A 54,274-nucleotide genomic window follows, 5' to 3' on the forward strand; every position below is an offset into this window, starting at 1 on the left:
TGTGTAAAGGGGGGGGGGGGGGGTCCCAATACTTTTGGCATTATAGTGTATGTATGTGTATATATATATATATATATATATATATATATATATATATATATATATATATATATATATATATATATATATATATATATATATATATATATTTAACATATCTTATTTAAAGGAGAACACTGCTCACAGGCTTCCAGTCAGTAAATGAAGGAGGAGGCTGCCAGTTGTTGGGGAAGGGGGATTATATTATAAAAAGATTTATATTACATAATAATAGATATTTGTGTCCATTTTTATACGCGTGTGGGCAATAAGACACACCGCATGTTCAAATTAGCCACATCCATTATTTTGCCCTTGAGAACCCACCAGAATGTGATTCTCACGCTGAGACTCAACCAGAATGTGACGTTCACATTGCGACTCCACCAGAATGTGATTCTCATGCTGAGACTCAACCAGAATGCGACATTCACATTGAGACTCCACCATAATGTGACGATTTGTGACATCAGGGTTTTCCGGGACTTAGGAGAAGAAAAGGACTTCCAAGGTAGTATTTTCAGAAATACTGCCTGTACCTTAAGCCACACCAGAGAGGCAGCAGGAGCTAATGGAGCTTACCAAGTGGCTGAAGAACTGGTGCAGGAAAGAGGGGTTTGGCTTCATGGAGAACTAGTGTCAGAGACTTACTACAGCAAGACAAAGATGCGTGTGTGCGCCCATGTGTACACGGGTTCCAGTGTTGGCCCGACTAATGAGGGCATGCACCAGCGTGTGCGCGTGCTAACCTCTGCTTAAATATATGGCTATTTTATTGCCCAACTCCAGGGAAAGGCCATCTGTCAAGCTAGATGGGGATGGGAAAGGACGTAGGAGATCTAACAGATGAACAATGGCAAAATATTTTGGAACAAGTACAATCATTATCAGGTTCACCCCAGGAAACTTTAAAGCAGAACTCTGGGATTTTCAAAAAAATCCCCCATTAGTACAGCCCCCCCCCCCCCCCCCCCCCCCCCACACACACACACAAAATACTAAACAGTTAATACATTTGTGAAATGTCTTACGGTTTAAGAGATATGACTGATTTTCTTTTCCGGGAAGTCAGTTTTGTGATTCAAAAAATGAAGCATCTTTTCTGGCAGGTAGGAGGTATTAGAACAGTGATTGCATCATATCCTCTTCTCTCTCTTGTATGTAATCAGACTACATTTCCCATGAATCCTTGGGATGGGAGTGAATATGGGCGGGTACACTGGGCTTGTACATGTAAATGTGAACTCTCCCACTTCAACATAAATCACACCCCTCATTCTGCAGCCAGCAAGCCATGCTGCCCAGTAACACATGGTATGATAGGTTACAGCTTTATAAATGCAAACCAGTGCAATGTGCCAGTGTCCACCAGAGCCGAATGTCAGGGACCACCAGAGCCGAATGTCAGGGACCACCAGAGCCGAATGTCAGGGACCACCAGAGCCGAATGTCAGGGACCACCAGAGCCGAATGTCAGGGACCACCAGAGCCGAATGTCAGGGACCACCAGAGCCGAATGTCAGGGACCACCAGAGCCGAATGTCATGGACCAGCAGTGCCAAATGTCAGGGACCACCACCAGAGCCAAATGTAAAGGACCACCACCAGTGCCGAATGTCAGGGACCACCAGTGCCGAATGTCAGGGACCACCAGAGCCGAATGTCAGGGACCACCAGAGCCGAATGTCAGGGACCACCAGAGCCGAATGTCAGGGACCACCAGAGCCGAATGTTAGGGACCACCAGAGCCGAATGTTAGGGACCACCAGAGCCGAATGTTAGGGACCACCAGAGCCGAATGTCAGGGACCACCAGAGCCAAATGTCAGGGACCACCAGCAGTGTAGAATGTCAGGGACCACCACCAGATCCAAATGTCAGGGACCACCACCAGAGCCAAATGTCAGGGACCACAACCAGTGTCGAATGTCAGGGAAAACCAGAGCCGAATGTCAATGAACCACCACCAGTGCAGAATGTCAGGGACCACCAGAGACGAATGTCAGTGACCACCAGAGACGAATGTCAGTGACCACCAGAGCCGAATGTCAGAGACCCCAGAGCCAAATGTCAGGGACCACCACCAATGCCGAATGTCAGGGAAAACCAGAGCCAAATGTCAGGGACCACCAAAGCCAAATGTCAGGGACCACCAGAGCCAAATGTCAGGGACCACCACCAGAGATGAATGTCAGGGACCACCAGTGCTAAATGTCAGGGACCACCAGAGCCAAATGTCAAGGACCACCACCAGTGTCGAATATCAGGGACCACCAGAGCCAAATGTCGGGGACCACCACCAGTGTAGAATGTCAGGAACCACCAGATCCAAATGTCAAAGAACCACCACCAGTGTAGAATGTCAGGGACCACCAGTGCTAAATGTCAGGGACCACCAGAGCCAAATGTCAGGGACCACCCATAGAGCTGAATGTCAGGGACCACCCATAGAGCTGAATGTCAGGGACCACCCATAGAGCTGAATGTCAGGGACCACCAGAGCCAAATGTCAGGGACCACCAGAGCCGAAAAGTCAAGGAACCACCACCATACCTCCCAACTTTTTGAGATGGGAATGAGGGACATCTATCAGGCATAGGACACACCCCTTGTTACGCCCCCCCTAAAGGAGATTTGTACAAAAAAAACAATATTGGGTAAACCCACAAGTGCTTTTTTTACCACTACTATTCCTTTATTTTGGCTTTTGGAATTTAAAAATGCAGCAATTTAGAATTTGGATGAAAGTTTTAGCGCTCAAAAACACTTTTTGAAAAGATAAAAAGTGCATTTTATATACAACTATATAGAGCATACCAAAATTAGGGACAAATGAGGAGGTAAGAGGGACAGAGGGACATTGCTCCAAATCAGGGACAGTCCCTCGTAATCAGGGACAGTTGAGTGCTATGACCACCACCAGAGCCAAATGTCTGTACCAACAGTGCAGCTTGTCAGGGACCTTCACCAGTGCAGAGCGGGGATTATTATTATTAGAGATCGCTTGTATGGCACAGTGGGGACCTCCCGCAGTGTCAGGTATTGTATATCAGAACATCAAGCGCTGATGTCCCTCCTCCCGGTATTGTGATTGACAGCGCACTATAAAGGAGGGAGGCGGGACATCAACGCTCAGTGTTCTGATATACTATACTTGACCCCGCAGGACATCCCCACTGTGTCATACAACCGATTTCTAATAATAATCCCAGCTCTGCATGGACACCTCCTCCATGGGTGGAACAGACCTGGGGGGGGGGGGGGGGGGGGGCTGTGAGACCCCTTACACCCATAACATGTCTGCTTCCTTCCTGCTTGGCTTTCAGAGGACTACAAGAGGGAGTGTCAGACCACTGGCTGAGCTCAGGAGAGGGATAAAAGCCAGCGGTCTTACAAACAGAATGTCAGCAGGCAATAATGTTTTTTCAGCAAGTTTAGCGGCCTATTACAGAGGAACTACAGAGCTCAGAAGAACATGGAGACCATTGCTCTTTTTTTTTTCTTGCTCGTATGACCGCGATCCATGTTTTGTTTTTCCGAAATTTTGGTGGACTACTCACACCCCAACCCCTGAGCAACTAAGCTCAGTCACCCTATGTTGACCCCCGGCCTTGGGCGGAGGATTGTTCATGTTCAACAGTTCTTTCTACCAAATGTTTCCAATAAGTGTTATTAAGTTGTCCCATGTTATGCTTTCTGCTTATATCCCCCTGCACGGGATCATTACAGTAAAGCCTCATGCACACGATCGGACTTTGTACAAACTTTCCCGTGGATTTTTGTACAAAGGGCGTCGGCCGTGAACTTGTATTGCATACACACGGCAGGACTTTTTCAGCCAACTTTCACCAAATCACGTGGTTTTTCTGCTCTTTACCGCCATCTTTGGCCAACTTCTGTATTGTTGTCTGATCTTTTGCATTGGTTCTGAGCATGCGTGTTTGTACTTTGTACAAAAGTCCTATGGTTTTCTGTACACAGGATTGGACTTTGCTCCATCTGACTTTTGTTGCCGGAAAGTTTGTCTGTTCGCACAGCCAACAAAAGTCTGATCGCACAGCCAACAAAAGTCTGATGAAAGCCGAAAAAGTTTGTCTGATGGAGCGTACACACGATCGGATGTTGCCTCAAAACAGCTAATTTGCATGTTTGTTGTCAAAAAGTCCGATCGTGTGTACTAGGGATGAGCCGAACACCCCCCTGTTCGGTTCGCACCAGAACCTGCGAACAGACCTAAACTTCGTGTGAACTTTAGAACCCTATTAAAGTCTATGGGACTCAAACGTTCACAATCTAAAGTGCTAATTTTAAAGGGTAATATGCAGGTTACTGTCCTAAAAAGTGTTTGGGGACCCGGGTCCTGCCCCAGGGGACATGGATCTATGCAAAAAAAAGTTTTAAAAACGGCCGTTTTTTCAGGAGCAGTGATTTTAATAATGATTAAAGTGAAACAATAAAAGTGTAATATTCCTTTAAATTTCGTAGCTGGGGGTGTCTATAGTATGCTTGTGAAGGGGCGCATGTTTCTGGTGCTTAGAACTGTCCCTGCACAAAGTGTCATTTGTGCAGGAAAAAAAGTATTTTAAAATCACTTGCGGCTAAATTGTCGGGTCTCCGTAATACAGAGAACACTCAATGAGGGGGGGGGGGGGGGGGTCAGGTGACGGGTGGCCCCGCCCTCCTAATATAAGAAACGTCAGCGCTGGGCTCTCTGCAGTGTCTCCGGAGAGGAGACAGAAGACGGATGTATGGACAGCGCTGGACTGAGAGATCCCCCGTCGCTGGATATGATCATCCATCGCTGGACCCCGGAGATCCGTCGCTGGATAGCAAGAGTGGATTAGCACCGCTGGAATCTTTTTTTTTTTTTTTTTTTTTTTTTTTTTTTCATTTTTAATAAAGGAATTTTTCAAAAGTGTGCTTGTCTTATTTAACCATTTTGACACTTTCTTTGTGAAATGGTAGGGGTACTTTTGTACCCCCTTACCATTTCAAACAGGGGGGGGCCGGGATCTGGGGGTCCCCTTGTTAAAGGGGGCTTCCAGATTCTGATAAGCCCCCCGCCCGCAGACCCTCACAACCAACGGCCAGGGTTGTGAGGATGAGGCCCTTGTCCTTATCAACATGGGGACAAGGTGCTTTGAGGGGTCACAGACCCCCAAAGCATCCTCCCAATGTTGAGGGTATGTGGCCTGGTACGGTTCAGGAGGGAGGGGGGGCCGCTCTCTCGTCCCCCCCCCCTCTTTTCCTGCGGCCTGCCAGGTTGCGTGCTCGGATAAAGGGTCTGATATGGATTTTTAGGGGGACCCCCACGTCAATTTTTTTTTTAAATTTGACACGGGGTTCCCCTTAATATCCATGTCAGACCTGAAGGGCCTGGTAATTGAATTTAGGGGAACCCCCACGCTTTTTTTTTTTTTTTTTTTTTTTTTTTAATGAATGAATTGTCGGCTAATACAGAGAACACTCATTGATTTTAAAAGACTTTTTTTCCTGCACAAATGACACTTTGTGCAGGGACAGTTCTAAGCACCAGAAACATGCGCCCCTTCACAGGCATACTATAGATACCCCCCAGCTACGAAATTTAAAGGAATATTACACTTTTATTGTTTCACTTTAATCATTATTAAAATCACTGCTCCTGAAAAAACGGCCGTTTTTAAAACTTTTTTTTGCATTGATCCATGTCCCCTGGGGCAGGACCCAGGTCCCCAAACACTTTTTAGGACAGTAACCTGCATATTACCCTTTAAAATTAGCACTTTAGATTTCTCCCATAGACTTGTATAGGGTGTTCCGGCTTTTCGAATTTGCTGCGAACAGCCCAAGTTGTTCGCTGAACAGGCAAAACATGAGTTCGACTCGAACTCGAAGCTCATCCCTAGTGTGTACGGGCCTTTACTTCTCATATATTTCAATAAAAAAAATTGTACCAGAAGAACATAGATGGCAAACTTGGTGAAGGTCGGAGATCAGCAGCAAGGGCATGGAAAAAAAAATTGGGCCGGAATTCTGCTTTAAAGCGGGAGTAAACCCACTGACATTTTTTTTTTTTTTCAGACCTGCAAGGGAGGGGTCATAATGAGCTAGTGTCCACCGCATACTAGCTCATTATGAAATACTTACCTTAGAACGAGGCCCCGACAAGAGAGAGGTGGGAAAAAGAGGAAAAAGAAAGGAAGAGAGAGGTGGAAAAAAAAGAGGAAAAAGAAAGGGAGAGGGAAGAAAGAGGTGGGAAAAAGAGGAAAAGGGAGAGGGAGAAGAAAGGGGGGAAAAAAGAGAAAGGGAACAAAGTGGAAAAAGAGAAAGGAAGAGTAGAGGGATAGGATATACCGTATTTATCGGCATATAACACGCACAGACGTATAACACGTACCCCAAGTTTAGGAGGGAATTTTAAGGAAAAAAACTTTTAGGAGGGAAATTTAAGGAAAAAAAAAACTTACATTTAAATGCCCATCAATGCAGCCTTGTCAGTGTCCATCTGCAGCCTTGTCCACCATTGCAGCCTTGTCAGTGTCATATGCACCCTTGTCAGTTTTATATTTTTTTTAAAAATGCCGCCGCCGAGATACAGAGCCGGATGTCCTGTGTATCTTGGCAGCGCGCGGTAGTTCTCGGCGGCCTCCGGCCGCCTTCGGCTCTTCTCGGCGGCCTCCGGCCGCCTTCGGCTCTTCTCTGCAGCTTTCGGCTGTTCTCTGCAGCTTTCGGCCGTTCTCGGCAGCTTTCGGCCGCCGAGAACGGCCGGAAGCTGCCGAGAATGGCCGAAGGCGGGCGAAAGCCGCTGAGAAGAGCCGAAGGCGGCTGAAAGCAGCCCAGAGGCTCAGAATTGGGGGGGATCGGCGTATAACACGCACCCTCGATTTTTCCCCTGCATTTAAGGGTAAAAACAGTGCGTGTTATACGCCGATAAATACGGTAAATGGATTGCATAAATATATATATAACTGTTGGTCTTATTGCAGGGGGAATTCTTCCCGTGGATGGGTATAGGATGAGGTAGATAAAACAGGGGGAGAGAAAAAGGGGGGAAAGGGATGAGTTATTTACATGAATAATAGTGTTGATGTAACTAAAGTGGTTGTAAACCCTTACAACCAACTTTGACCTACAGGTAAGCCTAGATTAAGGCTTACCTGTAGGTCCAAGAAATATCTCCTAAACCTATAGGGTTTAGGAGATATTTACCCGAAGACAGCCACCTCTGCCTACGGCGCATGCGCCGTAGACAGCGGCATGCCAGTGCACTGGGGCAGGCTGCAGATCATGGCGATATGCCGAGAGTGTCGGCTTCCGTACGCATGCACGGGAGTGACGTCATCGCGGCTCCGGTGAATCACAGCGCTGGAGCCGCGAGACCTGGATGTCACTCCAGGATCCATGGCAGCAGCGAAGAGGAAGACGGAGTACCGATTCGGGGGCTTCGTTCTCAGGTAAGTTATTCATAATGAGCTAGTATGCTATGCATACTAGCTCATTGTGTCTTTGTCTTGCAGGATTTTTTTTTTTTCAGGATTTTTTTAAAAGGCTTTACAACCACTTTAAGAGAAAGATAGGCGGTGTATGTTGGGAAGGGGTCAGGATGGCGCAACAAGACATCTTGTAAGCTAGGGAGGACACTCATATCATCCCGATACCACCCTGGTATAATCTGCTACGTGTCCATCATAGAATGGTGCACTGACACACCTGATAAATGCGAGTACCCCAGATGGGGGATTTTGCTTTAGTAAAATAAATAGTTTAAAACGTCATTGCACTATTGAGTTTTTCCTTTCACATATCCTGGATAACTATGCTGAGGAACCCAGGAGCCTGACATTGTAAAGAGCCCAGAGGTGGTTCACATGCGTGCTTTGACTTAGCTTAATCGAAAAGTCGCACGCTCCAAGGTGAGCGTTTACTACCTAAGGGGGGGGGGGGGGGGGGCACCTGAGTGAAGACACCCTAGCACATCTTGGATCACACTTTTTATTGTGCCTGAATTACACAAACTTTTATCACGTTACTAGAGACGCAGTTGGATGCGATTTGCATGCGATTTATATGCACATGAGCACTTTGTCTTTTGATCTGAATAACACATACAGTGCCTTGCGAAAGTATTCGGCCCCCTTGAACTTTTCAACCTTTTGCCACATTTCAGGCTTCAAACATAAAGATATAAAATTTTTATTTTTTGTGAAGAATCACCAACAAGTGGGACACAATTGTGAAGTGGAAGGAAATCTATTGGATCTTTGAAGCTTTTTTAACTAATAAAAAAATGAAAAGTGGGGCGTGCAAATTTATTCGGCCCCCTTGCGTTAATACTTTGTAGAGACACCTTTTGCTGCGATTACAGCTGCAAGTCGCTTGGGGTATGTCTCTATCAGTTTTGCACATTGAGAGACTGAAATTCTTGCCCATTCTTCCTTGCAAAACAGCTCGAGCTCAGTGAGGTTGGATGGAGAGCGTTTGTGAACAGCAGTTTTCAGCTCTTTCCACAGATTCTCGATTGGATTCAGGTCTGGACTTTGACTTGGCCATTCTAACACCTGGATACGTCTATTTGTGAACCATTCCTTTGTAGATTTTGCTGTATGTTTGGGATCATTGTCTTGTTGGAAGATAAATCTCCATCCCAGTTTCAGGTCTTTTGCAGATTCCAACAGGTTTTCATCCAGAATGGTCCTGTATTTGGCTGCATCCATCTTCCCCTCAATTTTAACCATCTTCCCTGTCCCTGCTGAAGAAAAGCAGGCCCAAACCATGATGCTGCCACCACCATGTGTGACAGTGGGGATGGTGTGTTGAGGGTGATGAGCTGTGTTGCTGTTACACCAAACATATCTTTTTGCATTGTGGGCAAATGTTGGATTTTGGTTTCATCTGACCAGAGCACCTTCTTCCACATGTTTGGTGTGTCTCCCAGGTGGCTTGTGGCAAACTTTAGACAAGACTTTTTATGGATATCTTTGAGAAATGGCTTTCTTCTTGCCACTCTTCCATAAAGGTCAGATTTGTGCAGTGTACGACTGATTGTTGTCCTATGGACAGACTCTCCCACCTCAGCTGTAGTTCTCTGCAGTTCATCCAGAGTGATCATGGGCCTCTTGGCTGCATCTCTGATCAGTCTTCTCCTTGTCTGAGCTGAAAGTTTAGAGGGACGGCCAGGTCTTGGTAGATTTGCAGTGGTCTGATACTCCTTCCATTTCAAAATGATCGCTTGCACAGTGCTCCTTGGGATGTTTAAAGCTTGGGAAATCTTTTTGTATCCAAATCCGGCTTTAAACTTCTCCACAACAGTATTACGGACCTGCCTGGTGTGTTCCTTGGTCTTCATGATGCTCTCTGCGCTTTCAACAGAACCCTGAGACTATCACAGAGCAGGTGCATTTTTATACAGAGACTTGATTACACACAGGTGGATTCTATTTATCACCATCAGTCATTTAGGACAACATTGGATCATTCAGAGATCCTCGCTGAACTTCTGGAGTGAGTTTGCTGCACTGAAAGTAAAGGGGCCGAATAATTTTGCACGCACCACTTTTCAGTTTTTTATTTGCTAAAGTTTAAAATATCCAATAGATTTCGTTCCACTTCACAATTGTGTCCACTTGTTGGTGATTCTTCACAAAAAATTAAAATGTTATATCTTTATGTTTGAAGCCTGAAATGTGGCAAAAGGTTGAAAAGTTCAAAGGGGCCGAATACTTTCGCAAGGCACTGTATTCCCTGTAGTGTTGTTTATTTTCAGCACGGTCATTTACGACATATTTGGACACTATATATTGCACAGGAGCACTTATTCTATATATTATTTGTTTATGTTTATGGGTTTAAACTCGGTTATGCACGAGGCATTTTAGATTGGTTTTGTGTGTATATCATATCTATTTATTAGTTATATTAATTTGAATAATTTTAGATAGTTTTAGTTTAAACCCTTGCCGCCGAGCGTACACAGATGTATGTACTTGGCTTTCGGGGGTTATACCGGGATGGTGCTCGCAGCTGCAGGCATCATCCCGGTACTGTTTTTTAGAGCCGGCAATCGACTTTTCAGTTATAACAACCGATGCAGCCCCCCCCCCCCCCCCCCCCCGCTGCTCTTACCGGGGCTCCTGTTCCAACAGGAGCCCCAATCAACAATCCGCCGCTTCTGGCGGCTAGGGACAGACTGGCTTGAAGCCGTAAGCGGCTTCATTCCAGTCTCCTGATCGTAAACACGGAAGCGACATCATGACATCACTTCCTGTTTACTCGGCTGCCAATGGCACAAGTTTTAAAAAAAATATACAGTATTCAGAATCGCAGAAAACGGTGATCTGAATACTTCAAAGTGCAAAGGAGGGATTGGAGGTCTTTTAGACCCACCTATTACTGTCACAAGGGATGTTTATATTCCTTGTGACAGCAATAAAAGTGATCCATTTTTATTTTTCTCAAGTCATCTTCCAGGACGGCACACCTGAGAGATGAGAGGCTCCTCCCTACAGGAAACACAATCAATCGACAGCTGTTTTAAGTCCCCACCCTTCCCCTTGATCCTCAGTTTTTTGATTGTGTTTCTCCCTACACAGCGAAACTGTTTGTTTTTTTCCAAATGACCCGAAGCCTGGGGCTGGTGGTCTCCCCCTGGGAGCCGGACCACAAGCCTGGGAAGCCTCTGGGTCTGGTAGGATATTCTTGTCCTTCCTGGGGGGTTCCCCTATCTTTTCCTCAGGGCGGGCAGCAGAAATTGGAAGAGCCGCCCTGAGAGCTGAAGGACCCTGGGTACAGTGGTGTACCCAGAACTTCAGGGGCCATTATCCTGTCTCCCCCTCCTTACCTGTACAGGTGGCTGTTCAGACGGGGGTGCTGGCCATCGGTTCTTTCCAGGGGGATCTTGTCCCCGACTCCTGGGTCCCCGGTAGCTCGCGTGGGCTGCCGGAGAGGGCGTGGCAACAAGCACCCGCGTCATTTTCAAACTTCGGGAAAATGGCAGCGGCGTTCTTACCCAGGAGGGAAGGCTGAGAGTCAGTAGGAGCAGGCGCCCACATCCTCCTTTCTCTAGAGCGAGGAGGCACCAGTTTACTACGGTGGATGTCTGCCTTAACCACCTCAGATATGAAGATGGGAATGAGGAATGGAAGGCATTGCCCCCCCCATGTATATAGACTGACTGACTGGTACAGTGCAGGACACAGCCTAACCTAGCACCTCCTTATGGGGACAGCAGTTGGGGGGGGGGAGCACGTTGGCGGCTATCCTCCTTGCGTGTGGACCATAAGGATGGAAAAGCAAGCCCGCTGGCTGTGGCAAAAAGAGGAAGACGACAACGGTGAGTACTTTACTTTCCTTTTGCCATGGGAAATTATCTGCAAAATCCCCAATTCCAGCCAGAGGGTTTCTGGGCATTTGAGATCTCACCTGGGGTCTGGATTCAAATAGCCCTTAAGCTTCTGCTAAAAACACCAGCCGCAGCTCCCTCTTGCATCAGAGAAGCTGTATGGTGGACAGGTGGTGCAGAGGAACGAGTGTGCCTAAACCACCTCAGATGAGAAAGAGGTAGGTAGGCCATTGCTCCCCCTTCCCCGTGTATATACTGACTGGTGCAGTGCAGAACTTGGGGTCGGGATACAAATAGCGCAGACGCCACTGCTAAAACCACCAGCCACAGCTCCCTCTTACAGCAGAGACACTGTGGTTATCGCAGCAGTAGGTTGCCAGCCTCTCCCTACATGCCCAGTTGTGGTACATTTAGTAGGGATGAATATAGCGTACAGAGGGTACCTGGTAGATACAAAGTTACTTACAGGCCAGGTATACCACTGAACAGGTTATTAATTGGGCAGTGGTTGGTGGATTCAGAAGCTCCCCTGGTCAGCAGGTGCACTAGGTTACCGGCCCTATTAGCCCAGCTGCTAGGAATCTGAAGTTGCTTCACAATGTTTAAAAGCTGACCTAACATTCAAGGATGGGCAGAGACCAAGCTACTGTGTGGCACAGTAGGGGTTCCCTTGTCACAGATCCTCCTTTTGGGGGTTGCCTGCTATAGTTAACTTTCATAAGCTCCAACCTCCCACTCCACCTTTACACTGTGTTTATATTATAATGTAGGAGGTAAGAAGAAACTTTTTTATTGGTTTGGGCTACAATCCACTCAGTGGCAGATCTAAAGGCGATTCACCATAGATCGCTCCCTACATCCTTTTAATTGAGGATTTTCTGTGCAAACCTATGCAAGAGCTACATAATTGATTGTTTGAAGCCTGCAAATAGCTATTTACCTCCCAGGCTAAACTGGTAACCACCTCTTCTAGAGAGGTCTTAAATTGGTCTCTAGGGCTGGGCTCATTGAGACTTTAGTTGCTAATCAGCACCACCTGGATTTGTGCTGGCTAGCGTTTGCTCAGTCTATGGAGGTAAGGTAGGACAACAACTACTACTAATAGTAGGGTGTCCAACCATTTTAGGATCTGTTCCTTCACTGGTGGTGAAGGTTTAGTATCTAGAGCCCAGGCTATGCCTATGAAATAAATTGCCTGTTGGTTATTTCATAAAGGGATAGACCATGACTCCTCATTGGCTGCACACCAGTAGACCTCAGTAGTGAAGGTTTGTGCTTGCTGGGATGTTTTTGTGGCACAGCAGAAATACACATTGAGATTTGTGACATCTCTGCTTAATAAGGACTATATTGCTGTACATCAGAAATGCACTGCACTGAAGCTTGTTTGCTGTCCTTTATATACTAAAGGTACTGCTTTGTTTGGCTACAGATCAGAAAAATACAACAGTGAAGGTATCAGAAAGGCAGCAGTGAAGTCTGATGGTCCTGATTTGCGTGGCGCTGTGCTGATTCAGACAGTGCTATTAACAGCAATGGCTGCCGAGTTTAAACATGCGATTTGACATGTTGAGTCGCATGACAAATCATTTCAATATGGATGTGCTATCTCTATTCATAGTGTTTTATTGTTGCACATCAGATTTATACAGCATTAAGGTCTGTGAGGTTTTGTGTCCTGTATTACTGCCTTATCAGAAAGGCAGCAGTGAAAATTGATGGTTCGAATTTGTTGGGCTACATAGTAGAAATACAAATTGAACCCCTGCCAGGTGTAGTACATATACTGCCTTTGGTAATCCGTGTAGCACCAAAAAGTGGTGTTGTGCTGATTTTAGCCAATGCGATTTGACATGTTGAGTCGCAAGGCCAAATCGCTTCAATATGGATGTGCTATCTCTATTCAGAATTGTTATATTGTTGCACATCAGACATATACAAGATTGAAGGTTGTCTGTCCTTTTATGTCTTGCATATACTGCCTTATTGGCTGCATATCAGAAAGGACACAGCAGTGAAGGTTGCTTGTCTTTTTCTGATTTTGTTTTTGCTGCTCAGCTGAGAGACACATTGAGGATGGTGGCCTCTCTGCTCAGTATTGGTATATTACTACACATCAGACATACACAAAGATTGAATGTTTGTGTCCTGTATGTCCTATATTTACTGCCTTATCGTTTGTATATCAGGCTAAGCAGTGTTTCTCATGGATCTACCTTTCTGCATCTTGGGGATACACAGCAGGGGTTTGTTGGCTGCAATCCTCCAGGGAGTCACAGCATTGGGGACCCCTTACTTGTTTGACCTGAAAATTGCTATTTGTTTTTTTCCCTGCGACCTGTGTAATCTTGAGGTCTGTGGATCCAGGAATCAGGGACTGCTGGTGTCGCACAGACACAAATGGTACCCATTGGAAGCCATAGTATATGACTTCTCATGCGTCTTGCAGTCCCAAGTCGCAGGTTGGGTCGCACAGGTGTGGGAACCCTAAACTTATCTGTCCCTTCTGATTGAGGTTTTGCTACACAGCAGGAATACTCATCATGACGTTATTGTTTTATTTTGCAGCAGACCAGAAAGATTGCAGCTGTAAAGGCTGTCTGTCTTTTTCCTCAGTGTCTGCTTTTATGTTGTTGCACAGCAGAAATACTGAAGATTGAAGCTTGTTGGTGCTTTCTGTTTCAGAAAAACACAATGCTGCAGGTTGCTTGTGTCCTTTCTCAGTGTTGGTTCTATCTGAACTACACTACAGAAGTGCATGACAGAAAGGATTGTCTTGTGTTCCATATTTTTCCCTGTGGCATAGCAAAAATGCACAACACGGGAGTTTGTGTTCATATTAATCTTATAACTGTGGTGGTTTGTCAGAAATACACAACATAGAAGTTTGGGTCTTTCTGTCTTTATAGCCTTGTTTTGCTGTACATAGGTAAAGCACAACAGTAAAGGGGGTTCCTGTCCTTTCCGTATTTATATATCAGTTATGACCTAGCTAGCTGCACTAAAGAAATACGCAGCATTTAGGGTTTGCTTGAGTCTTAATGTTTTTACGTCTTGGCAGCACATCAGAAAACCAGACTATGAGGACTGTTTGTCTACGTTGAGGTTCAGATTTGGGTCTCTTCCCATATTTGATATATTGGTTTAGCTAGTCACACTCAGGCACACAACATTGTTGTCTATGCTTGTGTCCTTTCTGTCTAAATCTATTGTGCCGTGCCCACAATCTATGATCATTTTATTTGTGATATTAATAATGCATGTATCACCTTTTTGTATTTCAGCCTTCTTTTCCATGGAGGGGCCAGGAGTTCGGGCTGCAGCTGCCACATGTCAGAAAACCTTGACCACTTGCATTCAGGGATGCCAGAACCATTTCCTAGGGTTGAAGCCCTGTAGGGTTATGGGACACTGGAGGAAGGGGATAATGAATCGCCCTGTTTAGTAAGAACTTGGAGAGTTCTGTTCAGAGGAGTATTAGGGCCTAAGGATGAAGTATAAAGATGTATACCCGATCGAATAGGTTTCGGCTCGGTGCATGGCCTTCATTTTGCCCTTTTAGCAAAACTAGACATAGCAATATGGGTAGTCTACTCCTGCTAGGGACTTTAATCTCCTGAAGAAGGCTCTCAGGCGTAAGTAAGGACATAGATTGGGGCGTGCCTTAAACCCAGGGTTCAAGCTTCTGTTAATCTATTTCCCTTAAGTAGGCTTCCCTTTAGTCTTTTGCTGACATAAAGATAAAAAGGAAGCAGTTTTATTTCCCTCAACAGGATAGTGTTAAGACAGGCCCTCTTATTGATTAATGTAGTGTCCTTGTCTTACACAGGTCTCTTATTTATCTTTTTAGTGGTTCTAAGTAGCACCTACAGGCATAATAGGCCATGGTTGTTAGATGTGTGAGATAGGCAACATTGCTAACCTACAAGTTTAACATGTTTTCTGATTCCATTTTTAAGAGCCCATTTCACCTAGATACTGCATCTGAAGCGGAAAAGGCAGGAACATCTGTGGAGCAGACCTGCAGATCAGCCGCATGATCCAGCTAAGATGCCTTCATCAAGCATATGAGCGTATGGAGTGGAGGTAAAGCTCACTGCAGAGCCAAGGTTCGCCAAGAGGGTTTTGCAGTGGCCCCACCCTAAGGTAGGCCTGAGGTACTTGTTTATCCTCTCAGGTGTGCCGTCCTGGAAGATGACTTGAGAAAAGTACCAGTTACTTACCGGTAACTGTCTTTCTGGGAAATCTTCCAGGACGGCCAGGCCTACTTCCCGCCCGTTGGAGGAGGGAAAATTCTAGAACACTAGAAGGTGAGTACCTATGAGGAATGATTTCCCTTGTGAACCTGGTTCAGGAGTTACTTCTCTACAAACTGAGGATCAAGGGGAAGGGTGGGGACTTAAAACAGCTGTCGATTGATTGTGTTTCCTGTAGGGAGGAGCCTCTCATCTCTCAGGTGTGCCGTCCTGGAAGATTTCCCAGAAAGACAGTTACCGGTAAGTAACTGGTACTTTTTTTAAACAATTTATTATTTTAAAATAAATAATATATTTTTTTTTTAAACATGCCCCCGTCGCCACGAGCTCACGCAGCAAAGAAAACGCATGCGGAAATCACGCCCGCATATGTAAACGGTGTTTAAATCCTGAAAAAAATCGGCTCTCGGATGCTGCCGCTGCCATTCCTTGCGGCTTCACAGCTGGTCCCCTACTGTGCATGCACAAAGTGCGATGCGCTTTGTGATTGGCCCAGCGGCAGCGGATGGACGGGGGCTGAACATCCGGGGACCTTGCCCCGGAAGTGGGATTGGGTACCTGTCAAAAACAGGTTCCCGCTCCCCCGAAAGTTGCCATATGTGGCAGCGGAGGGGGGGAGGAAGCAAACAAGTAGAGCTTCCCACTTTAAGAGCAGTTTTACTGAATTTACCTATTTACCTAAAGAATGCCTGGAGATCATTAAAGTGGGAGTCCACCGGGACTCCGCGTTTTTTTTTTTTTTTTTTTTTTTTTTTAAAAGCCAGCAGCTACAAATACTGCAGCTGCAGACTTTTAAATAGTGACAATTACCTGTCCAGTGCGCCCGCGAAGTCGGCACCCGAAGCCGATCGCTCGCTTGTGCCGCTGCCATCTTGGGTATGGGAATCAGGAAATGGAGCCTTTCGGCTTAATTTCCTGGTTCCCTACTGCGCATGCGCGAGCCGCGCGGCGCAATCCGGACGGTCCCCGCTGCCTCTGGGAGCTGTGTTTCCCAGCAGGCAGCGGGGCACTTGCTGAAGGGGGCGGGCGCTTGCGGAAAGGGGCGTAACGTACGCCCCTTTCCGCAGAGAGCTAGCCCGGAAGTGGGTGCAGTTACCTGGATTATCCAGGTAACTGCACCCCCCCTCCCCCCTGAAAGGTGCCAATTGTGGCGCCGGAGGGGAGGGGGGGATTCCGATGAGCGGAGGTCCATTTTAGGGTGGACCTCCGCTTTAAAAAGGCCCCCTTGAGTTCTCCTACCACTGGCTGAGAACCTGGTACTATTCATGTGACCTGTAGTTCTCCGACCAATGGCTGAGAACCTGGTACTATTCATGTGACCTGTAGTTCTCCGACCAATGGCTGAGAACCTGGTACTATTCATGTGACCTGTAGTTCTCTGATCATTGGCTGGGAACCTGGTACTATTCATGTGACCTGTAGTTCTCCGATCATTGGCTGGGAACCTGGTACTATTCATGTGACCTGTAGTTCTCCGATCATTGGATGAGAACCTGGTACTATTCATGTGACCTGTAGTTCTCCGACCAATGGCTGAGAACCTGGTACTATTCATGTCACCTGTAGTTCTCCGACCATTGGCTAAGAACCTGGTACTATTCATGTGACCTGTAGTTCTCCAACCAATGGCAGAGAACCTGGTACTATTCATGTGACCTGTAGTTCTCCGACCATTGGATGAGAACCTGGTACTATTCATGTGACCTGTAGTTCTCCGACCAATGGCTGAGAACCTGGTACTATTCATGTGACCTGTAGTTCTCCGATCATTAGATGAGAACCTGGTACTATTCATGTGACCTGTAGTTCTCCGACCAATGGCTGAGAACCTGGTACTATTCATGTGACCTGTAGTTCTCCGACCATTGGATGAGAACCTGGTACTATTCATGTGACCTGTAGTTCTCCGACCAATGGCTGAGAACCTGGTACTATTCATGTGACCTGTAGTTCTCCGACCAATGGCTGAGAACCTGGTACTATTCATGTGACCTGTAGTTCTCCGATCATTAGATGAGAACCTGGTACTATTCATGTGACCTGTAGTTCTCCGACCAATGGCTGAGAACCTGGTACTATTCATGTGACCTGTAGTTCTCCGATCATTAGATGAGAACCTGGTACTATTCATGTGACCTGTAGTTCTCCGACCATTGGATTAGAACCTGGTACTATTCATGTGACCTGTAGTTCTCTGATCATTGGATGAGAACCTGCTACTATTCATGTGACCTGTAGTTCTCTGATCATTGGATGAGAACCTGCTACTATTCATGTGACCTATAGTTCTCCGACCATTGGCTGAGAACCTGCTACTTACTATTCATGTGACCTGTAGTTCTCAGACCATTGGCTGAGAACCTGGTACTATTCATGTGACCTGTAGTTCTCTGACCATTGGCTGAGAACCTGGTACTATTCATGTGACCTGTAGTTCTCTGACCATTGGCTGAGAACCTGGTACTATTCATGTGACCTGTAGCTCTCTGACCATTGGCTGAGAACCTGGTACTATTCATGTGACCTGAATTTTACGGGGGCATTAGGGATACTCTACTGTGTGTCAATATACTTTTATCACTGAAAAAAATGTACATTCCCCTTTGGTGGGATTTTTTTTTTTAAATCAGAAAAGATTTTTTTGGAAATACAACAAAGACAATCCAGTGAGTTGACATAGAGCAATAAACAATATACATTCGGTTGTACCACAAACGAGAGTTTTTGTTGCACCATACTATAGCATTGCTTTGGTAAGCCACTTATACAGTATACTATTCAAAATAGGGATAGTAAGAATGAGCTACACAGTATAAATTTAGGACCCAGAAAGAGGAAAAAAAAAAAGCAGAAGACCACGAATATGCTTAAGACCAATAAATGTAGCTGTCCAGCTGGACATTGTAGAAGTCTCATCAGAATGAGTCTTGGTGGGATTTTACCGGGCACCTTTTATCATCACAGCACAAATATTTAAAATGATACAATGCTTTTTATTGAAACAAAATCATACAACATTGAAAAACATAGCAGGACATACAACAAAGCTCTGGAAATGTCCTAGATGTTACAAATGAACCGGTGGGGCTTTCTTCCGCTGACGCGTTTCAGAGTTCACTTCATCACAGGTGTTTGGAGTATGACATCTCTACAATACAATTTGAGCATACTGTACATCAAAAATTTAATTCATGTCAATGTCAATACCTATTTATAATAGACATATTTGAATATAGCAGTTACACAATAATGGACAATGGTGAGCATATTAATGCTGTACTGGAATTAAGAACAACATGTAGCGGGTCCTATTTGCCCAAACATCCAAAAGTTAACTAGTCCTCAACCCTTCAAAAAAAGGAGGACTATTTTACTTCTAGTGGATGTTTGTTCTCGACCTATCATTGGTTGAGAACCTGGTAGGATTCATGTGACTTGTTGTTCTCCTACCATTAGATGAGAACCTGGTAGTATTCATGTGACCCGTAGTTCTCCGACCATTAGATGAGAACCTGGTAGTATTCATGTGACCCGTAGTTCTCCGACCATTAGATGAGAACCTGGTAGTATTCATGTGACCTGTAGTTCTCCAAACATTGGATGAGAACCTGGTAGTATTTATGTGACCTGTCATTCTCCTACCATTGGTTTCTTCTACCATTGGCTGAGAACCTTGTAGTATTTAAGTGACCTGTAGTTCTCCTACCATTGGGTTCTCCTACCTTTGGCTCAGAACCTCGTTGTATTCATGGGACCTGTAGTTCTCCTACCGTTTGGTTTTTCTACCATTGGATGAGAACCTGGTAGTATTTATGTAACCTGTAATTCTGCTACCATTGGGTTCTTCTTCCATTGGCTGAGAACCCCGTAGTATTTATGTGACCTGTAGTTTTCCTACCATTGGGTTCTTCTACCATTAGCTGAGATTCTTGTAGTATTTAAGTGACCTGTAGTTCTCCTACCATTGGGTTCTCCTACCTTTGACTCAGAACCTTGTTGTATTCATGGGACCTGTAGTTCTCCTACCATTGGATTTTCCTACCATTGGTTGAGAACCTGGTAGCATTTTTGTGACCTGTAGTTCTCCTACCATTGGCTGAGAACCTGGTAGTGTTTATGGTACCTGAAGTGCCTCCAAAGCTCTTTACAGGCATATTTGCCATTCTCAGAATAAATTCTAGGTCTGTCAAAGGCAGCTTTTATCAACATTTTTACCACTGATGAACCCTCGAAATCAAGGTCTATATATAGGGATAGGCTTTGTTCATATTTCATGTCTGAGGTCTACAACCACTTTACAGAAAAAATATTAAATGCACATATTTTTCCAAGAAAAAAAATGTACGTTTATTATTTTTCTTACACAGGCTTGCAAAGCATTGGACCTGCGATCAGTGGATGATGGGTGCAATGTCAGGCTCCTGCAGACTCTTCCTTAAGCTCTCTGCCTGTCCCTCTGTACAGCAGTGCCACCTTAACAGCATTATGGGCCCCTGGGCAAAGTAATGCACTGGGCCCCTTATAACAGGGAGGAGGTGACCTGTGGCAAACAGTGGGTGTGCCTTTTTAATTTGATTAGAAAATTTAATTAGATTTTTTTCATACATTTTTACATTTTAATTTTGTTACATTTTTTTTTTACAATCTTATTTTTTTTTTTATTTTTTTTTATTTACAATTTTCATTTTTTTTTAAATTGTTTATCGATTTTAATGTAATTTTTTTTCTTTTTTTTTTCACAACACTGTTGGGGGGGGGGGGGAGGGGGGGCTTTGATGAAATATCCGGGGCCTATACAGACACCTAAAGTCTCACTTTTGAGACAGAGAAAGGGACTGAGGACACAGATTCCCCAGTTCCTTTCTGCAGATGACTGAACCGGAGACAGGGGCACAGTTCAAACACAGTAAACACAGTTTACTAGGCTTCAGTTATGAATGAACACAGTGAGGGATCTGTACCGATCTCTCACTGTGTTCACTTAGAAAATGAAAGAGGCATGTCAATTTACATATTTACTGGGCCCTTCCCCACTCTCCATCCTGAAGATCCCGATGTGTGGGAGGCACAGGGGGTGATGGTGGATGTGCTGGAACGTGCTACGTGTTCTAAAGCTGAATGTGCTCAGGCTTTATTCATTGCAGATTGAATGTTATTTCTTGAAAAACAAAAAACAGTGTGAATAGGGAAAGTACTGCATTATGGCCACTAGATGGAGATAAAGACCATACTTATTTCCAGTGATAGCCAACACCGTCATCATAATGCAGTATTTTCTAGGGCTGAAACAACTAATCGATTAATAGACAACTAATCGATTATGAAATTAATTGATAACTATTTTCATAATCGATTAATCGGCCAGTAACAAAATGGGGTTAAAGTTAATGAGTCTGATGATATTTACCAGATTGACCCTTTAATAGTATATATCTCCTCTAATAGTATATACAGTATATCTCCTCTAATAGTATATGCAGTATATCTCCTCTAATAGTATATACAGTATATCTCCTCTAATAGTATATACACTATATATCCTCTCATGGTATATACAGTATATATCCCCTCTAATATTATATACGGTGTATCTCTCCTCTAATAGTATATGCAGTATATATCCCCTCTAATAGTATATACAGTATATCGCTCCTCTAATGGTATATACAGTATATCTTCAATAGTATATACAGTATATCTCTAATAGTATATACAGTATATATCTTCTCTAATGGCATATACAGTATATCTTCAATAGTATATACAGTATATCTCTAATAGTATATATCCCCTCTAATATATACAGTATATCTCTTCTGTCTGTTATTCTCAGAGTGGATTCGATATTTTGCTCCCTAACCATATAGTTGGTTATTTATATTCACCACTGCATATAGAGATATTTAAGAGTAAATTGCCTTTTTTTTTAAACTTTACATATTAACTAAATTATACACCACACCTTTTTTTTAAGGTTATTAACCGATTAATCGAAAACAATAATCGGCCAACTAATCGATTATGAAAATAATCGTTAGTTGCAGCCCTAGTATTTTCCCCATTTTCTTTTTTTAATGAATAACATTCGATCTGCAGAGAGGTTTTTAACTGAGAACATTTGATTTTAATTTGCCCCAAGTCAGTATAGTCATGGTAACTTACGACTCTCTTTGATGGCCTCCCTAGCATTCTGGTTACACTTGCATTTAGTTTTTTGAAATCCTTCCGAGCTTCTTTATAGAGATCATCCATGGCAGCTGATAAATAAATGAATAGAAGCTTTATCACAGTAAATTAATGTCAGGTGGCTTTTCTTTTAGATGATTTTATCACAACAAATACTTTTAATATTATATAAGACAAACTTACACAGAAATGATTTGTTTAGGTCACAAAGATAAACTTCACAAGTATATAGAGTGTATCTAAACCCAAGAACAAAAATGGAATATATTACAAGCTTACCGGTCCTTAAACCTTTCGCCACCAGGTCTGTACATCGTAAGGCTGTAGCCCCTGGAATTGTTTGTGATACTGGCAGGCAGACTCTCCCCCACCCCAGTACAGGCGCCCCCCCCCCCCCCACACACAGACGCACGTGCCCCTTGCCATGAGTTCCCGGGCTCCGCTTGCTTGGGAACGACATGGTGGGTGCCAGTGGGTGCCAGTGGCCAGTGGGTGCCAGTGGTGGGGTAGATCGGACACACGTTTGTTCTTCTCCCCTTCTTGCTGCGACTCGGAAAGCAACGCCGGTCACTTCCAGGTCTGCATCTACATGTCCCCAGCTAGTATAGCTGGTGTTCTATCAGATTAATGCTACCCATCAGATTGTGAAATTGAAGTGACATTCTGACCAAAAATACTTACTGCTCATGCGCGATGCGCACCGTGTTGTGCTGTGGAAGGCATGTTGGAATGCATCGCGCATGCGCAGGAAGTATTTTTGGTCGGAACGTCACTTCTATTGCGCAATCTGATGGGTAGTGGTAATCCGATAGAACCACAGGAAGGAATGTTTTGCAGTGCGATGTGGATTGCAAAACATTCAGTGGAGTCCAAAGGAGACATGGGGGGGGGGGGTCTTTTAGACCCTGCATGTCTCATTACAGAGAACCTGCCATCTAAAAATCACATAGGGGACGTTCTGTTCCCTATGTGATGAAAAAAAAATTAAGTAAAATATTTTTTATATTCTTTTCCCCAAAAAAATGAAGTTACACCCATGCACATACACCCCCCCCAAAAAAAAAAAAAAGTGTTGAGGCCCCCCACCTCCGCATATATGCATGTACAAACTTAAAAGCATGCGTCGGGGCCGTCTACGTGTGAAAACGCCGATTTCGATTCACACATGTTACATTTTGCTGTGCGTGCTGGAGTGAGAGCAATAATTCTATTACCAAACCTCCTCCTCGTAATGCTAAACTGATACCTATAGGGGGCTTTTGAAGCGTCGCCTATAGAAAATACAGGGTACTTAAGTTTGTTTGTCATCATTGCACGGACACACAGAAACTAAAGGTTTGGCATGTTGGGTATCTATTTGCTCGGCGCAACCTCGTCTTTTATATTCTACCAAAAACTTGGCTAGTTTATTGTTTGCCCTAAAATTCCCTTTAGTGTGCTTTTTCCTGACATTGTGTGTTTCCTAGACCTTTGCGGTAATATTGTGTTTTAAAAAAAATAAAAACCTGCCCTGTGCAAGGGTTTTGCACAGAGCAGCCCAGATCCTCTTTTTCTGGGGTCCCCCGCCGGCACTCCTGTCTCCTCCCCTTCAACGAGTGCCCCCCATGGAAAGCGTATTTCTATGGGGGCACCTGTGCGGGCGCGCTTCTGAGTCCTGATGCTGCATTCATTGGCACATACAGTGGGATTCAGCCCTGCCCCCGCTCCTGTGTCACTGGAAAAGCTTATCCTGGATATTAGAATCAAAAAGTATTTTCGGATGCTGGAGAGAAACTACTTTGTATACATCCCTTCTATTTGCAAGATATTGTGTTATGTGTATTTATGTCATATGTCAATGTATGTTTTAGCAATCATCATGTGATGATCTTTTAGTTTAGTTTTTCTTTTATTTTGTATGAATAAAATAATATTTTTTTCAAATAACAATTTTTATTTTTCATGGTCGTAAAACAGAGATATCAGTGCAGGCATACAGCAAAAACAGCAAGGCTCCCAAAATCTGGAGGGCCCATTACAGGGATACAGCATATAGTAACTTGGTATAGGGCGGTATAGCAAAAACAGGCGGTTCGACCAGGGGGTGCAGAGCGGGACGAGAGACACAGAAAGTCAAGCGGCCGCACAATAAACCACGAAGCCGCCCAGGGTCTACTGCTCAGCTCGTATGCCACACGGGAAACAGGACAAAGACCATCAACAACATACACAAAAAAAAAAAAAAAGACGGAGAAAAGAAGAAGAGAGTGAGACAAGGAAGAAGAAACGGAAAAAGAAAAGGAGCTAGAGCGCCAGCGGTCTACATCACCACATCCAAACCGGTTCGCCATCAATCCTCCAGCAGCCGCCATCTCCCCCAGACCAGGTCATGCTCCTCCAGCTTATCCCTCAGTCTGGCTGTCATCTTCTCCATAAGCTCAACATCTTTGATCCTGGTGTATAAAGCCTCCCTTGACGGGGGCACCGGGCATTTCCAGTTTAAGGCTATCAAGCAACGGGCCGCTGTTAGGACGTGCCTGAGGAGCTTCCGACTAGGCCTGGCCAGTGTGGGCTGGGACAGGCCTAATAAAAACAATTTAGGGGAGTGGGGTACTGGGACGTCAAACAAGCGCTGGAGCAGCCTGCGGACCATTAGCCAGTACGGGGCGATCAAGGAACAGGCCCAGTAAATGTGGAACAGGGAGCCCCGCTCCTTCAGGCATCTCCAGCAGCGGTCCGAGGTGGAGGGGTATATTTTGTGGAGGATATCCGGGGTCTGATACCAGAAATAAATAATTTTGTAGGAGTTCTCCTTGTACAATGTGCACATAGAGGACTTGGCTGCCTGGCCCCACACCCCCTGCCAAGTCTCGAGGGAGAGCTCCTCACCCAACTCCCTCTCCCAGCGTCTCATATAGGAATGTTTACCCTTCGTTAGGAAATGATATGTGTTAACAATGCGATATATGTCCGAGATCAGGCCTCTGCGATGTCTGCCTTCCAGAATTATCTGTTCGAAAGGGGAGGGCGGGGAGAGACGCAGGCGAGGGGCTTTAGACTGCACAAAATGTCGAATTTGTAAATAGCTGTAGAACAATTCTTTGGGTAGGTCGTACTTGTCCTGGAGCTCCGAGAAGGACAAAAGCTGTCTTGTTCTGGGATCTACCAGGTGCCCTAAGTGGAACAGATCGCGCGAAGCCCAGGGCCAGGACATCTGATGGGTCAGGCCAGCCGGCAGGAGCGGATTATACAGGAAGGACGTCAGTGGGGAGAACTCCGAATGGAGACTGTGCTCGCGGGAGAGCTTCCGCCAGAGCAGACGGAGGTGAGCCATCGGCCCTAGAAGCCGACCCGAGTCCATCTCAACACTCGCACCCCAGAGGAAACTGTTCGGATGTACCGGGGCTAACCAGATTCTTTCGATCTCCGACCACCTATTAAACGATCTCTGTGGGAACCAGGATGCTATGGCCCGCAGCTGAGTGGCCTGGTAATAACGAACCAAATCAGGAAACGCCAGGCCGCCGTCTGAACGTGCGGCCGTCATAACAGAACTCGGGACCCGATGTCTCCTGTAGTTCCAAACAAATTTCAGCAAGTCCCTCTGGAGTGCGCGTAACTGAGCATATGGAACCGGGATTGGCAGTGTCTGAAACAAGTAAAGAAGTTTGGGGAGGACCACCATCTTAATGGACGTAATCCGTCCCAGGAGAGAGATGTGGTGGGTCTTCCATTTACGGATCAGATCCCTAATCGTCCGAAAGAGGGGAGGGAAATTGGCTTGGTACAGGGTACGGAATGACGGTGTAAGGAGGACCCCCAAATATTTAAGGGAGGAGCTTTCCCATTTGTATGGGAACGCGGAGCGCAAATGGGTCGTCTCAGCCGTGACCATGTTTAGAGGGAGGGCCACCGATTTGGAAGAGTTAATTTTGTAGCCCGAGAGCCCTCCATAGCGGTCCAGCTCTGAGTGGAGATTGGGTAGTGAGATCCTAGGCTGAGTCAGGGTGAGGATAATATCATCCGCGAAAAGCGAAATCTTGAATTCTCTACCCCTGACCGGGATCCCACGGATATCAGGATTACTTCTAATGGCAGCCGCCAGAGGCTCCACGCACAAGGCAAAAAGAAGAGGAGAAAGCGGACATCCCTGGCGAGTGCCATTAGCAATGGAGAAGGTGGAGGATGTGGCGAAGGGGGTCCTAACTTGTGAGGAAGGTGTAGTGTAGAGGTGTTGTACCGCGCGCAGAAACGGGCCCCGAAAGCCCATACGGTGCAGCGTGGCCTCCATGAAGGGCCAACTGAGGCGGTCGAACGCCTTCTCGGCATCCAAGCTTAAGACCAAAGACGCCATGTCACCCCTGTTCGCCACGTCAATGAGGTCAATGACCTTCCTGGTGTTGTCCCCCGCCTGTCGCAGGGGGACAAAGCCCACCTGGTCCTTATGTATTAGGGAAGGGAGGATCGTATTTAAGCGGTTGGCAAGGAGCTTCGTGAAAATTTTAAGGTCAGCATTCAGCAGAGCTATAGGCCGGTAGCTAGCGCAAGAAGTCGGGTCTTTGTCAGGCTTAGGAATGAGGGAAATAAATGAGCCCAGCATGTCGGACGGGACCGGGGTTTGGCGGAGAAAGGAGTTGAACAGTTTGGTTAGATGCGGGCTCAGGAGGGGTAAGAACGTCTTGTAATACTCGTAGGGGAACCCGTCCGGTCCCGGGGACTTATGGGCTGGGAGAGCCTTCACAGTCTCGAGGAGCTCTTCCTCAGTAATAGAGGCGTTCAACTCCTGGAGGTCCGCGTCCCGCAGTTGGGGTAGCACAATGTCTTCCAAATACTGGGCAATACGGGCAGACAGGCCCGGGGTCGGGGGGTTGTGGGGGATGTCAGGCCTATTGTACAAGTCCGTGTAGAAGTCCGCGAACGCGTCCACTATCGCTTGGGGGTGGGTCAAAAGGTCTCCCCCCCTATTTTTAACTTGGGCCGGAGTGGAGGACACTGTGCGGTCTGCCAACTTCCGAGCCAACAGTGACTGTGCTTTGTTTCCCTTGTCGTAGTAGAGTTGACGTAGGCGGACCAGTGCTTTCTCTACCGACCCCAACGCCAGGTCCCGAAGCGTCTGCCTGGCCTGGACAATTTGCTTAAGAGTGGATAGGGAGGGGGATGCCGCAAGACGGGCCTCTAAGGTCGCGAGTCGTTTCTCGGCCAGTAACCCAGCGGCCCGTGCGTCTCGCTTCAAGGCCGAGGACAGGGCAATACAACGCCCCCGGATGACCGCCTTGTGGGCAGCCCAGAGGGTAGTGAGGGAGATGTCTGGCGTAGCGTTCTCTACAAAGTAGTGCCGGAGCGAAACCTCCAGCTCCGCCTTTGCTGGGACATGCTGCAGGAGATAATTGTTCAGCCTCCAGGTACTGGGCTTACGGAGGGGGAGGTCCAAGTCTAGGGTCAGAGTTATGGGGGCGTGGTCAGACCAGGTGATGGGAAGTATATGTGCAGAGCGAGCCGCCCTAAGCGTCGCGTTGTTGACAAAAAAATAATCGATACGCGAGTGTGTGCTGTGGGGGGCCGAGTAAAAAGTGTATTGGCGGTCCTGTGGGTGCAAAGCACGCCAGGCGTCAAACAGTCCCCGCCTTCTGGTGATCTGGCGGAACAGCCTAGAGTCTCTGGAGGTCCTGGCCTGGGGTGCCCGAAGGTCTACAGCCAGGCGGTCACGGAGTGCGGATTGAGCAAGGTTGAAGTCCCCCCCTATCACCAGAAGTCCGGGGGGTGTCTTGAACAGGCGGGAAAGCACCCTGGACAGAAATTGGTGTTGACGGACATTAGGGGCATAGATGACGCAGAGGGTCAGGGCCTGTGTGCGCCATAGACCGCGGAGAATGATGTAGTGGCCTCGTGGGTCCAGGTATACGGAAGTGCAAGTAAAGGGGGTACCCTGTCGAAAAAGAATTGCGACTCCTGCCCTCTTCCGTGGGTTAAAAGCCTGATAGACCCGAGGGAAATATCTGGAGGCAAATGTAAAGGAGTCACCCCGGTCAAAATGTGTTTCTTGGACCAGCACTATATCCGCCCCTGCCTGCCGGAACTCCCTAAGCGCTAGGTGGCGTTTTTTGTTGGAGTTCAGGCCGTGTACATTAAGGGACAAAATCTTAGCCATGATCAAGTAAGGGTGGGGTACAGGGCATACTTAGCTTACTGAGATGGAGGCCTGGATGCCTCGGAAGGAGCGGCGACCACTGGAGGAGAGGCGGCGACCGGGAGAACCGCTGGCAGAGCGTCATAGGTAAGACCAGGGGGGGAGAAAGCCTAGAAAGAAGAGAAAGAAGAAAAACAGTAACAGAATACAAAAAAAAAGAGAACATTATCAAACAGGTCCGGGGGTCCTATAGGGACACCGGATCTGTACAGTTCCTTATCGACTCCCTGACCAAAAAATCCAGGAAAAAAGAACCCGGGTCAGGGAGGCACCAACAGTCCACACCACAAAAGGAACCAACTAGTGCAAAAACCACGGGGGGGGGGGGGGGGGGGCAGAAACCGTCCTGGAACTCAACCGGAATCAGCCCAGGGATAGAAAAATCAGGTGTAGCTTCGGCAATCGGGGGGAGGAGAGAAAAAAAAACAAAAAAAAAAGGAACCCCCCTAAGACGGGGGGGAAGCTAAAGCTGCCAAGGGGAGACGACCACTGGACTGGGCCCGTCCAAGTCACTGATGTAAAGGTGAGTTGCGAGCCGGCTCCGGTCCTCTGTGCCGCTTGGTGGAGGGAACTTTCTGCCAGATCACCGGCGGAGGTGGCGGGGAGGCAATTAGGTCCCAGTCGGGTAACGTGGGGACTGGCAGGCCCAGGGTGTCACAAAAGGGGGCCAGGTCCTCCGGGAATCGGAGGGATGCAGATTTCCCCTGGTTTCTGGCCGTAAGACAGAAGGGGAATCCCCAACGGTAAGGTATGTCCTGGTCCTGCAAGGCTCGAAGAAGGGGCATCAGCAACCGCCGTTTTTGAAGGGTTATCCAGGAGACATCCGGGTAGATCTGGATCGGAGCATTGTCGAACATAAGGTTGCGGATGGAGCGGGATTTACGCATGATGTCTTCCTTGAGGGGGAAAGAATGGATCCGGCAAATGACATCCCTCGGCTTGGAGGCAGGACCTTTGGGTCGGAGTGCGCGGTGGGCCCTGTCCATTTCTATGGGTTTGGCTGGGTCTTCCCCCAACATCCCGTTGAAGAGAGCTTGCAAGGAGGCCTGCAGATCCTCAGGGCCCTCGGCTTCGGGGAGGCCGCGGACGCGGATGTTGTTCCGCCGACCCCGGTTGTCGAGATCTTCCACATGGCGCTGCATATCACGTAGTAGGAGCCGGTGATCTGAGTTCTCCACCTGGGTGCGATGGACAGCCAGCTTTGTCTCCTGGATCTCCTCCTCAGCCATCTCGACCCGTTCCGCTAGGTGTTTGAGGCCGGCGTGCAGTGACTGGATTTCAGAGCGACAGGTAGCCTTCACATCTGCTACAAGTTGTTTAAAGTCTTCTTTTGTGGGGATGGCTGTCAAATAGGCATGCCAGGGGGGATAATCACCGTCGTGATGCCTCGGCGGGGAAAGGGGTGGTGACGGGCGACGAGGGGAACCTCCCTGTCGCGGCCTTGCTGCCAAAGATGGGGGCCAGGACGGTGGGGGATCCAGATGGTCCGACCAGGACGTGGCATGGGGAGATCCGGATAAGGGGTCCTGACGGACTTCTAGCGGAAGTGGGGAGTGAGGACGGACCACCTGAGCATAGGTAGGGTGACTGGCTACTCGGGGTCGGGGCAGGCTGGCATCCCTGGATCGAGGCAGTCTTTGGGCCTTGGGGGGAACGGGTGGCTGCTGCATAGGTGGGGCCCCCCCTTTAGCCAGGGGGGGTGCTGCGGCTCCAGCGGGACGGGAGGGGTCCTCCGTGGCCCCCAGCAGATAGGAAGAGAAAGACCCCACTATGGCCGGGTCCGAGGCCGTCCGCAGCAAGCGGGGGAAGGCCTCAGAGCACTGAGTAGAAGAAGGGGGGGTCAGTGGGGCTGCAGCTCGCAGTCCCAGCACAGCAGAAGATGGGGTGGGAGAGGGGGAACCATCACTCACCCCTGGCTTTCCTCCAGCGTGCGGCGGCTCCTGTGGGGACCAGCGGCCATCCTGGGGGTCCGATCGGCTGCTCGCAGGCAGTGGAGGAGAGCGCCCATGCTGCGTCCCCGACGCCATCTTGAGGTCGCGGCCTACGCCGGATCGCGGCCTGTCCCCCTGCTCGGCCTGGGTGCTCCGGGATCCGCGGGGGGGGGTCAGCGGTGTAGTGCGGGCTGGTCACGTCCCGGAGTGGGGCCGTATGGTGCTCCACGAAGAGGTCCCTCGGGTGCAGCGGGGGAGGAGGCGAGGCCGGACCCCTCCGCAGCGTGGCTGGGTCGGCCGGCGCCATCTTGCGGCCCCCGCTCGGCGATCCTCCCGGCTGAATAAAGAAGGCCTTCAGAGAGGCCGAGGAGCCCGGGGGCGGTTGGGACGACCCCCGGGCGGAAGAGGACCTGGTGGCCCGTGATCTCCCCATGGACAGCGGCGGAGAACCCCCGATATACGCCGATGTAGTGCTGGGCTGGAGGAGAGCTCTCACTCACAGCGTCCTTCCAGCTCGGCTTCCGGACACGCCCCCCCATAAAATAATATTTTTACATATTTCATTAGCGTTTTGCCAATTTAAAGTCCCACCTGGAGGTGTACAACCTTTTCTTCTGAAATTTGATTGACAGCAGCGGGAGCCAATGGCTATTGCTGCTATCGATCTGTCCAATGAGGACAGGGACAGTGGCTGGAGCCGCTGGGCTTGTGCACATCCCTGGAACGGAGGGGCTCAGGTAAGAAAAAGGGGGGGGGGGGGGGGGCTCTGGTTGGCAGCTGCAGCAAAGAAGGTTTTTCACCTTAACCACTTGCCACCCGCACTATAGGCAAATGACGGCTGCAAAGTGGTTTCAAAATCCTGACGCGATCAGGATTTTGAGCCGCTTTAAGGTGAAAAACCACGAGACTTTACAATCCTTTTGCCCACCCGGACCATTTTGCAGCTAAAGGACCAGGCCCCTTTTTGCGATTCGGCACTGCGTCGCTTTAACTGAGAATTGTGCGGTCGTGCGACCTGGCTCCCAAACAAAATTGGCGCCCTTTTCTTCCCACAAATAGAACTTTCTTTTGGTGGTATTTGATCACCTCTGCGTTTTTTATTTTTTGCGCTATAAACAAAAATAGAGCAACAATTTTGAAAAAAATTCAATATTTTTTACTTTTTGCTATAATAAATATCCCCAAAAAATCTATAAAAAAACATTTTTTTTCCTCAGTTTCAGGCGATTCGTATTCTTCTACATATTTTTGGTAAAAAAAAAAAAATCGCAATAAGCGTTTATTCATTGGTTTGCGCAAAAGTTACAAAATAGGGGAGTTTTGGTTTGCGCAAAAGTTACAAAGTCTACAAAATAGGGGAGTTTTATGGCATTTTTAGTAATATTTTTATTTTTTTACTAGTAATGGTGGCGATCAGCGATTTTTATTGTGACTGTGACATTATGGCGGACACATCGGACAGTTTTGACACATTTTTGGGACCATTGTCATTTATACAGCAATCAGTGCTATGCAAATGCAGTGATTACTGTAAAAATGTCCATGGCAGTGAAGGGGTTAAGTGTGACCTAATGTGTATTTTTTTACTGTAGGGGGCGTGGCTTGGCGTGTGACATTACTGATCATCTTTCCCTATGACAGGGAACAGACGATCAGTGACAGGCAACTAGGAAGCACGGGGAGAGGTTTGTTTACACTTACCTCTCCCTGTTCTTCAGCTCTGTGAACCGATCGGGGGACACCGGCGGCGATCGGGTCCGCAGGTCCCGCGGCCACGGAGCTCAGGACCAGGTCGCGAGCCCGGCACGCGCTCGACCCACGGCTGGGCTCTTAAAGGGCAACGTACCTGTACGTTGCCATTCTGCCAACGTATATCGGCGTGAGGCGGTCCTTAAGTGGTTAAATTTGGTGGTTGATCTTCTCATCTTCATAACATGGTGAGGGGGGTAAGATTTTAACCGCTTGCGGATCGCCCACTGTACATTTAGTGCGCTCTGCACCAGACCACGTACCTAGTTCATGGTTAAAAAAGCAATTACTCATCCAAAATATGTGATGCCAGAATACGGTTACTAATGCTGTCCATGAACATTTCACTTCTGCTTACCACCACTGAACCTTCTCCCTGCTGTACAGTATTATTAAAAAATACCCTATATTGTCAAAAGTATTGGGACACCTGCCTTTACTCACACATAAACTTTAATGGCATCCCAGTCTGAGCCTGGGTTCACACTAGAGCATGGAGCGGCCTACAGCAGGAGTCCGGTGCGTCTCCATTCACCATTTCAGGTCCAATTTCAGCACGAATTTTGGGTTGATTTCAGACCTGAAACGGACCAAAAGACGCACAGGGCTCCTGTGCAAATTGGAAATGTGTGAACCAGCTCCATAGAGAGCCGGTCACAATCTCCTGCTGTGCGAATTGGATGTGGAGAATAGACATGTGCGATCAGTTTCGTACAAATCGAAAATTCGTACGAATTTCCCAAACCTTGTACATTCGGGAGGATCCGAAATACGAATTTCTATGCTTCCGAATTGTATACGAAATACGAAAGTTTGTTTATGAATTTCGGATCCAAATTGCGTTACAATGGAAACGTGATTGGTGTTTTGACCAATCAGAGGTTTTCTTCTGCTGCTGAGTGGGGGTTGGGAAAATTACCTTTTTTAATATGGGAGTGGGAGACTGGTACTGGTAGTCGATGGGAGATTCAGAATCGGACAAAATAAGAATTTTCGTTAATTGCGATTATTTGTTATGATGAAGTTAAAAAACAGCACAGCACAGGGATGGTGGGAGCCCCCCATAATGAGCACAGCACAGGGATGGTGGGAGCCCCCCATAATGAGCACAGCACAGGGATGGTGGGAGCCCCCCATAATGAGCACAGCACAGGGATGGTGGGAGCCCCTCATAATGAGCACAGCACAGCACAGGGATGGTGGGAGCCCCCCATAATGAGCACAGCACAGGGATGGTGGGAGCCCCTCATAATGAGCACAGCACAGGGATGGTGGGAGCCCCTCGTAATGAGCACAGCACAGGGATGGTGGGAGCCCCTCGTAATGAACACAGCACAGGGATGGTGGGGGCCCCTAATAATGAGCACAGCACAGGGATGGTGGGAGCCCCTCGTAATGAGCAAAGCACAGGGATGGTGGGAGCCCCTCATAATGAGCACAGCACAGGGATGGTGGGAGCCCCTCATAATGATAAATTCATCATAAGGAACATTCGTAATTGTTACGAAAAGTTAGCGAACCTAACGAAAATTCGTATTTCGTACAAATCCAAATTGAATTTCGGACACGAATTATAAATACGAATTAACCTGCCTAGCGGTATTCCCGAGTCTGGCTCTGGGTGGAATTTCAGTACCACGAGCGGTAACCCCGAGCCAGACTCGGGATCGCATTGCAGGATACAGGGAGACTTACTAACCTAGTCCCCTGGATCCTGCGATGTCCTCCCCGCTGTGTGCGCGAGTGCCGTTGAGCTCCGTTCCCTGCGACATTATGACGCACGGGAGCGGAGATCGGCGCCAAATTCAAAAAAGTAAAAACACATACAGTATACTGTAATCTGTACTGTATAAAAAAAAAAATACACATCCCCTTTGTCCCTAGTGGTCTGTCCATTGCCATGCATGCACTTTTATATTATAAATACTGTTTTTTCTGCCTGGAATTTGGAGGTTGTCCATAGCAACCAAAAAGTGACACTTTATGTCAAAAGTGATTTTAGATCAGCTAGAAAACAGCAATAATAGATTAGAATCACTTGCAGAATTGAGCGATAGAGATTTGTGGGGAGATCCGTCATCAAACACTAAATCTAATGACAGCGACAATTCTGCAAATGAGCAAATTTCAGTGTTTTTGGATTTGATTACATTATTGAATAATTTTTATTATTATTTCTTATAATTATTTATAGTTATTTATTATATTATAATTATATTATATATAATAATTATTAAATATAATTAAAAATAATTATAAACTTTATCATACCGGGGATGTCTACTAGACTCTGGTTTGAACAGATTTAAGAAAGTTATTCCTAAGAATTACAGGCCTACAATATAAAACGCCAAATTTCCATGCAAAATAAATTGTACCGCTTTCAGCACCTAAAATCTGAAATAATCATACCGCCAGGGAGGTTAGCGGCTAATACGAAACAGAACGGAATGAAACTAAACAAATTTATTGACGGCGCACATGTCTAGTGAGGAATACCCACATCCAATTCATGCTAGTGTGAACCCAGCCTTAGACCGCAGGGTTAAATATTGAGTTGCACTCACCTCACCTACTAGAACAATTAAAATTATACCAATGGAATAAGGACTATATTTGGATGTCTCTAGATGTAAGTTCACTCTATACATCAATCCCCCATGAATTTGGACTAGCGGCTTTGGACCACTTCCTATTCCAAAACCAATATATGAGCAATGGACAAGCTGGGTTACTCTTGGAATGCATCAAGTTCTGTCTTACACACAATTATTTTAATTTTGATGATCATATACAGGTGAAAGGCACCGCTATTGGAGCAAATTTTTCTCCCTCATATGCTAAATCTTTCTATGGGCCTCTGGGAGCCCCAATATATTTGGCACGATAACGCCTATTCCAAACACCTAATCTATTACGGCAGGTATATAGATGATGGCAGAAAATGGAAAAAGGACGGCCGCACTCCAAAATAATGCCTTTATTGAATAAAGCTTAATCCCCACATCAATCAGAGACACAGGTCCAGATGATAACTGACGCGTTTCGCACCATTAAAGGCGCTTAATCAGCTACAATTAAGCGCCTTTAATGGTGCAAAACGTGTCAGTTGTCATCTGGAGCTGTGTCTCTGATTGATGTGGGGATTAAGCTTTATTCAATAAAGGCATTATTTTATGCCGCGTACACACGGTCGGAGAATCAGTCGGAATGCGTCTTATCGCACCGTGTCGTCAGATAATCCGACTGTGTGTGGTATGCATTGGACTGATTCCGTCCGAATCTCCGTTGGACCCAATTTTCCAACATGTTGGAAATATTTCCCGACCAACTGGGCCGGTCAGACCTAATCCGATCATGTGTAGAGAATTTTGATCGGACCAAGTGCCACGCATGCTCAGATCAAATTCCTACATCAAAGCTATTGGCTACTAGCCTGAATCTAGTCCCATCGTAACGAAATTACGTCATCACATTCTGAAAGATCGGATTTTTCGACAACTTAGTCCGACCGTGTGTATGCAACAGTTTCGGACACAATCCGTCAGACTAAATTCGACGGACAAAATCCGACGGATTTGGTTGCCAAAATCTCCGACCGTGTGTACGTGGGCTAAGAGTACGGCCGTCCTTTTTCCATTTTCTGCCATTTGACTTTGCTGAGCCGGCACCCTTCATCTCCCACTACTAGGAGGGTGTGAACACAAGCGATACCACCTGGAGCGGTAATTACCTTGATTGGGTATATAGATGATATTGTAATAGTTTGGAATGGCTCTATCAATGACATCCAGGACTTTGTCAATCATTGTAATAACAACCCACTTGGTCTAAGTTTTTATATATGTTACAGACCCTGACAATCTAGCCCAGTGATGGCGAACATTGGCACCCCAGATGTTTTGGAACTACATTTCCCATGATGCTCTGGCACTCTGCAGTGTAGTTGAGCATCATGGGAAATGTAGTTCCAAAATATCTGGGGTGCCAAGGTTGGCCATCACCGATCTAGCCTTTCTTGACTTAGAATTGCATCATATTAATGATGAAAGCCATGCCAGGAACTAGAACTGCACGATTCTGGCCAAAATGAGAATCACAATTTTTTTGCTTTGAATACAAAGATCACGATTCTCGTGGCGTAAAATCTTTCACATTTTACAAAAATAAATTGGGCTAACTTTGCTGGTTAGTTTTTTTTTTTTTTTAATTAAATTCATTTTTTCCCAAAAATTTGCATTTGAAAGACTGCTGCGCAAATACAGTGTGGCATAAAATATTGTAACAACCACCATTTTATTCTCTAGGGTGTCTAATAAAAATATATATATAATGTTTGGGGGTTCTAAGTAATTTTCTAGCACAAGAAAAAAATGATTTTGACTTGAAACCAACAAATGTCAGAAAAAGGCTTATGCCCCGTACACACGATTAGAAATTCCGCCAGCAAAAGTCCGATGTTAGGTTTTTGTACGGAAATTTGGGACTGTGTGTACGCTCCATCGGACTTTTGCTGGCGGAATTCCCGCCATCAAAAGATTGAGAGCGGGTTCTCTACTTTTCCAGCTAAAAAATGCCTACGCATGCTCGGAAACAATTTGACGCATGCTCGGAAGCATTGAACTTAATTTTCTCGGCTCATCGTAGTGTTGTACGTCACGGCGTTCTTGATGGTCAAAAGTACAGAGAACTTTTGTGTGACTGTGTGTATGCAAGCCAAGCTTGAGCGGAATTCCGTCAGAAAAAACATCCAAGATTTTTCCGACGAAAACTCCGACTGTGTGTACGGGGCATTAGTGTTTAGGTGGTTAAACTTTCCTCATTTACACACAAAGTCTATTCCATTGACAAATTGTTACAATGTTTATACTAAGTTCCACTGCTAAAGAATGCTGTGATTCTTGGCAGTCTACCCCGTCTTTTTCTTCCTTTCTTTTGACGGCTGTCGGTTTCAGAAGAGCAGAGAGAATTCTTTGGATAGAAAGAATCGTGGAAGACTTTTGTCAAGATCGCAACGGGGGAAAAAAAAAAATCGCAATAACGATTCTTGACGATTAATTGTGCAGCTCTACCAGGAACTATTGCAAGCCGACAGCTGGCAACTCTTTGTTACATTACAAGACTTTCCAGTACAACAAGTAGAAAAATAAGATTCCAAAAGGACAATTCTGCCGACTCAGGCACAACTGTACAGAAAATCACAGATTATACAGAACAAAGTAAGTTACTAGCCAACAAACTCAAGGATAAAGGCTGCCCAAAATCCTTGATCCAACAGGCTTATACACACTATTCACAAGACGCACCCATCAAAACAGACAAAGGAGCTTTCGACCAATCGGTTTGCTTTACTACTAGATTTCACTCCAACCAGGGCCATCTTTAACCACTTCCCACCCGGCCAATGCATATATATGGCCGGGTGGGAGCCGTCTACTCCTGATAGGCCGTTCAGGAACGTCCTTCAGGAGTAGCGGGATCGCGCACGCGCGCGCTCGCGCAGCGGCGCGATCCCGATGTGCTCGTGTCACCCGGACACGGCACATCTCAGATCGGCAGGAGGGCTCTGTGATTGGCCCTCCTGATCACATGACGGCCGTGTCCAATCACGGCCGTCATGTGATGTAAACAAACAGCCGGTTGCTAGGCAATCGGCTCTCCTCTCCTCACACGGAAGTCACCGCTGAGGAGAGGAGAGCAGAACGCTGCAGCCGGCTGATGATCAGTGAGTATGGGCTGCTTTTTACAGCTTTTTACTCACTGATCATCAGTGTAGTGTAAACACACAACACACCACACAGTGTAAACACAATGTCCCCACATATGTCCCCAAAACATACATGTCCCCAAATAATAAAAACACATGTCCCTAATAATAAAAACATGTCCCCCACATATGTCCCACTAAAATCACATGTCCCAATGATTATCTGCACACATATGTACGTGATCACCTGCACACATATGTACATGATCATTTGCGTACATATGTCCGTGATCACACAAACCAATTATTATACACTTAACGGAATTTTTTTTACCAAAAACATGTAGCAGAATACATTTTGGCTTAAATTTATGACAAAATTTGATTTTATTGGATTTCTTTTCAAATAGAAAAAAGAAAATATTGTTTTTTTTCCAAATTTCCGCTATTTTTGCGCTTATATCGCAAAAAAAAAAAAAACGGAGTCGTGAATAAATAACACCAAAATAAAGCTCTATTTGTGCGAACAAAATGATAACAATTTCATTTGGGTACAGTGTAGCATGACCGCGCAATTGTCACTGAAAGCGCTAGAGCGCTGAAAGCTGAAAATTGGGCTGGGAAGGAAGGGGGTGAAAGTGCCCTGTATTGTAGTGGTTAATATTGATTGGATCCTGGGCAAACGTTTTCTTGGGCCCCCCCACCCATACAATTTCGCTCTCCACCTGCTCTGAGACATATAATAAATAGCAGCTAGACTTAAAATCAGTTTATTGTATCAGATCAGGCAGCGATTGTGATTTGTTGCCAGAGGTTACAGTGTATCATTACCGCTTACTGACTGGTTTCTAGAGGTTACAGCACACATTACGGCTCACTAATTAGTTGCTAGATGTTACAGCATATGATTTCTGCTTGTTGATTGGTTGCTAGATATTACTGTACAGTAATACTGCTCATGGATTGGTTGCTAGAGGTTACAGCAAATGATTTCTGCTTGTTAATTGGTTGCTAGAGATTACTGTACATCAATACTGCTCACTGATTAGTTGCTAGAGGTTACAGCACATCATCTCCTCACTGCAGGGGGCATGATATACATATGAATGCCACCTTTATTTACATATCTATGCTGTCGGATGCAGCTATTTACATATGGATGCCAGTAATTTACATGTAAACACGGGGTCTGCAGGTGAGTCATCTGTACACAACAATAGGGCAGATCTGGGCACCATTAGTATCAGCACTTCACACTAAGATATCAGGACACAGCACAGGACTAAAACTTCAAGGGACGAGGGAATTTAAACTGGGATAGTTGGAAATTATGAGGCAGCTGCTTTGGGCCCCACAACAATGACAGGGCCCAGGGCAGCTGCCCCTTTTGCCCTGTCTTAAAGACGGCCCTGACTCCAAACATGGAAAAAGTGAATCAATCCTATAAAAACATTCGCCTATACTGCTGGAGGATACACACTTAAAAACTCTCCTTCCCAATACACCCAGAGTCACATACAGAAAGGCACCAAATATAAAAAAAAAAAATTGCACCTAGTAAGCTAAAATCTCGCCCCATCATTTCTCACACATGCCTCATCCCCTTACAAGGTATGTGTCAATGTAACAGGTCATCCCCTAGAGGTGCCACAAGGAGAGCGGAAGGTAACGGTAAGCCCAAAAATAACCAGCAGCTCCTTCAGGGGTTAGTGCTACATTACCATGATGGTGTTTTATAAAAAATAAATGTTTGGGGTGGTGGGCGGATCGCTGTCATCGTGTCTGAGGGCTACGGTGAGTTTCCAGCTCTACCTCATACAATGTTTCATATACATGTTTATCCTAAATAAGTATGTAATACAGCTCACATCAATCACAATTTATTTCACATTTATTTTATTTATGTTTATTTATTTTTCCCATTTATTTTTCTCATTTTTCATTTCATTTTCTAATTTTTCCTTAATTTTTCATTCATTATTTTAATATTTTTTCCGAATTAGAATTAACATTCTTTTTCCCTTTATACCCATTTCCTTTCCACCCCCCCCCCCCCCCCCATTTCGTTATCTCTCAATATTTACCATTGTTCCTCTATTATCCAACAGCCCATTTATGGCATAACCCTCCCATTATATATTCTCCATAATACAACCCGCTATTAGATCTATCATACCCATTTCATTAATAATCTTATCCAACCCAAACACTATTATCTACATACAATTTGCCAATACATTCTTTAATTTTATCAATTACAATTTATTTCACATTTATTTTTATTCATATTTATTTATATTCATGTTTATTTTAATTTTATTTTTATTTATTTTATTTATTTATTTTTCCATTTATTTTTTCATTTTATTTTCTAACTTTTCATTTGTTATTTTTTATTTTTTTTCAGAATTAGAATTAACATTCTTTTTCCCTTACTACTCCTTTCCTTTTCACTCCCCCTTCCCCCATTTCCTTGTGTCTTAATATTTACTGCAGTCCCTCTATTACCCAACAGCCCATTTATGGTGTAATCATCCAATTATATATTCTCCATAATACAACCCGCTATTAGATCAATCATAATATCATTCCCCTTCCTGACTAGCTAATGTATATATATTATTTTTATTCAATCTATTAATTTATTTCATGCAATAGTGGTCCCAGGACGAATTCATGATTGTTATTGTTTCTTAATGACTTAAATGTTTATTTTATATGCCAATATCCTATAAATTGATTTTTTTAAATAATATATATAATGTCGCTTGATGTATATTTTAATCTTTAATTTATATGTCACTTGATTATTTTTGTACATATCATCTGTAATTTAGATTTAGGAGTTCTGGTCTGGTAAGTATTCTGCGTTCTTCCCACTAGATGGCAGTTAACCGAGGCACTTATAAGGCTGATACCAGCCTACGTCTTATTAGCTTGAGAAAGGAGTGCGCCTGTGTCTAATTGGCCAGTGCGCATGCTCCGAAACGTTGTTGCAACCCACTAGTGATGTCATCACGCCCAACGCTGCATTCCAGACCTCACCATCGTGAATCAGCCTGATCCAAGCCTCGTTTTCATTTCTCAGGCTGCAGAGCTTCTGTCGATGATGTGTCAAATAGTGTCCCCCCATCGGATAGTGTCCGCCCCGCGCTTGCGCAGTACAGAGGACAAGGAGAAGCCAAGCATCTCCGAAGATAAACGGCGCCTGCACAGTGAGTCCGGGTTCAAGCTCCACCATCCAAGTGGACATAGAGTTAGAATAAAAAATAGCCGAGTGAAGCGAGGCTGTGCCCGAAGTGTGGCGAGCAAAGCGTGGCGAGTGAAGCGAGCCCACGAGGGGCCCTGTTACTATGTGCTACCGTATGTCCACTTGGATGGTGGGGCTTCAACCTGGACTCTGTGCGCAGGCGCCGTTCTTCTTTGGAGACTTTTGGAGTTTCCTTCTCCTCCGTACTGCGCAAGCGCTGCGCCTGCGCAGTACGGGGCGGACACTATTCCATGGCCGGACACTTTTTGACAGAACAGGCCAGGATACTTCTCCTTCAGGCAAAGACAGCTGGGTTAATGCCGCTGCATAGGGACAGATGCCACACCAGTGTGGCTGGACATGTGCCTTACCTCTCTAACTTCTATGTAAGTGGATAATGCACCTGTATTATATTAAATTGTTACAGCTCTAACCTAGAGGCGCCTATCTCTCTTTTCTTTGCATATCTGGAGTCTGCCTCCAACTTCCCCAACAAAGGCTTGCCCTGGTTTCTGGACTGTTATATTATATACAGGTATTCCTCCTCCATCTCAGCCCCTCCTTGCTCTTATACTGAGTACACCACTTATAGGACTTACCTGATGGACTCGTGTATTAATATACATTCTATCTGGCAGCGCCATTATCCCAATGTTTATTTTTTCAATATTGAGTTGGCCCACCCTTTGCAGCTATAACAGCTTCAACTCTTCTGGGAAGGATGTCCACAAGGTTTAGGAGATGTGTCTATGGGAATGTTTGACCATTCTTCCAGAAACCCATTTGTGAGGTCAGGCACTGATGTTGGATGAGAAGGCCTGGCTCACAGTCTCCACTTTAATTCATCCCAAAGGTGCTCTATGAAGTTGAGGTTGATGTGAAGGCCAGTCAAGTTCCTCCACCCCAAACTCGCTCATCCATGTCTTTATGGACCTTGCTTTGTGCACTGGTCAAAATCATTTGGTGGAGGGGGGATTATGGTGTGGGGGATTGTTTTTCAGGGGTTGGGCTTGGCCCCTTTAGTTCCAGCGAAACAGACTCTTAAGGAGTCAGCATACCAAGACATTTTGGACAATTTCATGCTCCCAACTTTGTGGGAACAGTTTGGAGATGGCCCCTTCCTATTCCAACATGACTGCTCACCAGTGCACAAAGCAAGGTCCATAAAGACATGGATGAGCGAGTTTGGGGTGGAGGAACTTGATTGGCCTGCACAGAGTCCTGACCTCAACCGGATAGAACACCTATGGGACCTCACAAATGCACTTCTGGAAGAATGGTCAAACATTCCCATAGACACATCTCCTAAACCTTGTGGACGGCCTTCCCAGAAGAGTTGAAGCTGTTATAGCTGCAAAGGGTGGGCCAACTCAATATTGAACCCTACATACTAAGACTAGGATGCCATTAAAGTTCATGTGCGTGTAAAGGCAGGCGTCCCAATTAAGTGTTCCCCATAACAGTGGGCAGCTCCATATGTCCTTTTTTCAACAGTTTTCCTATTATTAGCCCCCCCACCATAGGCTGCAGTGGGATTTGCCTGACAGTTCGGATTAGCTGAACTTCGAACCAGATTCACCAATCCTTCGGTGAATTGAACCAGGACAGATGCCCTCATCACCAATGACAGCAGAGGATAAACTCATGTATAAAGATTAGGAAGTGTTCTGCATATCTTTACCTATAGCAAGGTCCAGGCATTTCATACAGGTGCGACTGTAATAGGAGCGATCCCACACCGTGGTGTACACCTTGTTTTCCTTCAACCCCATTATGAATCGGTCACATTCATCTATGCGCACTGTACATGATAGAAGGTGAAATTATTAGTTAATGATTGATAACTACTTCCACTGCTAGTCGGGTCACATATACCAATTTTTTTAACCAATATATCAAATACAAAAATATAAAAGTGGTCAGCCTTCGCGCCGCTAAGTGGTAATAAGTGACTAAAGTGGAACAAAATCCAAAATCAGATATAATGAATCACAGATGCTATGAAAAAGAGCCTGAGTGATATAAAGTGCAAATGCTAACTAAAAAATGCAGCAGGACAAAATAGTGAGCACAAACTATCAAATAATGAATATAAAGGGGTGGGTCCTGCGCAAATCGTGCCACTCAAATAAAATACACAAATTCAAAATAATATAAATATGTGCATACATACAATGCCGTGAAAAAAAAATATAGTCCAAAAAACAGCACGCATAAAAATATATAAAAAATATATAAAAAAATGGAAAAAAGGTTTAATGATAGAACAATAATAAAATGTCCGCTACTCAAGGCTCCCAGAACTCTCACCTTTAAACGAAGTGAATAAGCAAATCAAACAAACTCCAGGATTCTCTTATTTCATTCATAAATAATAAATAATAGCCATCAGAAAATCAAAAAGAAGGATGCAATGATACAATTCCGCCACTAGAGGGCCAGTCCCAGCTTCCAGAATAGGTGAAATGGATCTTCACTTCTATTTCACAGTGTATGGCTCAAAATAAGAGAGAGGAGGGGGAGAGAGAGAAACAGGAGACTTCCATAGTGTAGTAGTTTAAAAAACGCCATGAAGAAGTCACATGACGTAACGCGTAGGGATTGGCCAGAGGACGAACCGGAAGTAGAGTAAGGCGGGAGGAAGTTGTCATTATACCCTCTTCCTGATTGTGCTTGTTTTTTGCAATTAAAATGTGAGAGTCTTTACTGCTTTTTAATAAATCTACCTGCCGTTTTTTAAACTACTACACTATGGAAGTCTCCTGTTTCTCTCTCTCCCCCTCCTCTCTCTTATTTTGAGCCATACACTGTGAAATAGAAGTGAAGATCCATTTCACCTATTCTGGAAGCTGGGACTGGCCCTCTAGTGGCGGAATTGTATCATTGCATCCTTCCTTTGGATTTCCTGATGGCTATTATTTATTATTTATGAATGAAATAAGAGAATCCTGGAGTTTGTTTGATTTGCTTATTCACTTCGTTTAAAGGTGAGAGTTCTGGGAGCCTTGAGTAGCGGACATTTTATTATTGTTCTATCGTTAAACCTTTTTTCCATTTTTTTATATATTTTTTATATATTTTTATGCGTGCTGTTTTTTGGACTATATTTTTTTTTTCACGGCATTGTATGTATGCACATATTTATATTATTTTGAATTTGTGTATTTTATTTGAGTGGCACGATTTGCGCAGGACCCACCCCTTTATATTCAAATACAAAAATATACCTTCTACAATAAGTTGGCACTAACACAACAATATCTTTTCAAAACAAAGTTCTTGTCTGGACCAGTGGCGGCCCCGCCCATACGAGGCGGAGTGGCGCTACCCCCCTAATCCATGCGCCCGGCCCCTAATCTACATGCAGGGTGCCGGACGCATGGATTCCAATGGGGGTTTCCCACCCAGTTGTGTGACAATAGCGAATTAATGTTCACTATTGTCTTCCTAAATCTCCTCAAGACCAATCAGGAAGCGGGTCCTGAGACCCATCACCCGATTGGCCACCTAGGAGGAGGAGGCGCGCGGCAGAAGCCCATGTGATGCAGAGGAGGAGACGCAGGGGAAGCCGCCAACCACTCCCCAGAGGAAGCGTTACCCGTGACCTAGATGGGATAAGTGCAGGACTGGTGACCGGGGGGGGGCTGTGTGCGGCAGTGTCCCTCCCATGAACTTCGTATTTAAGCCATGCCTTTGCACTTCCTGTTTGCCAGCTTATTGTGCTCTTCTCCAGCCAATATCTCGCTCTTGTCTCTCCTGCTGCTGTCTATATCTCCACTACCACTCGTTACCACCCTTTTTGATTGTTTACTGACTACACTTCTGCTTTGATCCCTACATGCTATATCTGCTCCTGGACCCCAGCTTGCTCCCCTCCAGGTGGGGCCTGGTACTAACACGCAGCAAAACCCATTGCCACCATCAGGAGCTCTGCTGAATACAGGTTAGTGCTTAGGTTGATAGATATAAGCCAGCATCTCAGTCGACTCAAACAATAAATATCTTTATTGGCTACACAAGTACAGCCATTAAAACAAACTAACGCGTTTCGGCCACTGTGACCTTAGCATCTGAAGCATGTTAGCATTGTTATACTGGATATACTTGTGTAGCCAATAATGATTTTCAACCTTTGAGTTCACCAAGTTGCCGGCTTATATCTATCAACGTTAGAAGTACTGAGGGGCTATACACCCCAGCCACGAGCACCGGATTTCAGCCTCGGATAGCACTCACCAACAGTAGAGCTTGGGTATTATATTAATTGATTCCCGGTTAGTGCTTAGACCCTGCACCTTGAGTAAACCCGTGCCATCCAGCAGGGTGACCTGCTTCTCTACTTATCCAGCTGGTTGGTGGGAGCCTCTTTACTGCTATGTCCTGCCGCACTTTCATGTTTTTTTTCTGTCATGTGTTGAACTGCATCAGGTTATTATTATTTTGTAGTATGCTGACATCTAGTGGTGGTTTGGGACCTTAGTAACTTGTTTTAGTTATTCACAGACATTCACAGAGACATGGCTTGGGACAGTTCTCTCCTTACATTTCAAAAAACTGTAAAAACACCCTCTGTACTGCAATTAGCTGATTTGTATTGGATTCAGCTGCAGTGTCTTATTGGAGAGCCAAGGCGTTTTGCAGGCACTTCCCACTGATTTCAATGGGAAGGGGCACTTTAGGAGCCATGTATACACCGTTCCAAGGCACTAACACCCCCAGCAAACCCCACCCACTGTCTGCCAGTCAGTCCTTACCTTGGATATGGGTGGTGGGAGCTGCGGTCGGGTCTCCATGGAGTGCGGAGCTGATGCACCCATCTTCCAGTGCGGTTGCCCCTGTCCTTAAGCGTGGCGGGCTTGGGAAAAGCTGCTCCAGTGTCCTCTCCTGGAGCAGCTTCCGCGGTGCGTCTCCTCTCTGCTCCTCCCAGCGATAGTCGTCCAATAGGATCGTCTTACGTTTTGGCCAATCGGGAAAGGGGTTTCGCTTTCCGATTGACCAGGAGGAGGATCAGTGTTGCAACAGCAAATATTCATTCGCTGTTGTGACACCTGGGTGCGCCCCGAGTAAACCCTATTTTGAAGCCTATTAGAGCCTCTGGCTCTAATCAGGTGCTGCAAAATACACACCCCCACCTATCCCCGCAATTGTAATTCATGCGCCTGGCGTACTGAAAGGGGTCGAGCGCATGGATAGGGAGGGTGGTGTTGGGAGGGGTGGTGGACGTGCGCCCACAATGCCCGGGCCACCACTGCACCACTGCTCTCTAGTAATAACAACCGATGCAGCTAAGCAGCCGCTCAACTGTTATCACAAGCATCAGGAGGGGACACCCCCCCTCCCCGCCTCCTTCCACCACTCGCCAGGGCTATCCCGTACCACCGGGAGACCCGAGCCACCAGCCGGCACGTCCGCCGGCTGGCCAGAAACCTGAACAAAGCCGGAACCGGCTTTGATTGGGTCTAGGATGTAGTTTACTCTGGAGCCAATGGCGCCAGTTTTAAAAAATCTAAAGTATTCAAAAACTCAGATCTATATATATATATATACAGTATCTCACAAATGTGAGCACAACCTTCACATTTTTGTCAATATTTTATTATTATTATTCAATTTGCTGTCCCCTCAAAATAACTCAACACACAGCCATTAATGTCTAAACCGCTGGCAACAAAAGTGAGTACACCCCTAAGTGAAAATGTCCAAATTGGGCACAATTAGCAATTTTCCCTCCCCAATGTCATGTGACTCATTAGTGTTACAAGGTCTCAGGTTTGAATGGGGAGCAGGTGTGTTCAATTTGGTGTTATCGCTCTCACTCTCTGATACTGGTCACTGTAAGTTCAATATGGCACCTTATGGCAAAAAACTCTCTAATGATCTGAAAAAAAAATTGTTGCTCTACATAAAGATGGCCTAGGCTATAAGAAGATTGCCAAGATCCTGAAACTGAGCTGCAGCACGGTGGCCAAGACCATACAGCGGTTTAACAGGGCAGGTTCCATTCAGAACAGGCCTCGCCATGGTCCACCAAAGAAGTTGAGGTCTCGTGCTCAGCATCATATCCAGAGGTTGTTTTTGGGAAATAGACGTATGAGTGCTGCCAGCATTGCTGCAGAGGTTGAAGGGGTGGGGGGTCAGCCTTTTTTAATATATGCACAATAGAAATGGTATAATTATTATCTGTGTTGTAGGTTGAAAATTCTATATTCACAAAGGCCATATTTGGGACAGATACCATTTTTGATCTATTTTGATATATATTGTTTGAACTAAAATATCCACTTTTAGTGTGTTAGCGGCTTGTTTGTTAAAGATAGCGCAGTGTTTTACGCTTTAAATTATAAAGATGATGCACAAGAAAGCCTGCAAACAGTTTGCTGAAGACAAGCAGACTAAGGACACGGATTACTGGAACCATGTCCTGTGGTCTGATGAGACCAAGATAAACTTATTTGGTTCAGATGGTGTCAAGCGTGTGTGGGGGCAACCAGGTGAGGAGGACAAAGACAAGAGTGTCTTGTCTACAGTCAAGCATGGTGGTGGGAGTGTCATGGTCTGGGGCTGCATGAGTGCTGCCGGCACTGGGGAACTACAGATCATTGAGCGAACCATGAATGCCAACATGTACTGTGACATACTGAAGCAGAGCATGATCCCCTCCCTTCAGAGACTGGGCCGCAGGGCAATATTCCAACATGATAACGACCCCAAACACACCTCCAAGATGACCACTGCCTTGCTAAAGAAGCTGAGGGTAAAGGTGATGGACTGGCCAAGCATGTCTCCAGACCTAAACCCCATTGAGCATCTGTGGGACATCCTCAAATGGAAGGTGGAGGAGCGCAAGGTCTCCAACATCCACCAGCTCTGTGATGTCATTATGGAGGAGGGGAAGAGGACTCCAGTGGTAACCTGTGAAGCTCTGGTGACCTCCATGCGCAAGAGTGTTAAGGCAGTGCTGGAAAATAATGGTGGCCACACAAAATATTGTCACTTTGGGTCCAATTTGGACATTTTCACTTAGGAGTGTACTCACTTTTATTGCCAGTGGTTTAGACATTAATGGCTGTGTGTTGAGTGATTTTGAGGGGACAGCAAATTTACACTGTTATACAAGCTGTACACTCACTACTTTACATTGTAGACAAGTGTCATTTCTTCAGTGTTGTCACATGAAAAGATAGAAGAAAATATTTACAAAAATGTGAGGGGTGTACTTACTTTTGTGAGATACTGTGTGTATAATATTTGGTGGTTCTAAGTAATTTTCTAGCCACAAATACTGATTTTAACACTTTAACTAAGCAAGACATGTCAGAAATAGGCCTGGTTTTCAAGTGGTTAAAATGGGTGCTGAGCCCCGTACATCATGAATTGGCCATTTGTTGATGTGGCTGGAGCTGCCCGGTGTTGGCTGTTGGCAGCCAATGTTAGTCTGTGGCTCCTGAGGCATAAACAAATGGGCGACTCATGGTATATGGGCCTCAGCGCTTATATGAATGAGGCCCAAAGCACTGATATCATTTTGGAAAGTGTTGTGCAATCACAAAGTACAAATCGGTAACAAAAAATCACAAATAATATATTATCCCGCTGGCTTGAATTACAATCTGTGAAAAGCTGCGGTTATCACATCATCCACTCACCGATCTTCTTGAACCTGTTTGAAGATGTGGAGAGTTGTCTAATGAGATCGCTGCCTTCTTCTTTTTCCAGTTGTTCAACGATACGGCTTACAGAACAACGACCGAAAGCATTGGCGACTGAAAGATCATAAACACGCAATTATTATAGGATTCTACCCATACGGTAAGGTGCTGTAATATAAATATTCTTTGCCATCCCCATCAAATCATTCTCTGCAGCTATTACCTTTTGTACCACCACCCCCTCCCTTTAGAATGTAAGCTCTATGAGCCGGGCCCTCCTGTACCTTTTGTATTGAACTGTACTGTAATTGTGTTGTCCCCCCCATACATTGTAAAGCGTGGCGTAAACTGTCGGCGCTATATAAATCGTGTATAATAATAATAATATTGAAAGTATTATCACTAATTATACTTGTGATTGTTATATTACTTAACCCCTTCCCGCCGAGCGTACGCAGATGTGCGTAGTCGGCTTCCGGGGGTATACCGGGATGATGCCCGCACCTGCAGGCATCATCCCGGTACCGTTTTTTTTTTTTTTAGCGAGCAATTGGCTTTCCAGCCACAACCGAAGTGGCTAAAAGCCGCTCGGCTGTTATGCCAGAGGAGCGGGAGGGGACGTCCCCCCTCCCGCCGCCTCTCGCCGCTGTTACCGGTGCTCCTGCTCGATCGGGAGCACTGATTCTCGATCCGACGCCTCCGGCTGCTGGGGAGGAACTGGAACAAAGCCATAAGCGGCTTCGTTCCAGTCTCCTCATAGTAAACACATCGTTTAAAAAAAAAATTTTTTATTAATTTTCAAATAAATAAAATAAAATAAAAAATAAAAATTATTTTTTTAAAGCGCCCGCCGTCCCCCGCGAGCTCGCGAAGCAAAGAAAACGCATAGGGAAGTCGCGCCCGCATATGTAAACGGTGCTCAAATCACACATGTGAGGTATCGCCGTGATCGGCAGAGCGAGAGCAATAATTCTAGCACTAGACCTCCTCTGCAACGCTAAAAAAATTAAAGCGTCACCTATTGGGATTTTTAGGTACCGTACTTTGTCGTCAATCCACGAGTGCGTGCAATTATAAAGTCTGACATGTTTGACATGTTTGGTATCTATTTACTCGGCGTAATATTATCTTTCACATTACGCAAAAAAATTGGGCAAATTTTACTGTTTCATTTTTTTTTAATTCATGAAAGTGTCCCTTTTCCCAAAAAGTTGCGTTTAAAACACCGCTGCGCAAATACCGTGCGACATAAAATATTGAAACAATTGCTGTTTTATTCTCTAAAGTCTCTGCTAAAAAAAATATATATAATGTTTGGGGGTTCCAAGTAATTTTCTAGCAAAAAAATATGGATTTTAACTTGTAAACTCCAAATGCCAAAAATAGGCTTAGTCATGAAAGGGTTAAGCTAGTAAACTCCCATCTCTGACTTTTACCTATAGGTAAGCCTAGAATAAAGCTCCCCTATAGGTAGTGCAAATATCTCCTAAACATGCGCTGTTTAGGAGACATTTACTATACATGCAGCCAGTGATATCACCGTTGCATGCACTCTGAAGGAACAACTACCTGGGCAATTCCTTCAGAGCTCTGCACTATGATGTCATCACAACCGGAAGCCAGAAGCAAGACGGGTGAAGATGGAAGCGGACTTCAGCTCTGACATTTCGGCGTCGGAGGGCTTCGTTTTAAGGTAAGTTTAACATAATGTGCTAGAATGCGTTACGTACTAGCACATTATGGCTTTACCTTGCAGGAAAAAAAAAAAAGTCCAGCGGTTTACAACCGCTTTAACCACTTGCCTACTGGCCACTTTCACCCCCTATTTGCTCAGGCCAGCTTTCAGCACTGTCACACTTCGAATGACAATTACTCACTCATGCAACACTGTATCTGTGTGACGGGAGTCACTTTGGGGCGGAAGGGGTTATAGTACCCAGCTTACCTTAGAGAACATTCTGGAAACTCCTTGCCCGGCTCCCCCGACCCCTCCTATGTGTAAGTGACCCTATGTCTATTAGGGGCACAGGGTGACCGAAAACCAGTGGTGGCTGGTGGTTTTTTGTTTGGGGGGGGGGGGCGGCAAACCACTGAACCCCATCCCCCCGCGGCAACTCAACCCCCCCCCAGGTGTCTGCCGGTCATTCCCCCGTAGGGTTTCCACCTGTCCAGGATTCACCCGGACAGTTCAGGTTTGGAATCATCTGTCCGGGTTTCAGACTGTCTGAGACTCAGACACATTATTTAATCTGGACTATGGACTCCCAGCAGGGTTGCTGGCTGCAGTTGTCTAAGCTGAGAGTGTCTGTAACACTCTCTTTCACACTGCCCAAAGCCAGCACTAACAATTCCCCCTCCCCCCAAAAAAACACACAGACGGGAGAGGAGAGAGGGCTCAATCTGCACCTCTTCCTCCACCCCTACCCCTCTGTGTCTGCCCACACTCCAATCCCTGGTCCTGTGCCTCAGAAAAGGATAGTGGGGGCTGGAAATTTGAAGTCCAGCAACCTCAGATACATCTGGATGAGAGGTGCTGAATGCCAAAGGGTGAGTGAGCTCACCATCCATCCCTGTCTGTGACTGAAGTCTCCCTCCTTCTCTTTTCTGCCTCTCAGTGAGTACACTAAGGAAAATCAGGGTTCTCAGAGCACCCCTTACATCAGAGTTCTCCTTTACACCAGAGGCCACAGTGTTCCCACTTACATCAGAGTCCTCTCCATACATCAGAGTTCTCAGTGTTCCCAATTAAATCAGAGTTCCCAGAGCATCCCTTATGTTAGAGGCCCCAGAGTTCTCCCTTACATCAGAGTCTGCAGAGTCCCCCCTTACAGTGAAAGGGAACTCTGGGAGTTCAGATGTAAAAGGGGAACTCTGTGGACTCTGATGTAAAGGGGGACTCATATGATTAGAAATGTTATTTAATTGGCGTGCACCGCTAAGGTGTTCTGTATTATCAGTACAGCCCTCTGATTATCAGTGAAAACGATGTCCTGACAGGCTTGCTGGTTAACGGCTCTCCTTTCCTCCCACAGACAGTGTCTGTGGAAAGGAATGCCGATAACTGGCAAGTCTGTTTACATGCGACCAGCAGAATTGATAACATATTAAAGGGGGCATGTGGGGGGCGGGGGTTCTGGGAGGACGTTTATTGACACCCTCCCAGAACTGGATGACTGCGTTGTAGCTGTCTTTTGGCTATAGAGTGGTTGGCGAGTGCTTAAAGGGTTAGTTCACCATTACCAAAAAAATGCCTATGCAGATAAGGAGTGTCTGTAGATAAAAACAAGCTGTGTAGCTTTGACCAAAGATGAATAATAAATACCCTTGCTATAGGTGTAGGCCGTTTATGTACCTCACGAAGCCTGACTGTAAAACTCCTGCGATGTTGCTAAGAGACTCCTTGCTTCCACTCTTTATCTTCACAATCACAAGGATGAGCTCTCAAATGCTGAGCTCAGAGCTACTGCATCAGGCAAGAGAAACCCATGTGAGGGGGTTTGAACCAGAGAAAGAGTCCGCTCCTATGATGGTGGAGGTGAACAGTAACAGCAATGCTTCTCTTAGCAACCTCCATAGCAACACCTAGGAGTTTTCCCAGTCACTCATGAGGCAAGTAAATAGCCTACATACACTTATAGCAAGTACATTATTCAACCCTGGTCAAAGCTGCACTGCTTGTTTTTATCTACAGGTGTCCCTTATGATGAACCATAAATAACTGAGACTATCAATTCTTAAAAACATCTCCATCCCCTCTCCATCTACCTACTCTGTCTAACCTGTGTAATAAAGATCTGTGTATTTAGCTAATTTTTTATTTGCTCTGGTCCAGTTACATTATCCCGCAGCTCCAGCTTCCCTGTGTCAGCGAGCGGCGGCTGCAGGGGAGAGGAGGGAGTGCCAAACACCTGGGCCATGGGAGCCTATGGATGACGTCAGCACTATAGGGAAGTTACCATAGTTGTTGATTGCTGGTGCTTTTTTTTTTTTTTTTGGTCACTGACACCAATGCTGTGGCTTTATTATGGTCACAGACACCAATGATTGAATATTTATATTTGGTCACTTACACCAACACTGAAGGGTTTTATTTGTTCACTGACATGAATGCTGGGATTTTATTTGATCACTGACACCAATGCTGGGGGTTATTTGGTCACTGACACCAATTCTGGGGGTTGTTTGATCACTGACACCCATGCTGGGGGTTATTTGATCACTGACACCAATGCTGGGGGTTATTTGGTCACTGACACCAATGCTGGGGGTTGTTTGATCACTGACACCAATGCTGGGGGTTATTTGGTCACTGACACCAATTCTGGGGGTTAGTTGATCACTGACACCCATTCTGGGGGTTATTTGATCACTGGCACCAATGCTGGGGTTTTATTTGTTCACTGACACCCATGCTGGGGGTTATTTGATCACTGACACCCATGCTGGGGGTTATTTGATCACTGACACAAATGCTGGGGTTATATTTGTTCCCTGACACCAATGCTGGGGGTTATTTGATCACTGACACAAATGCTGGGGTTATATTTGTTCCCTGACACCAATGCTGGGGGTTATTTGATCACTGAGACAAATGCTGGGGTTATATTTGTTCCCTGACACCAATGCTGGGGGTTATTTGATCACTGACACCAATGCTGGGGGTTATTTGGTCACTGACACCAATGCTGGGGGTTATTTGGTCACTGACACCAATGTTGGGGATTATTTGATCACTGACACCAATGCTGGGGGTTATTTGGTCACTGACACCAATGCTGGGGGTTATTTGGTCACTGACACCAATGCTGGGGGTTATTTGGTCACTGACACCAATGCTGGGGGTTATTTGGTCACTGACACCAATGCTGGGGGTTATTTGGTCACTGACACCAATGCTGGGGGTTATTTGATTACTGACACCAAAGCTGGGGTTTTTATTGTGGTCACTGACACCAAAGATGACTTTCTCTTCAGTGTGCATTGCAGTGGGTTGCAATAAATGCAGCAGAACCAAAATTGTTGGGTGTTGTGTGTATTGCCTAACTTGATGCAATGCACCTCATCCCTTTTTGTGCATCCTTCTGGAAGTGCCAGGGTGGAACTTGAGGCCTTCCATTATTTTAAGACCACCACTGCCTTAGACTAACCCAGCATTATTTATATATATATACTGTATATGTATGAGGGTGGGCACCCATATTTTTTTTTATAACTGACTGGAATTATGACCACACAGATGCATGGATGGGCGGACTCCTCCTTGGGGAGAGGCGTCCCGAGATGACACCCTTCTCTTTTAGAGTTATTTATCACATTAATGTCACAGTCAGTCCATCTGTCACATAGTATGTTTATTTCCGAGGATTCTTGTAACAGACTGCCCACGTGTCCCGTGGAATGTTCCACGTCCAGGGGCCGCACGCCATTTTATTTCCTATGACAGGCATGTGTATGGTTGGAAGGCCACCAGAGGACATGTTTGTTATCATAGATGTCACACAATCTGCAGGAATGGGGTATTTCATCTACTCACCGGTCTCTATATAATCGGAGCAGGTCACAGAATCCAGAGGAAGGAGCAGTAATACCGCCATGATGTAAAGTCTGGACAACATTTTCATGCCTCCTCCAGCTCGAATCCTTTCTAGACTGTGCGAGCAAAATGGCAGTTGTGTGGTGACTGGCTGCTGTTGGCAGCTGTGCAGTGAATAATGGTTGCTATGGGCAGCTTTAAAGTGACTGCTTCCTATGAGCAGATATAAGGTGACTGGTTGCTATGAGCAGATATAAGGTGACTGGTTGCTGTGGGCAGCTGTAAGGTGACTGGTTGGCTTAGGCAGCTTTAAGGTGACTGGTTGCTATGGGCAGCTTTAAGGTGACTGGCTGCTATGGGCAGCTTTAAGGTGACTGGTTGGTATAGGCAGCTGTGAATGACTGGCTACTATAGGCAGCTGTAAGGTGACTGGTTGCTATGGGCAGCTTTAAGGTGACTGGTTGCTATGGGCAGTTGTAAGGTGACTGG

The 54,274-nt window shown here is 45.8% G+C and overlaps 1 protein-coding gene across 2 annotated transcripts; it reads right to left on the reverse strand.

The window, feature by feature from the left end:
* Positions 1–18,586: 18,586 nt before the first annotated feature.
* Positions 18,587–54,061, reverse strand: LOC143990025 (uncharacterized). Of its 2 annotated transcripts, XM_077490264.1 has the most exons (5): positions 53,786–54,058; positions 48,250–48,366; positions 42,285–42,404; positions 21,777–21,871; positions 18,587–18,762 (listed from the first exon to the last, which is right to left on the reverse strand). In XM_077490264.1, the coding sequence occupies exons 1-5, from the start codon at positions 53,871–53,873 to the stop codon at positions 18,682–18,684; spliced, it is 501 nt and encodes a 166-aa protein (XP_077346390.1). In that variant the 5' UTR covers positions 53,874–54,058; the 3' UTR covers positions 18,587–18,681. The 2 variants fall into 2 exon arrangements, with proteins under 2 accessions (XP_077346390.1, XP_077346391.1); XM_077490265.1 differs by lacking the exon at positions 21,777–21,871 and having other exon boundaries at positions 53,786–54,061.
* Positions 54,062–54,274: the final 213 nt, after the last annotated feature.

This window comes from Lithobates pipiens, unplaced genomic scaffold, assembly GCF_037356315.1.
Source record: "Lithobates pipiens isolate NorthernLeopardFrog02 unplaced genomic scaffold, aLitPip1_a1.2 Scaffold_18, whole genome shotgun sequence".
NCBI lineage: Eukaryota > Metazoa > Chordata > Amphibia > Anura > Ranidae > Lithobates > Lithobates pipiens.

Excerpts from the sequence above, each read along its gene's own strand:
- LOC143990025 (XM_077490264.1), bottom strand. The coding sequence starts at position 53,873 with ATGAAAATGTTGTCCAGACTTTACATCATGGCGGTATTACTGCTCCTT. Across the intron at positions 42,405-48,249 it reads AAACAGGTTCAAGAAGATCG|TGCGCATAGATGAATGTGAC; the intron begins GTGAGTGGATGA and ends TATCATGTACAG. Across the intron at positions 21,872-42,284 it reads ATGCCTGGACCTTGCTATAG|CTGCCATGGATGATCTCTAT; the intron begins GTAAAGATATGC and ends TTTATTTATCAG.